Here is a 71,736-nt window from a genome sequence, read left to right as displayed (position 1 = left end):
TTGCAAGAAGGAGCGTCCAGCCTGGAGGAGCTTGGCCAGAGCCGACTCCTGGTGGATGTGGATATTGATCTCAGTTGGCTGAGAGTTCATTTCCACCGCCTGCATCCCATCCACCTTTATCACACTGGTGGACATTTCCTAAGTCTGGACCTGGAAGTAGATTAAACAAAAAGAGAGAGGAAACAAGGCAGCTCTACAGAGCCTAAGCAATGAAGGATAGGTATAGACCTAGGACGATTCACATGAAACCGGCACTGGAAATGCACTCAAAGGGCCTGGGTTCAAATCCCAGCTCTGCTACTGTATTCAACCTGTATTCACTTTAGGCAACCCTCAGTTTTGTCATCTGTGAAATGAGAGGTTCAAACCAGATCACCTCGAGGATTTCTTCCAGCTCAAAATCTATGAACCTTCCGAAGGTAAACTCTCCCAAAGATAAAGGTGTTCCTTGAATATTTCTTTTCTCCAGGGATTTTCCTTTCCTCAGAAGCTCCATTTGGAGACATGACCTATCCCTCCCTCTCTCTCTGTTCTCCCCTCACAATACTTCTCCTGCTTCAGCCTCATGGGACATGGCCTTACTACAGTATATCTACCCTTGAACCCTTTCCCCCTCTCCTCCCCCCACCCCATCTCTTAGGTCCAATCTTTATCTTCCTTTTCCTCATCCCACATCATTCTTCCTCTGGCTCCCCCTTTCCTTTTTAAATGGAGGGGGTAGAGCCCAGGACTCCCTAAGGTTCATTTCCCACATTGGAGAGGAAACGACCTCGTTGTCCCCTCATCTCCCCCAGTGCTCAATAGCAATGTCAACTCAAAGGCTTGACCCCCAGGGAAGTAAACATACACTCAGACTCTACCTTCAGACATGGAAAGCCAAGGGAACCAGGATAGATAACCTATGAAGTTCAAATAGAAGAAAGATTATTAGCTTACCCAGTCGGTCGTTTTGCCTTGGTGGTCAAAGGGTAGAAGTAATGATTGAAAGTTGAGCAGGGACCAAGGAAGAGGCAAGAATTAAGAAGGAGACAATAAGGAAGAGAGGCCTAGATCTGCAGGGCTTAATTATTAAACTGCTCTCACCACAGCCAGAGGGCCAAGGCCCAACCCTAGAGGAGGAGCCAAAGGAGGACACTGAGCAAGGGGGAAGGGTAAGTCTGGTGTTTCCAGACTCCAGATGCAGCCACTGCAGCAGACTGTTTCCCAGCTCTGATGCTTGGGAAATCCCTTGCCTCCCCTCCAGAGTCAGGGCTCCAAAAGAAGGGTTGAAGGCAAAGATCAGTAGTCATAAGAGGGCTTGACTTGGCCTCAGAAGACCTGGTTTGAATTCCTACTAGCTGTGTTACTTGGGCAATACTTTAACCTCAATGTCTTCATCTATAAAGCAGTGATTATAACAATTGTACTATTTTCCCCATTTCTGCTTAGTAGTTTAAGTTATATCCAGCTCTTCATGACTCCATTTAGGGTTTTGCTAGCAGAGATACAGGAGTGGTTTGCCATTTCCTTCTCCAGCTCATTTTACAGATGAGGAAACTGAGGGAAACAGGGTGAAGTGACTTGTCCAGGGTCACACAGCTAGTAAGGGTCTAAACCTAAGACTCATCTGTGAGAGTGGGAATTGGGAAATGCCTTGGGGCTTACAGGAGCTACACTGCTACTACTAATAACAGTAATAATAATAATGACTCCAGAAAGTATGAACAAATGGTAATTTAATGAAAGAGATACGCTTATACTTCTATTAATTTCAGTAAGACACTATACTTTGATCACAGATTTCAATCAACACAAGAAACATTGATTGAGCCCAGATTCCTCCTGCATAATTCAAGATAGGTAGAAATTCATATATAGTTTTACTATAATTTGCTCTTATTAATCATGAGAATCATAAATTTTTTTTAAGCTGGAAGGGAACTGAAAAATCATTCTATAGATTTTCTTGTTCCCCCTATATCTTTTCAGGGGCTAGGCTAAGAACTGAGCCTGTTGGGCAGGGGGACTTGGCAGAGTGTGGTGATTGGCAGGACTCTATTGTGCCCATAAGGGCACAGGCACAAAACTTGTCAATATGGAACCACAGTTGGTCACAACCAGAAGAGATCAACCAGTGTTCATAGCACACTCATCTGCTTGTCCATCAGAGAGAATCCATTAAGGGGGCAGCATCTGCAACCCAGAAGGACTTAAACAAAGTCCAGATTCAATTGTGAAGCTATGAAGTAACAGGAAGAGAAGAAGAACAGGAACAGAGGGCACCGTTTATTTCCTGAGTTTGGCAGGCTGAGGCATAATCTCCTGATAGTGGGAGCCATTCTCTTGGAAAACTAGACTCCAGGATGGTCAGCTTCCTTGACAAGGGTAAACAGGACCCTAATGAACATGTACAGTAATTATTTTCATTGATTTAGTTATTGGCATGAATGGTTCCATCTTGATTCTAGAAAAGGTCTGAAAGGCAGATTGCCAGCTAAGCCTCAGGGATGCTGAGATCCCAAATGGGGGCACCCCTCATTCTGTGAGCACCTTATCACTCTGAATAGCCAAGTCCCAACTTTGATGGTGAATGTTTAACCTGAGGTCCTAAAAAGTCACAACTACTTCACAGCTGGGCTACCCCAGAGCATGACACACCATAGGGTCAAGGATCCTCAGCCCTCTCCCATACAAAACATATTCTTTCAACTATAATTCCATTATGAAGTTCTGGAATTCAATATTTATCTATATATCTCTCCATCCATATCAGGAGTTCTTACCCTTTTTTGTGTGTCGTGAACCCCTTTGGCAGTATGGTAATGCCTATGAATCTCCTCTCAGAATAATATTTTTAAGTTTCTAAAATAAAATACATAGGATTACAAAGGAAACTCATTGTAGTGAAATACAATTATGAAAGGAAGGAAGGAAGGAAGGGAGGGAGGGAGAGAAGGAAGAAAAGGAGGGAGGCAAGGAAGGGAGGGAGGGAGGGAAGGAGGAAGGAAGGAAGGAAGGCAGGAAGAAGGGAGGAAGGGAGGGAGGGAGGAAGGAAGGAAGGAAGGAAGGAAGGAAGGAAGGAAGGAAGGAAGGAAGGGAAACAAAAAACAATTCACAGAGCCCATGTTAAGAATGTCTTCTCTATTTGGAGGGGGAGAGAGATTTTCATACATATTATGTTTGCTACGTAATTTGCATTTTGTTGATCTGGTTTGTAAAGTAAGAATCAGAACAATCAAATGATGTCAAAGATGTATATTGGTATAAGGGAGAGCTGGGGCTGTGCCTGACAAATCAGCCAGATGGCCCACACTGAAAGTCTCAAGTCAGTGACATTATCAAATCTGCAAAACAGTAATACCTGTGATTTCTAAATGTCCTGCCTTCCTTCCTTCCTTCCTTCCTTCCTTCCTTCCTTCCTTCCTTCCTTTCATAATGTGTAACATTATGTTACAGAATGTGTAACGGAGCCCCAGATTCCTAGTCCTTTTCTCCTTTCCTGCTAAATCCTCTCACCATAATCTCATTCCTTATTTTTTGCAATGATCCAGACTCCGCCCATCCCACCTGCCCTGCCCCACACCTACCTACCCCTCCCCTTAGTTTTTGCTGTTGTTCAGTTGCCATTTGGGGTTTTCTTGGCAGAGATAATGTACTAGTTTGCAAGCTTGGCAAAAGCCTGAGTGCTTTCAATTCCCACCATTTTTGCTCCCATTTCCCACATCATCTCCCTCAGGTTACCAAGGTCTCATTGCTTCCCCAACAGGAAACAGAACTAGCTTGGCCTGGCCATAGCCCTGACACACTAAACCTGGAAATCCTATCTGGTCCCTGCTTCCCAATACACAACCACAAGACTTTACCCAGCTCGGGCCCTGCCCCCCACCCCCGCTTCTGCTGTCCAGAATGACGACACCACAGTCCCTCCCCTCCTAGTCTGGATGTCTAGCTCCTCCCATTTATGGCTTTGATTTTACTTCCTCTCTTCTGTTCTTCCAAACAGGCTGTTTCTTTAACAGATTTCTATTTTCTCCACTCCTCTGATCTCCTCAACCCTGTTCCCCCTTTCTGGCCAAGGAGGCTGGACCAGATAAGGTAAGAGGAACCCTGCTCCCCAAAATGCAGCTCACACCTTCCCCAATCCCACCACAAGATTTCCCAGACATTGCCAACTCTCCAGTCTTTCATCCTGTTCACCCAGAAATCCAATCCTCTCTATATTGTTAACCTTCCGGAGTGTTTGCATGGGAGGAGAAGTGTTACTAGTGAGTATATTTAAGAGAAAGAAGACAGAAGAGTAGGTAGAATGGACGGGTTCCGCCCCGTGCCCTATACTGAAGTTACCCTTTCCTGTTCCCTCATTCAAATCAATGATTCTGGAAATCTGAAGGAATCCTGAACAGCAATTTCAGTGAATAAATAAACACAAGGCTGCAAAATCTCCCCTTCACCAGCTTCTTCCTTCTAGCAACAGAAAAGACAGCAGATTGTTTATTTGGCTTTATCCCTCAGCCTTGGGGAAATGAGCAGTGTAGAAGGGCAACTCCAGGGAGGGATGAGGAAGAGGGGGAAGGCAGTGGGCTCTGACCTAGACCAAGGGTGGGGGACCTAAAAGGACAGATGTGACATTAAGGCCGCAGGTTCCCCACTCCTGTCCTAGACCAAGATAGCTAAGGCTGTGAGTGGAGAATGTGGAGAGACGCTAGGAGAGATGTAGAAGAAAAGGGAGAGGCAAAGCTTTTCACTGCTCCACCAACAGAGGGCAGGGGCTTGAGAAGAGCTGGAGCTTCTTCACTGTAGCCATTTTGGACCTTAGTATTCCTATCTATAAAATGAGTTTAAAAACACCTTCCCTACCTGAGGATAGAATGAGATAATGTATCCAAAAATACTTTGAAAACCAAGCCCCCATACATATGTTCAAGGATTATTAGAATTATTGGCCTTATTGTGGGTCTAATGGGGTTTGGACTAAGGAAGTTAGGCCAGGTTTCTCAAGCTTCCAGAGAGCACCAATTTCTTCTTCCGCGGTCTGGACCCCACCATCCAAACTTCCTCCCCTCTACTCTGAGTCTGACCTTTTATGTTATATCCTTGTCTTCTACACAGATGGGGATCAATGTGTACAGGTGCTTAGGGGAAGTTAATAGAGCCCAAAGGGATACTTCTGTGCATTTAAGGTGACCTTCAGGGGAAAACCAAATCCAGAGGTGGGAAGTCAAATCAGTCCATTATAAAGGGAATCCGGTTAAATGAAGCTCCATCATGAGCCCTGATACCTTAATCTCACTTCCTCCTAGGTCTGCAAGATGATCCCCAGTGAGGTGAAGGTGAATGGAGTTGAGATGGATGGGTTGGATGCAGCTGGAACCTCCAAGCCAGTTCATGTCAATGTCCACATCCACCAGGAGTCAGCTTTGCCTGAGCTTCTCAATGCTGGGAAATCCCTGTTCAAATTCTTTGTTATGCTTCCTGGCACTCCTGGGCGGAGTTCGAGCGAGAGTCGGCTACAAGTGGCAACCTGGGTAAGTGAAACAGCCCTCAAATAGGAGCAAAATTCAATATGAACAAGAGGACTCAGTGTCCAGGCAAAGAAAAACATGGCTTTCTTTTCCTCCTTACCAAGAATAAGTGCTTTATTGAAATCCAAGTTGCTACTACTGTTGCTTTTCAGCATTCTCTCCTGTTGAAGTAAAACATGCACAATTCCTAAGGGGTATACTTTTAAGGAGATTTCATTGAGGTTAAATTTATTCTCTCATGAGCTACATTTCTTTCTGTTTTGCTGTCTTTTTCATACAAGGTGGTAAAACTTTTATTTATTTCAACTGGAGAACACTAAATCACAGAAAACAATCCACCCAAGAAGTAAAAAAAAAAAGGTTAAAGTTAACATAAAAGCAGGCTTATTACTGTGGTGTAGCTTGAAGTTTGAATACAGTCTGAATCAACAGACTATTAAAGACACATAAAAAAACAAACTTTCTTATACAAACTATCAGAAGCAGGTGTTTCTCCACTGACTGCCTTTCTGGGTCACTGCCCAGCCACCATCTACCTAACCAAATGATGGGCATGAGGCATTATCATGGTCTATTTTAGCAGGGTTTGGGTTGACCCTCCTATGTGCGACCTATGTTGGGTGACCACCTCTTTTCTTGACTTGGTACTAGGTCATTTTCCTTCTTCACTATTATCTCAGATTCCAAGATAATCAAGGGATATGTTCTGACATTTCCCCATTAATCACCAAAATTCCAACACCTCTTTCACGAATTAATCAATCAGCTTTGAGCCTCCATTCTAGTTTATTAAGTAAACTGAAGGAAGCTTTTTTCCCATAAGCTTCTACTCATCTCTCCTTTTTATCAAACTCGTAATTTCCTAGGCTTAAATATCAAGGCAGCTGGCTATACAATTCATTAACAGTATAGCAAACAATAAAACAAAGACAAATAGTTATTTGCAAAGTGTCAGCTGTAAAAAAAAAAATCACAGCCAAAGACCTCTAGGCATCTAGAGGCTAGACCTATAGCCTCACTATAATTACTGACATCTTCTTCGTTCTGGAAAAGGTCACACCATTCAATTCTCTCAGGATGCCAATTAAAATCTCTTCTCAAGAATCCTCTTCATGTTTCTTCACAAGATAAGAGTTAAAAACAGTTCTCTCAGGAAAGAAGTTCTCTTAGTCTTTTCTTTTGGTTCTCACAGTTTTTCTCAAGCCACAACAGCCAAAAATCTCTCCAGAATGATAGCTAAACTCTTGGCTTCCCCACAGACTCCTCAAAGAATGAGAGTCAACTGTAACTGTCCAAGATTCCATAGCTTCTTAAAGTAACACTATCTATAATCTCTGTGAGAGAAGTTATTGAAGCTGATGTTACATTATAAACAGTTCTGCCTCTCCCTTATAAATTCCTTACCTGCCATTACACCTTAGGCAACCACTACCTCAGCACCCATCCCACCTCAGCCCTTCTCTTAGCCTGGATATTGGAAGCAAGATATTTCTCTCTTAAAATGTGAGGTATCCGAAGGAGATTGATTGTGGGGGGTGGGATGTCTTTGTCTCACAGACCTCACAGATAGTATTGGGAGCCATGAGTGGAGCTCTAGGAGTCTTCTTCTCTACGAACCTCTTCTTTGAATTAAAGAATTCTGGAGTTGCTTTCTGGACTGGAGCTGTGGTGAGTACAGTGGGGAGGGAGGGAAAGGGGAGACCAATGAATCTCAGAGAAGAAGGGCATAATCGTCATTATTAACAAGACTTTTTAGCATCTAGAATATCCTCAGTTCTGTGCTAGATATTGTAAAAGATACAGATAAATAAAAGATGCTTACTATCTAGCTGGGGAAATAGGGTATATGCTAGATAATAAACTACAATAGAGCAGAGACCATGATTCATTCATCTTTGTCTTTTGCACATTGTAAATGTTCAATGAGTGTGCTAAATGAGAGAGTAAAAAGGTAAGTAGCAAGTCAAGGAATTACATAAATAGTATAGACCGTCAGTGCTATACCAAGGAGAGATCACTGTGGGTTGGGCTGGTCAGGAAAGGCTTCATGCATTTAACTTTAAAGAAAAATAGTATTGGACCCCAAATTTCTTAGATGCAGTAAGGCCAACACAAGACTTCTTCCATACTTATCATGGCATGCTCACCTTTTTCTTTACACAGAACAGAAGCCAAACCCACATTCAACAGACCTATTGTGGCAAGTTATATACACTGGGCAGGGAGAGGAGAGGGAGGAATTGGGGCAGGGGCAGAGGTGGGGGGGGGGGGGCCTCAAGAAGGGTTATGGTAGAAGACAATAGAAGGGAAATTTGGTTTTTATATCTCCTTATCCTCTCCAGGCCATCTCAGCTGGAGTTGTTGCTATCATTCAAGAGAAGCGTAAAGGTACATGGTGGGTAAGTGTAAAGACAGATATGATTAACAAACTGTTCATCCCATCCCAGGCCCATCTGTCCCACTCTTGACTTGGTATCCTTCCCCATACTCCAAGTCAAAGGTAACCCTTAAGCTCTCCCATGCTATCTTGATAGACCATCTTTACAAACCTTTGCCCAAGACTTTCAGAGACCTTGGTGAGCTACAAAAATAGGAATAAAAGAACTAAACCGGGATGGGGAACCTGCAGTCTTGAGGCCACATGTGGCCTTCTAGGTCCTTGGGTGGGACCTTTTGACCAACTCCAAGTTTTACAGAAAAATTCCTTTCATTAAGGGGATTTGTTCTGTGAAGTTTGGATTCAGTCAAAGGGCCACACTTGAGAACCCGGAGGGCCGCAGGTTCCCCACCCCTGAACTAAGCCCTTTCCTCACCAGACTGACCTGTGGAAGGGCTCTAGGCAAAGCGCTAAGCAGGGATGCTCCCTGTCTTCTCTCCTCCACAGAGCTTCCTGAAAACCCTATTCTTTCTGGCAACTGTTACTACTTCCATTGCTTCCATTGCTATCTGTGCTGGCGAGGTACGACGTTTAATCGATTACTTTAGGCCGCCATGTAACGGAGAAGAAGTTTGGCCCACTAGGGACTATGGAACTCCAAATCCACAGGAAGCCTGGAGGAAAAGCCAGTGCATGGACTACATGATCATGTTTCAGGTGATCATACATTTTTAGGATGCTGGGAGGAATGAGGAAGGATAATGATAATCGGAACCATGGGAACCAACACTTTGCCCTAGAAAGAGCAGTTGCACAGGGATGGGGAATTTGCCCCCAAAACAAATTTAAAGGGCATTGCCAAATAATTTTTATCCTTCTGAAAATAAATCTGTGACAAGGCCTAGGTCGTTGGGGAACCTGATGATGGAGTGCAAAGGGTGCTGTGGATGGAGTGCTGGTCCAGAATGATGAGAGTGGAGAGCAGGCTGCAGCCTCCTGCTGGAAAGAAGCTTGATCTTTTCATGAGAGTTCTTGAGTAGGAAGCTGAGCTCTGGCCCAGCCTAGGTGTGGGGAGACGTGCTTGGTGCCAATCCACAGAGCCTGTCCCCTCAGTGTAAATGGTCAAGGGCACATTCCTCACAACAACCCTGTGAGATAAATAGTGCAAATATTTTTATCCTCATTTTACTGATGAGGAAACCGAGGCTCAGAGCAGTGAGGGGACTTGCCAAGGATCACGTAGCTGGTAAATATAAAGTCAGGATAATACATAATCGTAGTCATTCTTCAATGTAGCTATGTGAAATAGGAAGGGCATCAGACATGGGAGTTTTAGAGCTAGAAGGAAGCTTAATACCTTCCATGTCACAAGTGACAAAGCTGCAGTCCAACATACCGGAACTTACAGGATACAGCGAAAGCGGTTCTTAGAGGAAGTTTTATATCTCTCAATGCTTACATGAATCAAATAGAGAAAGAGGAGATCAAGGAAATGGGCATGCAACTGAAAAAGCTAGAAAAAGAACAAATTGAAAATCCCCAATTAAATACCAAATTAGAAATATTGAAAATCAAAGGAGAGATTAATAAAATTGAAATTAAGAAAACTATTGAACTAATAAATTAAACTAAGAGTTGGTTTTTTTGAAAAAACCAATAAAATTGATAAACCTTTGGTCAATTTGATTTAAAAATAAAGAAAGAAGGAAGCTGCAGTCCTGAGGGGAAAGTGAAGTGATTTGCCCAAAGTTACATAACTACCTAACAAAATTGGTCTCTGAATCTCTGCATCCAGTGCTCCTTCCATCATACCACACTGTTGACCATGGTGCTAGGGCAAAGTGGACAGGCACCACACTTGTAGCAATGATGAGACCAGTGAGAGTGGAGACAGGTTAAGCAAGCCTGGTGGCAGTAACAGAATTAGAGCCACCTCTGCTCTCTTATCACCAGAGCCTAAGAAAAGGAATTCTGTTCGTGGGGCTACTAGTTTGGATCACACTGCTGGTGGTGACTCTGGTCCCTATAGGGTACACCCTCGTGTACTCATGCTTCTGTCATAAGAACAAGGTACCACCTGAAGAGGTAAGATCCCAGGCTGGAGGCCCAAGGAGTGGGAGGATATCAGCAGGAGGAAGGAAAGTTCTGAGGAGAGAGAGCCCATCTAATCTCACATTCAAACAAAGTATGTTAATCAGATGAGTGGGAGCAGGGTTTCCCCTTCATTACCTAGTTCTAGGGATGCTCTAGTGATTAATTTGGACCCCCAGTTGAGTACCAATCCAAAGGATCAGAGGAGGGAGTGAGGAATAGCATATCCCAATGCCATCCTGAGTATTTGGGTTCACTTTGGGTGCAGTGGCAGGGGGTTGTTTGGATCTGGAGAACCCTAGAACCAGGCTTACCTCTAGACAAAGAACCTTACCGTTAGACTTCCCCCTACATGGCTCTAACCTCTAACCTTCTTGCCTCCTCTGCATTCAGGATATAGAAGAGAAGAAACCACTTCATGGAGAGTTGAGTTGTGCATCCCCTGTCGAGGTGGCAGGGTCCTGTGAGGCCTGAACCTCAGCTGGGCTAGTTGGTTCTGAAATAACCTATTATTCCTCTTTACACACACATCTATCCTGATGTCACTGCTCAGCTCTTCAGCCCCACTCCGAACAGTAATAAAGCTCATCCTGCCTCTTCCCAAGATTTCTTGGAGTTCCTTGCTCATCCTCCTTACTTTGGCAAAAATCTGATAATAAAACCATGACTGCAATCCTGGGTCCTTTCTTCTTGTCCAGCCCCTTTCTATTCCCCTGAGCTCTTGTTTCCTCCAAAGGATTTTTCCAAAGTCTGAAGGAAGGTGGAATTTCACCCAAAGGAATGAAAGGGCCCCAGCCCCTTGAGACCTCCCAAGTGTTTATGGAGAAGGAAGGACCACAGAGCTGTAAAAAATGTGTTGGAAGAGTCTAGGGCTCTGGCTAGGGTTGGAGAATGTTGCAGTTAGCGATAACACAGTTGATTACAGCTACACCTGAGGCCAAGGAGATTGTTGAAGGAAAAGCCTAGCAAGTTTTTAGAGGGGTAGAGAGCAGTTAGTCAAGAAAAGTATACCAGGAAAGGAACTGGACTTGGAAAGAAGCCTTGCTCTTTTTTTCTGCCCCTTCATCCTTAATCTCCTTCCCCACCATACCACACCACCAAAACTTTTTGTCTCCCACCCAGACAGCCATCTAAGTTGTAAATGTTCTGGGATCCTAGCCAAAAAACAATCAGACTCAAGAGAGATTCCCCCACCCCGACTCCCTCAGCAATTCCTCTGGACAGAACAGTTCAGAATGGATTAACCCTTACCATAACACTCCACCCCACTACCCAAGGCAGTGACCTCTTCAGTATAGGCAAAGTGAGCCACAGGATGGGGTCAGCCAAAGAGACAAGACAAGAACCAAAGAGGAACCACTTGGTGCTGCCCTGAAGTCAACTTAACCTGTCTTCTTTGAGTCGCCATATTTTCCAGAGCTGGACAATTAATGTGTCCTTGAGAATCACACAAGACAGGCACAGGTCAGTCTGCACCAGACTGATAAACTGTTGGTGCAACTGAGACCCTTTCAGATAAGCAGAAGCCCCTCCCTCCATGGTCCCATGTTCCCAAGCCCTCCTGTTCCCTCTTGCTCCTCCTCCCCTACTGCTCCTTTCCTCCTACCTTGCCACTCCCATTTGGGAAAGGATTGCCCTCCACTCCTACCATGAGACTTTCCCTTTTTTGTAACTCATACATATTCAAGTTCCTGTCTAGATTGCAAACTCCTTCATACTTGTGTATGCATGGGCCTTTCTCTTGTAATAAACTACTTGTTAAGGTATCTTATGAAGTAGTGATTTTTGGTTAACATTGATGTAGTTACAAACAGTCCTGAATGTAGAGTAAGGAATCTGTGTTCCAATCTTGAATCTACCACTTACTACCTATATGGCTTATAATTCTTCTATAAAGTAAGAGGGTTGACCAGGTCAACTCTAAAATACCTTTCTACTGTAAATAACACAATCTCCTTCATTCTTCTTCCTCCCCAAGTACTGCTTTTCCCAAGAAGAGTGGTTCTTTTCTGCCATTATATTCAAACTCTGTGGTTAGTACCGCATAGGGATAGACCTGGACAGCTAGGGTGAACAGTGAATAGAGTGCTGGGCCTAGAGTCAGGAAAACCAATATTCCTGAGTTAGAATCTAGCTTCACACACTTACTATCTGTGTGACCCTGGACAAGTCATGTGACCCTGGACAAGTCATTTAACTTTGCTTGCCTCAGTTTCCTCAGCTGTAAAATGAGCTGAAGAAGGAAATAGCAATGCCCTCAAGTGTCTTTGCCAAGAAAATGCCAAATGTGGTCACAAGAGTTGGACACAACTAAAATGACTGAGCAACAACAAAAGGGGTTGATCTGAGAAGGACTTGGGTTCTACAGAGGAGACAAGGATATTTTCAATCCAGGCTTCCCTGAGGGATGAGGGCTGTCCCAGGCAAAGCCTAGTCAGCAATAGAATCATCCATCTAAAAGAAATGAACAAATTTGGAGATTTGCTTTAGAACTGCTCCTTTCAGGAATCCAGGGGCGCCACCAGCCACTTCAACGGAACACCCACATTCTAAACTTGCCTCTCAAACTCCCAGGGTCTTACTTTCTGCTGTAAGTAGGTGGTAATAAATTAACCTAGGCAACAAAAAAAATGCATTTCAAATAAAAATGTAATTTAAGTACCTACTATTTGCTCAGATATGGAATACAAAAATGACATAATTCCTAATGTTAAGAGAGGAGATGCTACTGGTAGAGATTGACCATGTACATTAAATGTGACATGATTTGCATGGGATTTACTGTTACATATGCATTCTAGTGCAACGGAAACACTAATTAGACTTATACTTCTCAATAAAGGTTTAGTCAGAATGTACAAACAATATAAACATCACTTCTAAGAACAAACTACCAACATGAGTCATACCAGTTCCGTTAAGATCCTTTTATACTGGACTCATGAGGTTCCCTCTCATGCCTCCCTCCTAGGTAGACCTCTGGCAAGTCTCCGTCACTCAGTGCTGCCCTCAACTGAACATGGGCTGCTCGAGTCTCAAGTAGGAAGAAGGAAGGAATGTAGGAGCTAGTCCTACTTGTGACCTAGGAGGAGGCTAATGGTGACGGTTTCCAGTGTGTTTCATGTCATTCTAACTATGGGTAATCCTAAATTGTTTACCAAGCAATTTCTTTGGTAGTTTATTATGTAAACAGAACAGCTGGGAAGTGCAGGGGATAGAACACTAGGCCTGGAGCATGAAGACAAGTTCAAATCCAGCATCAGACACTAGCTGTGTGATCCCGGGAAAGTCAGCTTCAGTTTCCTTGTCTATAAAATGAGGATAATAACAGCATCTATATCCCAGCATTCTTGTGAGGTTCTAATAAGATAACATATGTAAAGTACTTTGTAAACCATTCTGTCATCAGTATACAATGCCAATGGTGATGAGATGCCTGATTTTCTGTATAAAGTAATTTGGAAATGCATTCACCAGGATGGGAGTCACCTGATCAGTTTGTTTCAAGTTTCAAATACATAACACTGTCTATGCTTTGTTATGTTCCTAAATTTTTTTTATATTGTGACAAATTGAGAGAAAGAATTATAACATGATAGGTAAATTAGTAAAAGAGTCACTTGAGTTTAAATCAAGTATATAGCTGGAAAAGGAAGGTTTTAATAAGTCATTGGGTTTAACAACAATATGTGCTAAAATTATCAAAGGAAATGTTCAGTGGAGTGAACATAGTTTGAAATGGGGTTGAAATGCAGGATCTGAGTAAAGGAAAACTGTGTAGTCTGAGTAATTGGTTTGGAAGGTTTGAAAAGAGAAATAAAGGTTTGAGGGAAAAATGAATGATATAAGAAGGTTTGGGGTTTTTAAACCATAAAAGATGTATGTAAAAATGTACAGAAGGCTTAAGCATTTTGAGAGGGTATGAAAAGGTTTGCCTTTAAGTAAGAAGATTGAGCATGAAAATTTTGTAGCTTGATTTATAGGTCAATATAGAAAAAAAATTGTGAAAAGCTAGGCGTAAATTGATAAGTAATGGGTCCTTTCTGAGATTGTAGGACCCAGATTTGGCTTGTCATCCAGTATCTTGAATGTTCTTAGGGTATGAACTGAACAGGTAAAAGACAGTGGAAAAATTGTTTAAAACCAGTTATGTTATTTTTGGTAAAATAACATAGCCCAGCTAACCCTGTTTTACAGTGTTTCGTGACTGCCATTTAGGGAACTGGATATTTCCACCTTTGCCTGCAGTTAAGAGGAAGTTACACGTACAACTATTTGGCATCACTTACGAAACCTGAAAGATTGTTAACTCAGTTATTCAGGGTTACTATCATAATGTTAAAACTTAAAATTGATAATTGAAAGGGGGGAAATGAGGCAAAAGCCTTACCCAGATTGGTTCTATCCATTCAGAGCAGTCCACCTTGGAGTAAGAGGGGATGCAGCAGGGTCAGTCTCTTCCACCTTACATGAGGTGGGGTGTCAAAGAGCACAGCCCACAACAGCCCTAAGGTTAGATGAGTAGGCAGACAGGGGCATCAGGCTCAGCCCCTTCCCTGGTGTCCCTGTTGATTCCCTTTATTTTATAAACTTTCCAGATTCTTGGAAACCATCTGCATGGGCAAGGTCATCAGCCCTGGGAAAAGAGTTTGGGTTATAAAATTCCTAAACAATGAAGCTGGTTTACTGAAAATTTACCAGTGTGTGAATAATATGAAAATGATTTCTATTGATTGGTCTTTATACCAGGACAAATTTAAACTTGAGAAGAAAAGAAAAACAAGTGAAGAACATTAAACGAAATGTCTTGTATATGTTTGAGTCCCGGTAAACTTTTACTACTCATTGCAACTCCATGAAAGAAAAAATAACTATAGCCAGCCCTAAGCTGTGATTGGTAAAACTTGCTATTTGAGGTAAAAACTCTTGGGACTGTAACTGATTTTGTTTTGAGGTTTGAATTCAGGTAGAGTTGTCTGATGGATCATTAAGTCAGTAATACGCCATTCAAAAGAAATGCTATAAGCTACTCAGAGGGAATGTGACCCTGGATTGTTGCAAGTGGATGTTTGTATCTAGGAGAAAGCTGAGAGGATGACCTTTGGCTCAGCCTAAGGTAGGATCCTTCTGGCTCAGTTTCCCCATTGTATTCATTTTGAACAGGAATGTTTCCCACCTGGCTAGTCCTGAGTCTGGCTATGAGGTGGAATTGTTACTGCAAGGATGATTGTCAACTGTGACTCTTACATGAAGTCAAACAGATACAGATGCTTTATCCTGCCATATTATACTCATGTCCTTGCTTTTTCCTTTCATAGCAAATTTCTATAATCTAAGCGAGTGGTCCATAGAAGACATGGGCACAATGCAAGCATGTGAGATCTTGCTGTTTTCAATCTGAGCTATTCAGCCTAGAGTTATAGTCCTTTCTGTATCTTAAAAAAACTCAGTAAATGAGTATCTGGCCTAGTCATCTACCTGTTACTGTATATATGTATGTATATACATATACATATATATGCATGTATATACATGTACATATGTGTATATATATACATATATGTGTATGTATATGCATATGTATGTATGTATGTAACAAGATCCTTAAATGTTTCAAAACAATATAAGAATAATTGGGTATTGATACTACTGTTTATGGGACCTAGCTGTTATTTGTTGCAACAATTCAGCTAGCAGCTGCTGTGGGAGTGAAAAACCAACACAAGCCAACAAGAATCCTGCCAGCACAGGTTCTTTTGATCTGCTTTACTAAGGAAAGTAACGTTAAGGATTTAACAATCTCAGTTTAATCAAAAATGCAAATATCATTCACTTAGTTCAGGGGGAAAAGCCAGCACCCTGAACTTCAGAGCAAATACAAACAAATTATAAACATCGACAGACAGACCTTGTCTGATTCAAATCTCAATGCATAGTTACCAGGGTTTAACAAAGTCCCAACATACAGGTTTACAAGCTGGAGGGCTCTTAACTACAGCTGCCCAGAGTCTCCACATCAGCACGCCTCCAAGAGTGAGAGCTCCAATCAACAAGCAAATCGCTCTGTTCTCTCTTTTTATATACTCTTTAGCCATCATCAAAACCCAGGCTCCTACTATTGGCTCTAGTCTTAGCAACTCCCCTTAGGACCCTGAGGGCTTCACACCCACATAGGCTTAGCACCTAATAGATAGGGGTTTGGGCCTGGGGCTTTGCACCTAGTAAGGCTCAATCAAAGACACTTATTTAAACATTTTAAAACAGTAATAAAGTCCCAACTTAACTGATATTACATTATTCCATAAATTATTGAAACTAAATTCGAAACATCATCAGTTTGGTTTGGGGAAGAGAATTTTAATGAAATCACTTTCTTAGAGGAATGTAACTTATGGAATATTTTGTGTTACATTAATGGAAAAGTCAATTTCATTCATGTTTATTACTAATGTGGAAATAACACATTGTATTATGTGTCCTTCGGTACAAACATGTCTTATTATAAACAACTTATTTGGTATGCACTGTTTTGAATTTTATTACTTAGGTATTCCTGCAAGTCTTTTATTATAATTGGAGTAAAGTCAGCTTCTTACAGGTAAATTCATTTGTGTAACCATTAAATCTGGGGGTGGAAAACCTTTACCTGCAAGAGTGTTGTTACTTATGTTTTCATGTGTAGGATTGAATTCTCAATAGCATCTGATCCTCCTAAATAAATTGGAATCAGAGTGGAAAATTTTGAGAAAGCAACAAGATCAGACAATCTTGTATGTCAAATGTAAATTATTCATTTTTTTACTTTTTTTCTTTTTTTATTGATTCTTCATATTTTATTATTTAATATTTTTAGTTTTCAACATTGATTTCCACAAGATTTTGAGTTACAAATTTTCTCCCCATTTCTATCCTCCCCCACTCCAAGATGGCATATATCCTGATTGCCCTGTTCCCCAGTCAGCCCTCCCTTCTGTCACCCCTCTCCGCACTCCCCAATCCCATTTCCCCTTACTTTCTTGTAGGGCAAGATAGATTTCTATATCCCATTTCCTGTATATCTTATTTCCCAGTTGTATGCAAAAATAACTTTTTTTTTGAGCATGCACTTTTAGAACTTTGAGCTCCAAATTCTCTCCCCTCTTCCCTCCTTAAAAAAGCAAGTAATTCAACATAGGTCACACATATATCAATATGCAAAACACTATGATAATCATGTTATGAAAGACTAACTATATTTCCCTCCATCCTATCCTGTCTGCCTTCATTCAATTTTCTCCCTTGACCCTGTCCCTTTTCAAAAGTGTTTCCTTTTGATTACCTCCTCTGCCTATCTGCCCTCCCTTCTATCATCCCCCCTCTCTTATCCCCTTCCCCCCAACTTTCCTGTGGGATAAGATACCCAATTGAGTGTGTATAGTATTCCCTCCTCGAGTCAAATTCAATGAGAGCAAGATTCACTCATTCCTCCTCAACTGCTCCCTCTTCCCTTCCAATGGAACTGTTTTTTCTTGCCACTTTTATGTGAGATAATTTACTCCATTCTATCTCTCCCTTCCTCCGTCTCTTAATATATCCCTCTCTCACCCTTTAATTTTATTTTATTTTTTAGATATCATCTCTTCATCGTCAACTCACCCTGTGCCCTCTGTCTATATGTACATATATTCCCTTCAACTAACCTAATACTGAGAAAGGTCTCATGAATTGCAAACATCATCTTACCTTGCAGGAATGTAAACCAAACAGTTCAACTTTAATAAGTCCCTTACGATTCCTCTTTCTTGTTTACCTTTTCATGCTTCTCTTGGTTCTTGTATCTGAAAATCAAATTTTCTATTCAGCTCTGGTCTTTTCACTGAGAAAGCTTGAAAGTCCTCTGTTTTATTTAAAATCCATATTTTGCCTTGGAGCATTATACTCAGTTTTGCTGGATAGGTGATTCTTGGTTTTAATCCTAGTTCCTTTGACCTATGGAATATCATATTCCAAGCCCTTTGATCCCTTAATGTAGAAGCTGCTAGATCTTGTATTATCCTGATTGTGTTTCCACAATACTCAAGTTGTTTCTTTCTGGCTGCTTTCAATATTTTCTCCTTGACCTGGGAACCCTGGAATTTGGTGACAATATTCCTAGGCTTTTTCTTTTGGGGATCTTTTTTAAGAGGTGATAGATGGATTCTTTCATTTTCTATTTTAGCCTTTGGTTCTAGAATATCAGAGCAGTTTTCCTTGAGAATTTCTTGAAAGATGATGTCTAGGCTCTTTTTTTGATCATGGCTTTCAGGTAGTCCAATAATTTTTAAATTATCTCTCCTGGATCTATTCTCCAGGTCAGTGGCTTTTCCAATGAGATATTTCACATTGTCTTCCATTTTTTCATTCTTTTGGTTCTATTTTATAATTTCTTGATTTCTCATAAAGTCACTAGCCTCCACTTGCTCCAATCTAATTTTTAAGGTAGTATTTTCTTCAGTGGTCTTTTGGACCTCCTTTTCCATTTGGCTAATTCTGCCCTTCAAGGCATTCTTCTCCTCATTGGCTTTTTGGAGTTCTTCTGCCATTTAGGTCAGTCTATTTTTAAGGTGTTACTTTCTTCAGTATTTTTTGGGTGTCCTTTAGCAAGTCATTGACTTGTTTTTCATGATTTTCTTGCATCACTCTCATTTCTCTTCCCAATTTTTCCTCTACTTCTCTTACTTGCTTTTCCAAATCCTTTTTGAGCTCTATCATGGCCTGAGACCAATCATATTTTTCTTGGAGGCTTTTTATGTAGGCTCTATGACTTTGTTGACTTCTTCTGTCTGTATGTTTTGATCTTCTTTGTCACAAAAAAAAAGATTCCATAGTCTGAGTCTGAGTCTATGTCTGAGTCTGAGTCTGAGTCCTTTTGTGCTGCCTGGTCATGTTCCCAGCCAACTACTTGACCCTTGAGCTTTTTGTCAGGCTATGACTGCTTGTAGAATGGAGAGTACTTTGTCCCAAGTTTTAGGGGCCTTGCCCTGCTGTTTTCAGAGCTACTTCTACTCCACCATCACTGCAAGCTCTGCCACAGCAGCACTCCTCCTCCCCCAAGAACTGCCAACCAGGACCACAACCCAGATCCAAGCAGGACAAAGCAAGAGAAACCTGTCTCTGTACCAGCAAAGAGCTCCCTGCCCTCCCACTCTGATCTGCCACCTGATTCCTCCCACTGTGTGGGGTAGGGACTCCAGAAGCAGCCACAGGTGGGGCTCTGGAAACAGCCCCAGGAGCTTCCTGCTGCTGCCACTGGCACCACCTCACCACCACTGCCCCCAGGGTTGGGGCCCGACTGCTTTTACCCCAATCCAGCAGCTTTCTCACTAACCTGCTCAGTGGTCTTTGGTGTTTGAGGGTTGAGAAGTCTGGTAACTGCTACAGCTCAGTGATTCATGGCCCTAAGGCCTGCCCTGGCCAACTCCTGGTCTGTTTGGTCCTGGCACGGCCCATGCTGGGCTGTGCTCTGCTCCTAGCATGGTGGGATAGATCCTTCCCAGCAACCATCCAGGCTGTTCTGGGTTAGAGACCTGCTTCTCTCTGCTATTTCATGGGTTCCGCAGCTCTAGAATTTGTTCAGAGCCAATTTTACAGGTATTTGGAGGGATTTGGGGGAGAGCTTAAGAGAGTCCCTGCTTTCCAACCACCATCTTGGCTCCACCCCCAAATGTAAATTATTCTAATGGGACATGTAAAGACTTAAATTTTCTGAAGTTTCAAGTGAACTATGGGTTCCTAGTTCAATGTTCTCCTTATACCACTATTGTTAATAAGATCAGAACTCTAAGGTTTTAGCTGGGTTTTTACAACATGAACTAGTTATTAGAGAAGGAAAAATAATTCTATTAAAGAGTTGCCCCTGAGAACAAGACATTTTCCAAATTGCCCCAAGAAAATATGTTCCAGAGATCAAACAACTACATCAGATGTCTTAGTTCCAAGATGAAATTTGCTGATTAAATGGATATTGGAAGTGGGTTGATGGTCATTATTGTGCTACTCTTTTTTTTTTACTTGAGTGTCATCCCAAGTCTTTACTATAATGTAAATTAACTTGGTGTCTTTTATGTGACTTCTTTTGTATACCATGGTCATCTGTACCCTATGTTTTTGTGTGAGGGTTGAAATCCTCCTCTGTCTTGCTTCTCTTCCCCTTTACTGTTGCTATTTTTATTGCTTTTGCAGTTTATGCTTATAAATGGGATCATCCCTTTTGGCTATACCAAAAAGGCCCAGTGTAGAATCACCCCAGGGAACTTGCAGAAGATATTCAGAAAGTATATATGGGTGGCTTTCAGGGATGGAATGTGGCGTCCCAATTAGTGAAAGCCATAATAAGGCCACAGTGACCAGTATAAGACTTTGTGTGTTTGGACATCTACCCAACAACACTGGCCTTGATGCCTGGATTTCTGGGAATCAAGCCCAGTACTAAGGAGTAAATCAAAACATTAGCTAAACCATGGTGACATATGTAACAACTCTCTATAGCTCCTCCTTTTGTTTGATTTCTATAATTACCATAGGGCTTTTTTGAGTCTTTCTGGGGATCCAATCTTTCATCTGGCTGCCACCCCCAGACTGCCTCTGTGTGTGTGTGTGTCTGTGTGTGTGTGTGCGCGCGCGTATGTGTGTATAAGTATCCACATGATTATTAAACTTCTTATATAATCATTCTGAAGTTCCTAATTTCTTTCCTCAGTATCAAACTCACCCTACTGTTTTGGGAAAGTACAGAGTTCCCTAGACGGGGGAATTCTGGACCCCACGCATACCTTTTCTCCTCAAGTCTCCCAAACTACTCTCTTCCATTCTTCCCTCTCAACAAAGGATGTGCCTCATACTTTGATGAGACAATAGAAACTGTTTTCCATAAGCTCCCGCTTCTTACCCGTTTATGACAACCTTTTTATTCTTGGCAAAGATACTCTAGTGGCTTGCCATTTCAAAACCTCTTCACCTCATCCCCTTCCCCTCTCTGGCTTTGCTCTAGTCTCTAATGAAGGAGACATTTCTCCTCAACAAGGTCAATCGTTCTTCTTTCCTTAATCCCATCCTTTCTGGGTCAAGAGTGGCACCTGTTGTATGTAGACTGGAGGAGGCAGGGAGACAGACCATCCTTGGGATTTGGTTGGCCTGAGATAAACAAGGCTTGAGTTATTGGCTTGGTTTCTTTGTTCCCAGACTATTGAAAATTACTGCTGTAGAGGTTTTAGCAGAATTGCCATTGCCCTACAGTAATGCCCTCCTAACCAATTGCTATGGTAAACATGGAGGTAGAAGGGAATCACATTTTATTGTAATTTAACCAGGAATCTTGTTCTTTGTAGTCTTATCTGTAAAGTTGTTTTATTGTACTTTCATAGCCTACAGACGCTTTATTGCATTCTAACTATAAGCCTGAATCTTATGGCTGACCTAAGTTAGACCTGACCCAGAATGTTTTGCATGGTTATCAAGGGTTCTTTACAATGAAATCATGGTTAAATTCATTGTTGAAATCAGTTTAGGATGATCTGAGAGAAGCAAAGCCTCAGGTGATTGGATGGCCAGATTCAGGACCTGTGGGTATCTTGGACCTATAGTGTTAGATGAATGCAAGCAACCCTCTCTCAATGGGGTAAGGAGAAAGTTCTCAAAAGCTTGACAAGGAAAGTAAAAATATAGTATATTTAAGCACACCTTGGCTCTTAATAACCATTTTAGAAAAACTGGATCACTAACATAAAGAAAATAAATATATATTGTCCTTTAGGATCTAGCAGTTAGAGGCAGGATGCAGGGAGGAAAGTAACTAGAAAAGAAATATATATATATATATATATATATATATATATATATATATATATATCACCTACTATGTGCCTGACAGCATGCTAAGTGCTTTACAAATATTATCTCCTTCCTTCCAGAGGCAGAGCCAAGATGGCACAGTAGAGAAAGCACTCAGATAAGCTCCCCTAACATTCCCTTTCAAACAGCTTTAAAATAAAGCGTAAAATTGAATTCTAGAGTAGCAGAATCAACAACAAGGTCAGAGTGAGTGTAGTAGCAATTAGATTTGAAGATCTTTCCCACCCATGAATAGGCCATGTGACCTGCTTATGTCACAGGAAGCCTAAGTCACATGTGGTGGGAGGAGCTTCCTGAGAGGAAGAGGAAGTTGTGTCACAGGAAATGCTGAAAGAGAGAGATGCTATGGCTGCTAATGGCTGCTCTCATGAACAGGCTGACTTAGCTGTCCTGTGAGTTTGTCTTTGGGGAGACCCCAGCAGGGGGACAGAGAGGTTTGGGAATGGCGAGTCTCCAGGCTGTGATACGGTGTTTCAAGCTCCTTGCTGTTATGATAAGGTGGGCTGACTGGCTATGGGAGCTGAACATTTGTTTATGAGATATAGTTTTCTGGTGTCTGAATAAATGTTATGCTTCTTTTACCTTCTTTATGGAGAGTCTCTCATACTTTGTGATACATAGGCATATTCACGATTATCACTGATGTTGTGTTTATTGCCTCACTATTACAGGGAGACATTTTTCCAGCCCAAGACAACATTTGATGTCAGGAAGAGAGTTCTGTGACGTGGGAGAGGAAGCTGATTGAGAGCTTATGTGGACAAAACATCAGTGGTGGCGCTAGGTGGTGGTGCCAGAAGCAGCAGTGACCTCAGGAACTCTCAAGCCCTAGATGGTAAGGGGACCTGGGAACTGATCAGAAAGCGTTTACAGAGGACTGCTGTGCTAGCACTGGACGCAGGACCAGATAGATGCTGTTTGGCAACTCCATTGCCTATACCCATTCCTGGGTCATAGCTCAAGGAGGAAAGGCATACTTTTGGTCAAGAGGGAGGGGAAGCACTGAAGGACAGGATCACTTCTAGTCTCAAGGGAGGAGTGGCCCAAAAGAGTACTATCAGTTGCAATCCACAGGGATCAGAAGCGCTTCCAGAATAAGAACCAGAGTACGGTCCAAGAAAGCAGTGACCACACCTCTCCCCAGATCATACCGCCTTAGAAGCACCCAAAACTTCCAACCCCGCAGAACCAGCTGAAACAATTAACAACTTCAGCAAAATTGCGGGATATAAAATAAACCCACATAAATACACCCACATACATACTATCAACAAAACCCAATAGCAAGAGATAGAAAAAGAAATTCCATTTAAAATAACTGCAGACAATATAAAATGCTCGGAAATCTACCTGCCAAGATAAACCTAAGGATTACATGAAAACAATTACGAAGCACTTTTTTTTACACAAATAAAGACAAATCTATTTTTTTCTCTTTTTTTACATTTTTTGAGGGGGTAAGGCAGGGCAGTTGGGGTTAAGTAACTTGCCCAAAGTCACACAGCTAATGTGTCAAGTGTCTGAGGCCAGATCTGAATTCATGTCCTCCTGACTCCAGGGCAGATGTTCTACTCACTGCACCACCTAGCTGCCCCAATAAAGACAAATCTAAAAAAAATTTAATTGCTCTTGGGGAGACCAACCCAATATAATTAAAATGACAATGCTACCTAAGTTAATTTACCTATTGAGTGCCATACCAATAAAACTACCAAAGAATTACTGTATAGAGCTAGAAAAATAATTTTTAAAAATTGATCTGGAAGAATAAAAGGTCAAGAATGTCCAGGGAATCAGTGGAAAAAAAAGTTAAGGAATTGATTCTATTCTGTAATTGATCCTGTTCCGTATTACTGCCCCATTTTCTATGATTACTCAAGCTACATTTCTTTGTCTTTTTGCCTATGAACTAAGCTCAGTTCAGTTCTCCTGCTAATTAAAAACTGCTCTATTCTTGCCTCAAGGAAAACTATTCCTTGAGGGATGCAGGTGGACAACAGGGAGTCTGGACTAGTATCTTCACACCACCAAGCTATCATTCAAGGATGTCTGGTTTGTTATCCAAAGAAGTCTGGTCCATTATATCTAACTTTGCAGATGGACTCAAACAATGAACATTTCTTAGTCACAGTAGGAAAGGAGGAAGTTGCTATCCCTTCACTCCCAATTTCCAACTAATTGTGTTGTGTTTACCTACTCCATTCTGTTCTTTTTTCTACATATATAAAAAGTTGCTATGCCTCCTCTCTGGGAACTTGGCCTGAGGTAGCCATTTGACTCACTTTATTAACAGATTTGCACCTTGCTGGTAAACTGATAAAGCTTGGAATTCTGCAACTCAGTTTACCTTATAAAATTCTATCAAGACGGTACACAGTAATGGCAAAATTTTAAGGATGATCAACTGTGAAAGACTTAGCTACTCTCATCAAGACAATGATACAAGATAATTCCACAGGAGCTATGATGAAAAATACTATCCACCTCCATATAGAGAAGTGATGAACTCTGAAGGAAGAGTAAAGTGTACTTTTTTAAACTTTGTTTTTGTTGTTTTCTTTATGTTTCCTTTTGCAACATGGCTACTATGGAAATATGTTTTGCATGATTTCACATGTATAATCAATATTGCTTGCCTTCTCAAGGAGAGAAGAGAGGAAGAGACTTTGGGGCTCAAGATTTTTTAAATGGTTGCTTTTTTAAAATTGCATATATTGGCATATAATTTGCACATAATATAATATTTGCATTAGGTTTGCATATAATTGGGAAATATTTAATGAAATAAAAATAATTTTTGAAAAAACAAGTATTGAGGCAGTAGATAAGGCACCTATCCTGAAGTCAGGATGTCCTGAGTTCAAATCCAACCTCAGACATTTGACACCACCTGTGTGACTGACCCTGGGCAAGTCCAGACAGGGAAGGCAGAGGATTGGCTAATGAATCCAGTAACAGCAAAGGTGAAAAGGGCAAAGTTAATGGGAGTGGGGACTTTCAGGCAATAGATGGAAAACACAATCTCAGACCCAGAAATTCTTCTGGAGAATTGAACATTACTGAAATTAGGGCCCTAAGAGGAAAGAATAGAAACAAGAATAACGATGAGGATGAGGAGCCAGCCTAATGATGAGAAAATTTTGAGTTTATCCCCTTTCTACCCACCCCACCCCATACTACGTACAGGGGGTAATTTTCTCCACAGAGAGTGATCAGACTTTTACCCCCAAGGCACCTAGGTAGTTTCAGGAAAGATTTAAATAGCAATCTAAGATATCATTGGAATAATGTTTAATGAAATTATGGTCTCACAGATACCACTTAGTTTTTGTTAGTTGCAAAGTCACATGGCTTTAAAGATAATAGAGGACTGACTCTTGCAAAGTCAACTAAAAGATCTCCCTAACCCCTTGAGATAATCCCTGATGCCCTAAGGCAGGAGACATAGTTAGCTGCTTTCTGGGGGCTCAACTTGCCACTTAAAGTGAGAATTTGGATATGAACTGTGCAGAGCAAGGTGAAGTATAAAATATCTATACATCAGTCCTATTGGCTACTTCATGTCTTGATATAAACATTAGCCTCAGTCTCCTGGGAAAATAAAATAGTAGCTAGCAGTTATGACTGCTCATTAAAGTTTTCTGTCACTATTGTGTGGGATGAAAGACCCTCACCAATTAACAGTTAATAAGGAGCTATCTTAGGGTGGGAACAGAAATAAATTTTATTCAATTCTCGAGAATTGGGCATCCTCTGCTAGAACAGATCTAGCAAGGAAGGTGCTTTACAAGAGGCAAAGCACCCATAATTATACCTAACACAAGAGAATTCCCACCCACCTCTGACCCTTCTCACCATTGGCTGGGAGGCAGGCTTACAATCAGCACAAAAGCTAGACAAAGAACTGGGAAATTGAGGCACAGAAACTCCAATTCCCATTCCCTTAGTTAATGATTACAACTGAGGTGATAAATCTATAAATCTAAAGAAGGAGAATAGGATAAGGGGAGGGAGAAACCCTCTCCATTCTTCTACAGTACTTTTACAGTAAAGGAAAGCAGGTCACAGTGACCCTATTCTTACTGAACAAATCTTTAAACCAGAACCAGAAGAAAGAACAAAAAGTTTCAGGGTAAACTTTCTCAGAGGCTGAGCCATCAGACTCTCACAGCCTCAGAATTTTTTTTCACTTCCCTATTTCTTGTTTTTTAAACATTTCTTAGTATAAATATAGATATATATTTATACATATCTTCCCTGTGAAGTCTTCATATTTTATTTACTTCACACACTGTTCACTTGGAAGTTTCTGTGTTAAGCATTTCTTGTTAAGGAAATCAAGCTGCCCCATACCTGACTTAAATTATACATTGAGCACCTTTCTACTCCCTACTTTGTGGAGACTGGACATGAGCCAAAACCTAAGCTAAAAAGTTTTCCCCAGGGCTCTGCAATGGGGGTATAAAGAGCCAAGGAATGCAAGAAATCTCTCTCTTTAAAGGCTCTGTTTCCTCAGGACTGAACGTGGTTGTACATATACCAGAGTCAAAAGCATAGAGTCACTTTAGTTTCAGTCAGTCAACAAGCATTTAAGTGCTTACGATTTGCCAGGCACTGAGCTATGCATAGGGAATACAAATACAAGCAAAAAGGACAGCCCCTGCCCTCAGGGAGATTATATTCTAATATGAAAGATAACACATAAAAGGAAGTTAAGGGGCTGGTGTGGAAGTAGGTACCCAATGCTGGGTCAAGATGGAGACGTCCCGAGGAGTGCAGCCTGGTAGGAAATTGAGAGAAGGCTGCTAGGCACTTTCTTAAATGGAGGTTCTTAAGTGAATGCAGAGGTTCCCAAAGTGGGCAATATTGTCCCCTGGGCGAGTGCTGTAATGGTGTGGGGAGGGGAGGGTAGTAGCCTCGGGTACAATTGAATAAAATGAAATTATGGTCTTACAGATACCACTTAGTTTTTGTTAGTTGCAAAGTCACATGGCTTTAAAGATAATAGAGGAGTGACTCTTGCAAAGAGTCTAACTAAAAGATCTCCCTAACCCCTTGAGATAATCCCTGATGCCCTAAGGCAGGAGACATAGTTAGCTGCTTTCTGGGGGCTCAACTTGCCACTTAAAGTGGGAGTTTGGATATGAATTGTGCAGAGCAAGGTTATATTCGGGGTCATTGAATAAAAACAAGGAGGCAAGGAAGCATAAGGAAAGAAGAGAAGAAAATTTTGAAAAACCATTTGTACACGTTTCATCTGCTGTGTAACAGAGTTAAAGTGATAGCGATTACCTTATTTTCCAAATAAATATACAAAGTGCAAGTTACAATCAATCAGTGGTTAAGTTCGAATACGGGTCTTAACAAACAAGTGCTGGCAGGTAAGCATGTTAAGCATTGTTGGGAAGTCCAGCATGCAATGACAGGAATATGTGCGAGTGATGACTTGTTTGCAATACAATACTACAAACAGCTACGTGACTCAATACTGCATCATCAAAATTTCAGTGCAGGAAAAAACTCATAAATTTATAATAAATTATTCAATTTAGGATGTGTCATTTTTTAAAATATTTTATATTTTTTAAATGATGCAAATTTCAAAAAAAAAACCATTAAAGTGTTAAAGAAAGTAGATTTCCAAGGGGGCACTGAGTAATTTTTTTTTAAACAGGGCAATAAGCCAAATAAGTTTGGGAACCTCTGAATTAGAGGGAGAGGCCCCAGGGGTTGATGGTTCTTCCCAGGTGTGAGTTCCAGGACTGAAGTGTCGGGACCCCTATTCCAAGACCACCTTTCTCTTTTCACTCCTCTCTTTTTACTATTTATTAGGAGACACCCTGTTTTCCAGAGCTAAGGTCTAGCAAGTAAGCTGTGCCCTGAGGTTAGCATAACAATAATTCCTTGTGCTCACCCTCTGGATGCTGCAGAAAAACTCCAGAACTGTCCCTGAGCTTAGACGAGCACCTGCAGGAACTATGCACTGGTCACGAAGCCCTGCTATGAATCAAACTTGCCTCATTGCTGCTCTCACCCTGCTCATTGCCATGGCTACAACTCACTGTGCAGCCACTAGTATATGTATCAAAGTTCAACCTCACTGCAGGGCGTCTCCTCCACATCAGAACTTACCATGGCACAAGTGTCTAGTTTCCCTTCTCCAACAGAATAAAGACAGCTTTTTGCTTATTATCACTGTTCAATTTTACTTTATTTTTGAGAGTTAACAGTTGCTATGATTACTCCTGTGAGCTCTTTGGTATTTTTTTAGAGTTAACAGTGGCTAGTGAATAACCTCTTTGTCTTTTTGGTCATCTATTTTCTGGGTTTGATAGAAGTTTAATAGAAGATGAAGAAATTTCTGGGGTGAAGTACAAAGTGAAGTACAAAGGAGTACAACCTGGCAGACCAGGAAACACATTGCCCCAGCCCCTCAAGTGCCTGTTGCTGTTTTTATTGTTAGATAATTTTAGAGAATAAGGAGAATCTTACTAATAGCTATGAATGCCCAAAGTGTAAGTTGGTCTCTGTTGCAGGAAAGAAGATGGAAAAAGTTGAAGAAATGCATTTTTACTTTTAAGGTTACAGGGGAAATATCTTCCTTGAAAGAAAGTAAAAAGTGCTTTACAGAACAAAAAAGGGAATCTAATGAGGCAAAGGAAAATCCTAGTATGTCAAATTTATTTAAAGAATAAAGTTCTATAAGAGAAGGAAGGGAAGAGGGATCACTGAATATTGGGAGCTTAACAATGGACATTAGGCTCTTTAAAGAGAGGGAAGAGCCAGTCCATTTCAGGAAGAAGTAAATTTTTGTGTCCTAAATGTCAAGGATATTGACTCACTGGTGCCCTCAATAGAGAGATCATCCAGAAATGGTAAGAGATTCAAGTAGTGGTGGATCATAATTCCATTCTGAGTGGTACAGAGTTGGCTATTTGTCAACTAGACATTAATAATAAAAATTCTCTTCCTGTAGCAAGCATCCAAGCCTTGATGGAGATACCCAAGACTTGTCAAACATGATAACCACTACCCACTTCTGGTGCTTCAGGTGGAGAAAAATTAAACTGCCAGAAGAAACCTCAAAAGCTTTGTTAGGGCTTATGAAAGAAATCCTATGCAGGAAAATGAAGATCTTAGTGACATATGTAATGTCCTCATCATTCCTGCCAAATGAAGACAAGGGCTTTAAATAAGAATGGTGGATTTTGGAAGTGAACATCTGGCTAAAAAAGTGTCAGAAAAGTGTGTGGGTCAACAGATCATTGACTCAAATAAAAAAAATAGAGGTGTCTCGTCTTTCTCGAGGTAGGAACAAAACAGAAGCTTTATTTGATCAAGTCTCGCAAGAATTGGGCATCTCCCACTGGAGATGGCAGAGATGGTAGTGAAGAGAGGCAAGGGGGAGAGGGCAAGCAAGGGGATATATATACTTGTACAAACAATTCTAAGAAATCCCACCCCAGAGGCTGGACCCCTGTCCCTATTTGCGGGGACAGGTAGCCTCACAATCTAACCAAGAATAAGTTTTACCCAATACCAGCACAGAAACTACAGAATTACCTTATAGGTAAACTTTAATGTTAAGATGGCGGTTTGTGAGTAGGCTAGGGGAGGGGAAGAGGGGAATACCACCTGATTTCCCCGAAATCATATGTTGTACAGGAAAACGAAACTTAGGCCTAGTGAGGTCTACATCCTAACTAAATTTGTACTATTTGAGTATCGCCTTGCCTGAGTCATTCATAGGGAAGCTTTCACAATCTTGTATTCCACTCAAAAGGAAATATTGGAATGATGGATTCTTGGCCAGGGATGGTGTACACCTAATGAGGACCCTTAAAACCAGAAGTTCTCAAACTTTTTGGCCTACCACTCCCTTTTCAAAAAAAAATTGCTCAGCGCCCCCTGTAAATCTACTTTCTTTAACCCTTTAATGTTTTTTTTAATTGCATCACTTCAAAAACTATAAAATATTTTTAAAACATATCTAAAATTTAATAATTTATTTTAAATTTGTGGGGTTTTTCCTGCATTGAAATTTTGATGACACAATACTGCATCATATAACCTTATAGTTTTGTATTGTAAACAAGTCATTACAACCACATATTCCTGCCGATGCATGCTGGACTTCCCAACAATGCACTACACACTCACCTGCCAACACTTGCTTCTTAAGACTTGCTGGCAGATTTGATCACTGACCAATCATAACTTGCATTTTATGTGTTCATTTGGAAAGTAATGTCATCATTATGACTTTAATTCTGTTACACAACAGATGAAACATGTGGAAACAGTTTTTCAAAATTTTCTTCTCTTCTTTCCTTATGCTTCCACCACCCCCTTATTTTTATTCATTGAATAAAATTGTAGCCTAATTGTACCAAGGCTACTACCACCCCACCTGGAGCATTCCAGCGCCTCCCCCCAGGGGGCAGTATTGCCCACTTTGGGAACCTCTGCTTAAAACTATATTTGGACCACTAGGTGTCCCTGTTAAGCAAGACAAGGTAAACTGTCAATCATCACCTGAATCAGAAGGACTGTCTGAGCACAACCAAGGAATTAGATCTTCCTCCAACCCCTTAACATGGGTGTAGCTTGCCTAACAATACATTCCCCACCTCCCTTAAGACAAAGCAGGCTTTCTTTTCAAAACCAGTATACTGCTTGCCTGTGGGGGGGTAACTTAAAAAGAAAAATAAATTCAGAAAAACCTCAAAGAGGTTATGAGATTCCTTAAAAAGAAAATAAGAATTAGGGTTGACTACTCAGGGTTTTTAGATCAAGAAGTTCATGGACCTGCAGCCTATAATGATCTCAGACAAGCTCTCCCAACTTCCTCAAACAGACACCAAAAAACTGGTATCCATGTTCCAGGGGTTCTCAAAGACTCTGAGCTCACATAGACCAGATCCAATCCTGATACCCTGAGTCCAAGAGAGTTAATTTCTCTCTTTGGTTTGTTATACCTTCACCCCAGGATTTTAATCTGAGTAAATCTCCAAAATAAGACTTGGGTATAGTTCATATCTAAGTTTTCCCAAATAGGAATAATGTGGTCCCCACCTCTCATACTCATGGCGATAGTGGGACTGGTAAGGGCCAGATCTTTTCCTCAACTAGTTTTTCAGCTACTCCTCCTTCCTACATTTGGGTCTGAAAGTTTAAAGGAGAGAAAGTGGGCCAAAAGGGTTTGAGCGATGTCTTTGCTCACTTTTATATATCACGAGGGGAAAGTCAGGACTTCTGACAAAAGTCCTTCCATTCTCAGCCTCAGAACCAATAGGAAGAGTTCCCTGCATTGTCATCAACATGCTAGAGTATATGTCTGCCTCCTTGGGAGTGCACTTCAGACAAAAGTCTACTTTATAATCTCACTAAGCTGACTGGGAGAACCTCAACAAATTGATAAAGGATTCCCCCTTATCAATCTCTCCCCACAAAAATAAAAAAATATTAAGCACTTCAACTGAGGACTATGGAGCCCTACCACTCTGCTGTGTCCCAGAACTTTGCCCTGACACCTCCAGGCTAGATGTAATTCTCCTCAACACCCTAGAAGTGGCCATTCATTATCCTCCCACTTTCTTGCCTGTTTAAATGAAGGGGTCACAAGTCACTAAAGCCTTTTCCAACTCCACCATGTACCTCACATATAGATTTAAGCCTATCAATCCTGGAACCACCAGCAAAGCACAGGCCCAAGCCAGCCAAGAGAAAATGTTCCCACGGCAGAGCTCAAGGACAATGCTACCCCCACCAGGAAAGCCCAGAAAAGCTTTAGGTCAATGTATCCAATCCTGAGCTTTTCCAAAAGCACTGGAGATTCCCTACAGCTTGGCTCCACCACTGGCCCTTTACCTTCCAACTGAAAGTGGCTCCCTGCCAGGGGCCCAAACGATACTTCAACTCCACCCTAGAACCCAAGCCTGTCCTAAAGCTTCCCATTGCTCAGCCCCTCCTCAGAGTATATATATATATATACTCTGAGGTTAGCATTTTGCTTTGGGGGCTTCCTCATTGGAAGAGCATTCCTGTGATTTCACCAGACAAGACTCTAGGTAGCCCTTAAGGAGCCCCTTGGCTTTGAAAACCCAGATGTTAGTGCTTCCCTCTCTGGTAACTATGTATGTATTTCTATAGACAGACAGAAGCCCTGTCTGCTGATTTGTGTTATTTGTTCTTTTATGTAATTTTTGCTTGTAATTTCTGCTTGCGTTTTCTCTGAAGTTCAGGGTGCTGACTTTTTCCCCTGAACTAAGTGAATAATATATGTATGTCTAATTAAAGTGAGATTGTAAACCCCTTAAAGCTGCTTTCCTTAGAAAAGTAGATCAAAGAACCTGTGCTAGCAGCCCTCCTGTGTGCTGGTGTTATTGGCCTTACACCTCCACAGTAGCTGCAAGCAGCATTGTTGCTACAGGTGCCAAGGAGGAGAACCATGTGGAAAGGAGACTCCATGGTCACTGGAGTGACCTGAGGACTGTGAACTCCTATGAATGCTGCAACCTATTGGTAACAAGATTTTACTGAGTCAGTCTCTAACCTGGAAATGCACAGAGCTGCACAAAGTAGGCCTAGAGAAAGGAGTGCCAGTAAACAAGCAGTGGTTTTCCATTTCAGAGTGAGAATTGCTCTTTAAGCTGAAGTAAAGGCACAGTTTATATACATAAATCACAGGTGGGAAAGGAGCGGGGAAGGTGGATTACAATAATTTCTCAGGGTCTGAGTGGTTTCCCACAACAAATTCACAAATCCCACAATACAACAATTCTTTGATTATTTCAAATTTGGGGGGCCATGACCACCCCCCAAGGCACAGAACCAGGGTTCTGTGATGGTAACAGGTTCTACAATCTTTGATTCACTTCACTTAAGGTACACAGGCACAAGAATGCCAGTAGTTGTGGGAGCACTGTCAAAGGTCTGGTTGATCATTTCAAACTGCAATGTAAATTCTGACTCATGAGCTTGAAGAGGCAATTCTAAGAATCTAATCTATTAGGACATTCATTACACAAATCATGTCAATTAATATGAAAATCATAATTCCCTTCACACTATCAATTGGTGAGCCAGGAGAAGCCTTCTTTTTATCTCAACACACTCCCTCCCCATTCCATTATTCCTGAGAAGAGAGAGCAAACTTCCCTTCCTTCCCTATTCCATTCTATGAGCCCCAGGAGTTCATGCTCTATCAGTCCAGAAGATCAAGAAATGGAAAGGGGCAAAAAAGGGGGAAATAGTCAATGGCAATGTCCCAGTGGAAGAGAGGTTGTGTATTTTCCTTTTTGCTTTAACCCCACACTTGATAAAACTCCTCCACACTACCATCTAAATCTATGGATACTGAAAGAAAAGAGCTAAGAGGATGGAGCAGAGCGAAATATGGTTATAATAACTTGCAAAAAGTAATATTTCATTTGTTCCCTTAGATTAGGTTTCAAGATGAAGGAGAAAATGTAACATTCAACTATGTTAGGGTGGGGAAAGAAGCCTTGACTTGCTCAGCTGTCTTATTGAAGATTCGAGCTCTTTCTTGTGGCCAGAAGAGATATTGCAGTTGACTCAAAAGATGCTTCCCCTACACAGACTTGGTAGACAATCAATCGATAAGCATTTATTAAGTGCCTCCTATGTTCCAGGCACTGTGCTAGAACACAGAGATACAGGACAAATGAAGAAAGTGAGGAGTTAGCAGTCTCCATCATGTCCCTATCCCCAGCTTACAACACTAGAGACTTGGGGAAACTTGGATGACATCTAGGACTCTCCCTCTTGGTTGAGCTAGATGACCTCACTCCTGATGGGAGAGTTCCTTTACTCTATATTGTCTGATGTATATTCCTCTAAGTAAACGTTCTCTGATTTCTGTTTGCTATCTGTTTGGATAAATGAATTTCTTTGTTATGTGTGTTCATTCTAGAACTGGCATTTAGTAGGAAGAGAGTCAAGCTTTGGACACGTAACCTGGGGCCCTCCTTCCCTGTTAAAGAATAATGATCAGAAGTATAGCTTAAACCTAAAAATTATTTCCCCTAGACTGAAAATATTTAAGGGAGCAGATAGATATAATTCTGGCCCAGTATCCTCTTTCTCTAAGAAGAGAGGAGTGGTTGGCATCTGGCCCTATCTCCTACTTCCCTTGCTAGAAGGAATCAATGTCTCCCTTGAATAACAGTGGGGGAAGGAGACTCTAGAGCAGGCTTGCACAACTTGTGGTCCATGAGCCTTTTATGGCTCATGGGCTGCTTGCAGCACGCCAAAGGATTTCAGACAGCCCACAAAAAAAATGTAGAGGAAAACATCCTTTACATTTTTCACAGGCCGCCTGAAACCTTTTGGCATGCCCATGGGCCACTCCAGAGATATCAATTCTTCCCTCCCTGCAAGCCACATCTGGATAGGTGCATGAGGATACACATAGCCTACATGGACAAAACAACCCATGCATACCTTTTACATTTAGATATTGTAAACTGAGTTCACTGGAACTCCTTAACTATATTTTTACCTATGTGTTAGACAGATAAACACTAGCACACAGGAGGGCTGCTAGCACGGGTTCACTCTTGATCTGGTCAGACAGGAAAAACAGCTTCAAAGGGGTTAATAGTAAGATTTATTCTAATCTAGCTTTCTCTAACACAGTATTGCTGATAACAGAAGCACCACAAACTCCTACAACATTCCCTGATCACCCTTCTCACAGGGGCCAGCAAGAAGGGGGGGCAAATACCCCTACATCTTGGCACAACTTGTGCATCCCCTAAATCCCCTCAAGCCTCAATGAGGGCCAGTTAACGCACACACAGGTTCCCCGCTTCCAAGCCTTGATGGGGGCCAATCAAGGCATACACAGCATCCCAGCTTGTGCATTCAACCCTAAAGTCTCCCCAACTCACTGACCAATGTTTACCTGTTTTTATAGGGCAACAGACAAGGAAGGCATATTGCCAGCAATAGCCTCACAAGTTTACATCACCTCATCCCTGTATCTCACTGTGAAGTCACAGTGGATGTTTACAGATGTCTACATTATTCATCATTATATAACGTTGCACAAGCATGGTGGAGATGTTTTGAATCATGAGTCTGGAAAACAGGTTGTTATGGCCATGGATCCTAGGAAAATGAACTCTAAGAAATAACAAAAATCCACCTTACACACATTAAAATCCACCTTACACTAAAATTCACTTTACTGACATTATGCAACAATACAAATGAGACATATCGAAGCATCAATAATGCTTTGGGTCATACATGTAATGGGATATTATGATACAACTAAGATCTACAAATATGAGGGATATAAAGAAATATAGCAAGACTGTTTTAAAAATAATGGAAAGTAGAAAAAAGCAAAACTAGAATAGAGCACATATTTCCTAGGATCCCATAAGAGTGAATTTGAAGGAGAGTGTCAGGGCAAATAATCCTGATGGAGACAGAGTGAGTAAGACAAAATATTCCCAGTACAACCAAGTGAAAGGTTATGGCCAAGCCTAGCTCCTTCTACTTCCACTTCAAAGTAGGAAATTTACCAGATTAATTTAAAAAAAAACCTACAGTAGAAAGAGAAGACTGAAAGTAAATTCCAGCAAGGTAATCCCCACAGAAAAATTAAATTTAAAAATAGCAAAGATTGCAAAATCAGTCTCATATCCTGCCTAGTCCCACCTGTATGCCCAACCTGCTTCAGACTCCCTGTTTGGACTACTGGTTATATTGCCTACTAAGGAGAGGGAAAAAAGCACCCTCTTAAAACTACCTATATGTGTTGGGGGAGGGACAGTTAAAAATCAACCAAAGACTTCATCAACCACCCCAGTCCATCAGAGTCAGTGACTCTCCACTAACTACCACCATCATCTTCAAACCCCATGTTCTGAATGTTCCTTGCTTGGTGGTGGTCGCAGGGGCTACTGAGTGAAAAAAAGATAAAAACTAATTGCAGAAAGGAGGGAGGAGAAAAATCACCTCCCACCTGCAATTAGTTTTAATCTTTCTTTGCCTGGGTAGCCCCTGTAACCACCACTCCCAAATGAATCACAATCAGTGGCTCCTTGCTAACCACCAAAACTAGAGATGCCACACAGAACACTCCTCACAGTGGCCTCCTGATTTAGAGAGGCAGTCTCAAGAACTAAGTGAACAAAAAAAAAATCAGGCAACAGGGGACGGGGACAACCAAAAAAGGCCTTCAGCAATTGTCCCAAGAGTCCTTTACATCTAGAGGCACCTATCTGAGCACCTATGCTCCAGGCCTCATAGAGAGGTTTCTTCACCTTGGACTTCTGACTCAGAGAGGTGACTTCAGTAGCTACTGAGCCCCCCACAAGCCCCCCAAAAAAAAACCTAGACAGTAACTGCAGGTGGTACAGACATTCACCAAAGACTTTCACTAGTCAATTCTAGCAAAGTCTTCCTCAATAATAATTCAGACTCTTTTACCACTTGAAGGGTGGAAAAGGTTCAGGAGTTAAGCCTCCACAGGGAAGGAATGAGGGTCAACAGAGTAACTGAAGAAGTGACCAAAGGGAAACTTCTAATACAATATAGAATTATTCCAAGTTAAGAGAGTGTGAAGGTGAACTTCCAGAAGATGATAATTCTGCAATACTCAAGTAAAGAGATTATGGAATTACCATAAGGATGTGAGCATTTGGAATGCTTAATAAGAGAATCGGAAGAAGAGATTAAAAGTGGAACGGAAAGCCATAGTATAATAATGGAAATTCTAACAAAAGACAGAAACAGAACTCAAAAATTCTATGATACAAGAAGACATCTCAGAGCAAAGTCAAAATAAGAAAAACTGAAAGAATTTTATACATGTCCTATCAAAAGCAACTGATCTAGAAAACAAAAGAGAGAATGTAAGAATCTCCAAGTTCCCAGGATATATGCAAAATCAACAACACAAAAAGAAAACTTGAATGCCATATTCCAAGAAGCCATTTAAAAATTTTCCACAAGTATCTAAACCAGAGGGCGAAATGCAGATCAGTGGAAAAATAGGGGCCGTCACTAAAGAGAAATCCCAGATGTAATACACCCAGAAATGTGACGACCAAGACCTGGAGGTCCCAGATCAAAGAAAAAATATTGCAGGTAACTAGAACATTAATTTGATGTTACTCTTTTTTTAATGAAAAGATGGTTCTTCTCATAAAAGGCAACTCCTCTACTTGTCATCTTGATCCCATCTACTCCCAACTTCTCTGATAAGTTGCCCTTACAATCATCCCTCCTTTCTCTAATCTTTAATCTCTCCCTATTTTACCTTCTACTTACCTGATGTCTACAAACACACCCAAGTCTCCCCAACCTGAAGAAACCATTACTTTCTCCTACCATCCCTATGCTATATTTTTCCTTCATTTCACAACCAAACTTCTAGAAAAAGTCATCTACATTTATTACCACTTCCTTCTCTCCTTTCACTTCTCAACTCCTTGCAATCTATATTTTTTACCTCATCACTCAACTGAAGCAATGTTTTCCAAAGACACCAATAATCCCTTACTTGAAGAATCAGTGCCCTTTTCTCAGCCTCTAATCTTCTTGATCTCTCTGCAGCATTTGGTTGTATTGAGCATCCCCTTTTCAAGCACATTTTCTTCTCTGGGTTTCTGGGTCACTGCTCTCTCTTGATTTTACTCCTAAGCTGTACATTTTCTCCTTCTTAGTCTGCTTTGCTGGAGTATATGAGTCCCCTCTACTCTCTCTTTTGATGATCTGACCACCTCCCATGTGTTCAGTTGTCATATGTACACAAATGCCTTTCAGATATGTATGTGCAGTCCTACTCTCACTCCTGAGTTCCAGCCTCATATTTCCAACTGTCTGCTGAACAGTTCCATCTCTGTGTCTCAAAAATCTTAAACTCAACTTAACCAAAAGAGAGCTCATTATCTTTCCTACTCCAAAAAAAGCAAGAAAGAAAGAAAAGAGAAGGGAAGGGAAGGGAAGGGAAGGGAAGGGAAGGGAAGGGAAGGGAAGGGAAGGGAAGGGAAGGGAAGGGAAGGGAAGGGAAGGGAAGGGAAGGGAAGGGAAGGGAAGGGAAGGGAAGGGAAGGGAAGGGAAGGGAAAGCACTACCATACTTCCAGGCATCTAGGTTCTCAACTTTAGAGTCATTCTTGTCTCCTCACTCTCCTTCATGCCCCATGTCTAATCAGTTGCAAAGTCTTATTATTCTAATTTCTATAATATCTCTTGTATCTGTCTCTTTTTTCTTTACTCAAATGGACACCATCACATTTCAAGCCCTCATTACCACTTAAATGCACTCTTGAAGTAACATTCTAGGTAAGCAAAATGGGTCAAAAAGAAAGGAAATGACGGTTATGGGGCAGATCCAGAGGAGAAGACCCAGATTCTTGGAGGAAGGAGGGGACTGTTCTACAGGTTTTGCTAGTTCTTTAATTTCTGAAACAACAGGCCCACACTCTCTGATCAGAACTAGGCAACTAGAACTTTCCAACTGGATTGACTCTCAGTTGAGGATGAGAGAGGGAGTTGAGGATTTCATTTGGAATTCTCAATCAGCTCCGTAGAGTCAGGAGGAATATTCTATCCATGAATCTGAGCCAATTCTGAAACTTAAACTATACCACATTGGGTCACAAAATGATTTATGGATGGTGCACAAACACAGACACAGCAGTGGACTTCTCACTAAGAATATAGACCTTAATCTCCCTACCAAGACACAACTCTACTAGATAAAAACTCTGAACTCTTAGCAGAATAGAGGAAATGGAAAACCACAAGAAAGGCTGTGAGCCCAGAACAAAACACAGAAAGTCCCCAGGCATCCAGCACATGTGAGCTCACTAACCTCAGACTTTCTGCTTAGAATTCACTTAATGCCACTTTCTGGGGTCATCTGAGCACTTGCTCTTCATTTAATTCTCATTTCCAAACCCAGGAGAAAAAAAAAACAAGTGGTAACCTTGTGTTCCTAGTTCTATGGCTGAAGGAATGAGGGCGGTAGGTAGAGATGGTGACCCTACCAAATACTACAATATAGAAATGGTAAAACATAGAGCCAAGAGCCCAGGTCCCAACCCTCCTTACCCTTAGCTCTCCTGAATCCAAGGGGACAATCTAAGCTGTGCCCTCAATCCTTCTTGGAAGAGAAAAGTTCGACCCTACTTGACTTGCTCTGTAATTGAGACCCCAACCTTACATAGAAGCTACACAGATTGTAGGATTACCAGGTTTCTCCCACAGAGTGAGAAAAATGCAGCTCCTGCATTTAATGCTTGAGATCAAAGTTTTAGGAAGAGAGATTTCAACTTGATGGACATGTACTATTTTCTAAAGAAAATTTAAAGTTCCAGAAAATGAGCCTACCCTAGCCTGTGGAGGAGCTCTGGGAATCCATGGGATCTAAGTCCCATGTGCAGTAACTTGCCCTCTGAGTTCTCCAGGAATGGTTCATTTATGAGTTTATTGGATTTTATTGCTATGTTTCCTTTTGGCCCTTCTTATTCTCCCAAGGCCATCTTTATTCTGTCTCCGGTATGTGCTAGGATATTTCAGGAAGCAGAAGCAACCCCTCCCCCTGAAACTGTTATTTCATTCATTTTGGGAATTCCCGGTGAGAAAACTGTCTTTACCGATACATATTGGCAGCTTTTATCAACTCACAGTCTTTGAGAGTTGCCTGGGACACTGTATTTAAATGGCTTTTTCAGGTCATATTTGAGCATATACATACATGCATGCATGTATACATACACACACATACGTATGTGTGTGTGTGTGTGCATCAGAGTGGGGTATTTGAATTCAGATCTTCCAAACTTGGAGGTTGGCTGGCTATGCACTGCCAGGTCAAGATTCTTGGGTTGAAAATCTCAAAGGAGAAGGAGTCCTGGGTTGCTCAGCCACCCTAACAACAGAAAGCCCTCAGTATCATCAGAGAATTGCCCCAGTGACAGTGCCAGCAGGGCCACGGAGCTCATAGACATTTTTACTGCCTTGAGGGCTCACCTGGCTTCCCCCAGCCTACCTTCCATGTAAGTGGCCCTCTCAATATTACCACGCAGCCAGGGTAAACCGTTAACTTCCCAGAAGGTTCCTAGGGAGCCTCTACTTTTGTTTTTACTTGTTTTTACTTCGCTCAGTGTAATACCAGATGATCCACCAGGGGGAGCCTGTGAAGCACCGGTGTATCCGTATGAGGGAGCTCTCCAGTCGGGGTGGGGGGTCTGGCAAGAGCTTCTCCCTACAAACGTAGGTAGATCACCCCATCCACACTGGGGGGGCCCTTTCTTGGCACCCTCTGCACTGCTACCCCAGTAGCTTCATTCAGAATAGACACCTGGCGGGGCACTAGTCTCTCCACCACTCTTCTGGGCTCCTGTGCTCGGACCCTCAGCATTATCCTCAGCCTCTCACCTTTCTGCATCCCCCATATCCAATCCTGCTGTTTCTACCTTCCACCTTGCATCTGACCTCTTCTTTCTACTTACAAAGCACAAAGCCACCGTCTTGATTAAGGCCCTCACTACCTCTCATCTAGATTATTGTAGCATTAGTCTCCTTGCCTCAAGTCTGTCCCCACTCCAGTACATCCTACACACTTCTGCTTTCCTCATTCATAGATATGACCATGTCAGACATACTTCTGATACTAAATAACCTTCAGTGCCTCCCTACTGCCTCTAGAATACAATACCAACTCCTTTGTTTAGCTTTTAACTTCAGCTCACAATTTTTCCCAAATATTCCTTTGTAACTCATCACACGCGCACGCACATGCACACACACACACATACACACACACACACACATGCTCATGATGCAGCCAAATTGACTTCTCTCTTCCTCATACATTATATCTCCTACCTTCATGCCCTTGCAATGGCCATTCTCCATGCCAAGAAAACCCTCTCTCTTCATCAGTGTCTTCTACCTAAAGCCTTTCTTGATCCCCCTCAAAAGCCAGTGCCCTTCCCCCAACTACCTTATAATTATTTTTGTATTGATCTGCATTGATTCTCTTTATTGATTGATTCTGTATGTACTTATGTATGCACTTGTCTTCCCCATTAGAACATAAGATCCTTAGAAGTAAGGATTCTTTGGTTCGCTATAGTTGTATCCTTATTACCTAGCACAGCTCCTGACACATAGAACGTAGTTAATAAATACTTGTTGATTGATTGATAATATCATAGAATCATAGATCTAGAGTGCAAGGGACTACAGAGGACATCTATTCCAACAGCCTCATTTTACAAATGAGGAAATTAGGCTCAGAGAGCCCTAGTGACTTACCCAAGGTCACACAAGTAGTATCAGAGGCTGACATTGAACCCAAGTCCTCTAACTTCAGAGTTAGACCCTGCTAATCACCCCCATTCAATCCATGGCAGCCTTCTGGCCCAGTTTTCCTCAGACAGTCTTAGCCTCACCTCTTAGGAGGACCAGGCATCTTTGTGCTTCCTTATGCTTCCTGATCTCTGTACCACTTTCCCCAAGAGAAGCCCTTCACTTAGACTTGATGAACCTCTCTATCTTCAACTCCAGAATTATGTGGTAGAGCACAAAAGACTTCCCAATAGGAAGCAGTCCTCCCAGAAACCCTTTCCAAAACTCCTTTTCTTTCTACCTAGAACCACCCAGAGAAAGGCCAGGAGAACAGAAACTGTGTTTGAAAAACAAAGTATATACCATCAACTAAAATGAGTAGATGAATAGGGGTCTGACCTGGGTTAAAGCTTATTCCCAGAACTAGAATTCAACATTTATTAAATGTCAATTCCTTGCAAGGCCCTGTGCTAGGCACTAGGGATACAAAGGTGAATTAGGACATATTTGCTGACTTCACAGAACATAATGTTCAGCCAAGTGTCTTATTAGATATGATTTGGGGCAACAAAAGGTCAAGGGTAACAATGAAAAAAGAGGGAAGGAAAGGGATCACTTAGTGTCAGAGCTCAAAATCTACCTCAAAACTGCAATCATTAAAACAACTGGTTTTCATGCTTACCCTTTGACCAATTAATACCACTACAAGGTCTGTCTCCCAAAGAGATAAAAAACAAAAAGAAAAGGACCTAGGTGTACAAAAAAATGCTTATGGCTGCTCTTTTCATAGTGGTAAAGAACTGGAAATTGAGGGGATGTCCATCATTTGGTGAATGGCTGAACCAGCTGTATATGATTGTGATGGAATACTATTGTGCTATAAGAAATGAAAAGCAGGATGCTCTCAGAAAAACCTGGAAAGACTTACATGAATTGATGGAAAGTGAAATGAGCAGAATCAGGAAAACATTGTATACACTAACAGCAATATTGTATGATGATCAACTGTGAATGACTTAGCTATTCTCAGCAATACAATGATCCAAGACAATTCTGAAGGACTTATTGTGAAAAATGCTGTCAATCTCCAGAGAAAGAACTGATGGAATCTCAATGCAGATCAAAGCGTACCTTTTCTTTACTTTATTTTTCTTCGGTTTTTATTATGTGTTTTCTTTCATAATATGACTAACGTGGAAATATGCTTTGTACGACTGCACGTGTATAACATATATCAAATCGCCTCCTTAAGGGGAAAGCAGGGAGGAAAGCAGAGAATTTGGAACTCAAAAAATGCTTTAAACAAATATTAAAAATTGTTTTTACATAAAATAGTTGAAAAATAAAATATTAAATTTTTAAATATCGGTTGTAATCATGCAGCAAAATAACCTACCAATGGATATTAAAAGATCACAGCATAAACAAATTAGGGCTACAGGGAAGAAATTACCTTTCTGATCTATGGATGGAGAAGAGTTTGTGACTAACAAGTGATACAAAGGATCATAAAAGAGAAAATGAACAATTTTGATTATATAAAATTTTAAAGGTTTTGCACAACAAATCTAATGAAGTAAAAATTAGAAGGGAAATAGGCAACGAGGGGAAAATATTTGCAATATATACTCTGACAAAGGTCTCATTTCCAAGGGATTAATTCAAATTTATAAAACCAACAGCCACACTCCAATAGATAGTCAAAGTATATGAACAGACAGTATTGAAAGGAAAAAAAGATCAAGCTATCAACACATGAAAAAGATATTGTAAATCACTAATAATTTGAAAAATGCAAATTAAAGCAATTTTGAGTTTCTACCCAATATTCATCAGCCTGGCAAAGATGACAAAAGAAGAAATGGCAAATGCTAGAGGAGCAGAGGGAAAACAGGCACATTAGTGCCCTGTTATAGAGTTGTAAATTGGTTCATTTTGCAACTATGTAGAAATTTACCAAATTGTGCATAACTATTGACCCAGATGCATCCCACAAAAATCAAAGAAAGAATAATATTTGTAATAGTTCTGTTCATGGAAGCCCAATATTGGAAACTAAAGGGGTGTCCTCCTACTGTAGAATGACTAAACAAATTATTGTATATCAGTGTAATAAAATAATATTGTGATGTGATAAAAAGGATAGCTTTAGTAGAAAATGAATTGCTGTAGATTAAGGGAGCAGAACCAGAACAATTTATAAAAATTATATAGAAAAACAACTATGAAAATCTTTGGAACTCTAATCAGTGAAATGATAAATCATGAGTTCAAAAGAATGAAAATGAAACACATCATTCAGCTCTTCACAGAGAAGGGATAAATCTAAAATGAAGATATGTAGATATAGATATATTAGCTATGGCTCATGTGGGGCATTGTTTTAACAAGCTACATAGCTATGTCTTAAGAGATTTGTTTTTCATTTTTTTTATTTGATCAGTGATGGTGGGTGGGTGATGAGGTAGTAGAAGGGACTCCAATTACTTGTAAAGGCACTGTGCCAAGTGAAATAAAACCTAGTTCCTGCCCTCATAGAGCATGGTTATTTAAGTGCATTAAGAAATACAAATCTAAATATTTGCAGAATATTTACCAATCTACAACATAGTTTGAGATCTGGTAGTGCTAAGCTGCCTTCCTTCACTTTTCTTTTTCGCTCATTTCCTTGATATTCTTGACTTTTTGTCCCTCCACATGCATTTTGTTATAATTTTTCCTAGCTCTATAATTTGTTGGTAGTTTGATTGATGTGGCACCAAATAAGTAAAATTAATTTAAGTAATATTGTGGTTGTTATTATATTGGCTTAGCTTACCCATAAGCAATGAAAAAGGGGGGAAATAAAGAAGCAAGGAAGAAATTACCTTTCTGATCTATGAATGAGGAAGAGTTTGTGACTAAACAAAGTGATGCAAACAATCACACAAGATAAAATGGACAATTTTCATTATTATGTTAAGTCAATAAATGACTTTCCTTTGAACTCATTATGTCAACTGTCAGATTATTAAAGACAAAATCACTAATGGGGGATCATGAGCCATAGTTTTAGGAGTACAGACCAATAGAGTACCTTGAACCTGGAGTAACCACTCCACTGGGAACCCAAATTGTAAGTGTGATTTGTATGGGGTTGAGGATGGGAGAGGGAGATAGTCCTGAGGGTATGCCACACACATGAAAAGAAAGCTTGCTTAAAGCTTGAAAAAAGACAGGCAGAAGTTAACCATACTGGTTAACACTAATCCTACCTTCCAGAAGATAAAGACAAGATAAACGCTAGAGAATAGAAGCTAATGCAAAAGGAAGTAACTTTAGATTGAGGCCTACATCCTGGGATGATATCCATAAGACTTATGAGGACAAGAAAGTATGTACAGAAGGGGATTGTATTAAACTTATCAAGCCAGTGGGAACCTTATAGGTATTCTCCCTAGTGGAACTGCCAGAGTGGTGAGGGTTAGAATTGGCCTTGTAGAGTGACAGAGCTCAACAAATAGGATTATTTATGGATCCTCACTTGGCTAGATGATTGGCTCCCCTAAAAACTCAATGAGAGGCTGGCATTGGGTCCAACTTGGCCTTTTTACCCTCTGCATGCATACTAACTACCTGTTGATTTAATGCATGATGTCAGAGCTAGCCGTTGTCGCATTGAAGATTTCAATAAAGAAGCTGGTTTCTCAGAAAGGTCTTCAGTGAGACTGGCATAGAATTCATCCCAGATAAGGGAGGAACATTGCAATACATGCTGTAGATCCTTAATAAACTGTAATCACTTGGTGTTTTCTTTGGAACAGAAGAGCTTATCACTCTCTTATTTGGTCTGTGTAGCTGTAGATACTAGTTGCAATGGCACCAAGTCCTCCTCTTGCCAAGATAAACTTGTCTAGGGGTTCATCAAATTCACCATCTATGGAGAGGAATGCAGGCTGAAGAATCTAGGACAGTAGGAAGATACTAGGCAATATATTGGCCCCAGGCCCTGAGAGGAGGAGAAAAAACCCAATCCCCAGAGCCCCTAAGCTAGTGCCTCATTTTCAAACATCTTTATTTTCCTTGAGGAAATTTTATCTAACTTGATGAAGCAAGAATTGTACTTACTAGGCTGAAAGATTTCTTTGGACATTCCTCATTAGTACAAGCAAAGATTAATCCTCACTGTGGGTGCAGATTCTTAGCACCTTCTGAGAATCTGCACTCACATAGATACTGAGTTTGTTTTTACTAATGAGGACTGTTGGAAGAAATATGTCAACTCAGAAAGCAAGTATTATTCTAGATAGAGTGCTGCAGGAGAAAGCAAGGAAGACCTCTGGCATGTTGGATAGACTCCCTTTAGTGAACTAATGGGAGGACATGGAAGGGTTGCAGATGATAGAGAGGCATGGTTGAGCTACAATCTCCAACATTGGAGGGAACATCCAAATCAAGGCACTTACAGATCCATTGGAGCATTTGAGTGGGTGAAGATTTGTCCAATCATTAGGGCACAAATTATGGAGAAGTGGCCCCTTTCCTTTTATTTATCTGCTGAGATTAAACTACATTATACTATGATGTATATAATACCAAATACTAATACCATAATGCTAAATAATGCTATAATATACTATAATACCATAATACTAAAGACAATTTATATATTTATGTTAAGGGTAAACATAGAGTTTTTTAGTAGAGCAATGTCATTTTCCCAAAAACATATGCATATGCATATATAGACATTCACATATGCCCATTAATAAATATGTGCTTATACATATATATATATATATATATATATATTGCATGTGTGTATGTGTGTGCATAAAATGGTTATATGCATATACACCCAGAGGCAACAAAAGACTAAACCAATTTCCAAAAGTAGGTACATAAAAACAGAGCAAAAACTTCAGGAACTGGGGAAGAAGTACAATGTTAGTTCAGAGAGAAGAGACATTCCCTAGTGTCCAAAAAGAGGAAGGTGATTGCCCAATAGGGGAGGCTTTATGAGTGCAAGGGGCCAGGGGAGCGGAGGGGCATGTAACAGAGGCTGTGGAAGTAGAGACAAGTAACTGACTAGACACGTAAAGGCATCTGAGTTATTAGAAAGATTCAAAGCTGTTATAAGAGGTTTCACGCCCAGGGCGTTGAGATATTGCTATATTTGGCATGTTTCTGGTATCCCTCTTTATGATAAGTGGTCCCTTGACAAGTGCCTAAGCACTTCAAATGTCACAACACACCATCTCATGAGTCAACTCATCCTTTTTCCACACAACTATAATTTTAAGAAGTTTTCATTTCATGTTGAACCAAAACTTTAATAATCCAGTGGATCTATACATGACCTTACCAATGTGACTATTTCTTCCATGAATCAGATGAAAATTCATCTACTCCTTTCCATCCTGTGCAACCTTCATCCATATCCTCCCATAAATTCACCTTGCCCCCCTATAATTTCACCCATTTGTGGCCATTCCACCTTCTGTAGAAACACAGAATAGTCTAATCCTTCTTCCACATTAGAGCTCTTGAAATATTTAAAGACAATCATCATGTCCACCTTAAGTCTAATGCAAGATAAACATCCCCAGTTCCTTCAACCATTGCCCAGGTAACATGATTTTAGGTCTCCCAACAATCCCAATTGCCTTCCTCTGGATCTTCCCTGGTTTGTCAGTACCTCTTAAAACATAACACCTAGAATTATACCTGAGATGTGACCAGAATCTAGCTAGTAAGGAATATGTTGTTTGAAATCTAGTACTCTACTGAGTTCAAAACCACCAGCACCATCTCACACACACACACACACACACACACACACACACACACGCACACACACCCCTAACATCCTCTGCCCTAGTAATTTGGGGAGTAGTGATTTTCCTAATTTGCTCTGGTTAACAACAAGGTCTTTGGAAAAAAAAAAAGAGAGAGAGAGCAGAATACAAAGCTTACGGAGGTGTGCCCACAGGGCTCTCTGGATATTATTTAAAGTTTTGCAAAGAGTATGTCAGCATGTCCTTGGATTCCTCCTAGAGTAGAGATGAGGAGATATTCGATTTGGGTTTTTTTTAAAGCCCAAGGGATTCCTCTCTAAATCCCTTTCTATGCCCCTATGAATAAAATGGGGATGTGATGGAGTAGCAAAGACTCCCGCTGAATTTTTGAAACTTTCTCCCCCAAATCCTCCAACTGCCTCCATGCCAGAGTACTACAGTTTGACAGCTGATGTAGAGATGATAACTATTACTTCTGGGGTGACAGTCACTATCTCAGCAAATTTGGAAACCAGAAGGAAAAATAAAGCTAAAGGAAGAGGCCATGAGTATGAGGAAGTGAAGTAGGAAGGAGGGTGAGCCTAAGAAAATGTCTGCGCTACTTATCTAGGACTTTGGTCTCAGTTAACTGTTGTTTATGCCCCTGACATTCCAGTTTTCTCCAGGACTTCTGCCCCTTCTGTTATCTGGCCTTGACTCTCCCCCAACCTCCACCTCTCTACCACCCAATCCAACTTCTCCTTGGCCACAGTTTTATCTTCTCTTTCAACTTCTGACCTTCCTCCCATATTACCCCTTCAGCTATTTCACTTGACCTTTTGGGGTCAAATACCTCTGACAGCCCTGTTGTAAATCTCTTGTGCTAAGATCTCACACAGGAATTCCTGGGCTATGAGGATGCATGAGAATGGAAGCTGTCCAGACTAAAACATGTCATACTTACCAAACACCCTTAGAGGTTCCCTGTAAACAGTAGGGTAACCACTTTGCAGGAACCTAATTTCAATCAGGTTGCTCTAGATTTTGTTTCTCAGGATGTCTACTTAACCAAAAATAAGAAGTTCTTGTGACAAGTAAGAGTAGAACTGAATCACTGCAGATTCATTGACTAGAAAAACAGCTCAAAGAATGTTCCCCAATGTTGGTGGGTCAGTAACCTCACTTTTGTCCATATAGACTTTTGTTCAGTCATGTCCAACTCTCCGTGATCCCTTTTGGGGTTTTCTTGGCAAAAATGCTAGAGCAGTGTGCCATTTCCTTCTCTAGCTCATCTAACACATGAGGAAACTGAGGCAAACAGAGTTAAGTAACTTGCCCAGGGTCACACAGCTAGTACATGTCTGACACATGAAATATGACCAAGCTTTGATCAGTCTCTAATGCAATAATATTTGGTCTTCAGAAAGTCACATTCGTTACTAGCCAAACCCTGGACTATTCTAGGTGTTTGTAAATTGGTCTTGTATTCCTCTGTCTCTCCAAAGTCAACCTAAGTCTTCAGACTTTGAGTCATATGTTTTGCCTTTTTAAAAGGGGCATGTTAGAGAGAGCCAAGCTGCAGGTAAAGGCAATCAATCAATAAGCAAGTATTTATTAAATGCTTACTATGTGCCATGTGCTGTGCTAAAACCTAGGCATACAAAAAAAAAAAGCAAACAATCTCTGCCCTCAGGCAGCTTACATTCTAATAAGAGAGAAATTAGAATATACAAAATAAATACAAAGTAAAGGGAAAATAACCTTAAGGCATGGCCCTGTTAACTGGGGGCTTAAGAGAAGGAGATGGAACAAAAACTGGTATCCAACCTCAAAACTCTTCTAAAAAGTGAAAGAGTCAGGAATGGCCTTTTATTTTGTATCTATCCTTTTATTTTTTATTTAATTAATAAATGAATGAATGAATAAAATTATAAATAAATAATATGTTTTTTTATTTATTTATAATTTTATTCATTCAGTTATTTATTAAATAAAAAATAAAAGGATAGATACAAAATAAAAGGCCATTCACATTCAACCAGAGACTAGCCCCTTGGGAGTTTATGTGTTCAATGTTACATCCCATATCCAAACTAGTAAACATTTTCTCAACCTAAGCCGGACCATTCCTGGTTGCTAAAGTAACAGGACACTGTCAGTTTATTCACAGTCCATTCAAAACAAACATACATCTCTCATTCTGAAGAATTAGAAGTAGGATTTGTTCATTGTGGTTTTCAGATCTCATCTTTTTTTTTCCTTTGCAATGGAAAATAGGCAATGCGATTTCAGACTTCATGAGCACCTGCAGCAAGCTTAGCCCCTTGTGATCCCTTACATGGACTTCAGAGCACAGGCAGGTAGTACTCTTTAAATTGTTACCTCAGTGAAGAACAGGACTGGCTTTTTTTTTCTTTTGTCTGACTATTGTTTATTTGAAAATTGGTGAGGAGACTTGTTGGAAGGAAACTTCAATCTTTGGAACTTATTGTAAGAGTTATAAAATAATATATTCTAAATTATTATAAAATTATGATACAAGAAGTTTTTTTTAAAGGACTCATCAAAAGTTGCAAGTGTTTACAAAGGGAGTCAAGAGTAAAAGTGGAGGAGCTGCCCTCAGGGCCTATTATTTGTTGATTCAATGGAGTTGGCCTGGAGGTATCTACACTTCACTCTGGCCAGACCTCAGCCCCTGGAGGCCCTGTCTTTTCTGAGATCCTCTCAAGTTATCTTAGGAGGACAACTGCTTCACCCCTTCATTTTGGGGGGTTTTTTTATTGGTTAATTTATTTATTTTTAGTTTTCAACATTTACTTCCATAAGTTTTAAATTTTCTCCCCCTCCCTCTGCGCTCCCTCCCCAAGACAGCCTGCAATTTGATATAGGCTCTACATATACATTCATAATAAACATATTTTCACATTAATCATGTTGTACAGGAGAATTATAATGAATGAGAGAAGCCATGAGAAAGAAAGAAAAAACAGAAAAAAGAGAATAGTCTACTTTGCTCTACATTCAGACTCCAGAGTTCTTTCTCTGAATGTGGATGGCATTTTCCATCATGAGTCCTTTGGAATTGTTTTAGGTCCTTGCATTGCTGAGAAGAGCTAAGTCTATCAAAATCAGTCATCACGCGCTGTGGCTGCTACTATGTATAATATCTCTTGGTTCTGCTCATTTCACTCAGCATCAGTTTATATAAGTCTTTCCAGGTGTTTCTGAAGTCCGCCTGTTCATCATTTCTTATAGCACAATGGTATTCCATTACATTCATATACCACAACTTGTTCAGCCACTCCCCAGTTGATGGGCATCTCCGCAGTTTCCAGTTCTTGGCCACCACAAAGAGAGCTGCTATAAATATTTTTTTACATGTGGGTCTTTTTCCCATTTCTATGTTCTCTTTGGGATACAGCCCTAGAAGCAGTATTGCTGGGTCAAAGAGTATGCACATTGTTATAGCCCTTTGGACATAGTTCCAAATTGCTCTCCAGAATGGTTGGATCAGTTCACAGCTCCACCAACAATGAATTAGTGTTTCAACTTTCTCACATCTTCTCCAACATCTATCATTTTCCTGTTTTGTCATGTTAGCCAATCTGATAAGAACAGGACTTTTGATTGGCTGCTGAGTTTGGTGTGCATTCAAGACACCTTAGTGCCAGCATCCATCTTGCCTGCCTGGCTACATTCAAATGATAAGAGAAGTCCTTAGGTGGTTTTGAGTGTCAATACCTTACCTTAGCCAGATCCAGTCTCCAGCTCATTATCCAGCCATCTCCAAGTCATTTAGTTGGCTCCCTGGCCATCATGCCCACCTTCTCCCTGACAGAAATTTGGACTCTACCTTGGGTTCTGATAAATGAGCTTTCACCTTTTCTTGCCCAGATCGAGTTGCCACCTCACTACCTAACCATCTAAAGATCTCCTTAAGCTCCCCAAAAACAGACTTTCTTGCTTGCTTGTATTTTCATCCCTAGTGCTTAAATGTAATTTCAAAAATATTCAAATTCAGTTATTAAGCCCTCAAAAATGTATAAGTCCTGTATAGCCTGTATTGGACTGCTTGCTATCTTGGGGAGAGGGGAAGGAGAAGGGGAAGAAGGAAGGTACAAAAATTTGGAACTCAAAATTTTATAAAAATGAATGCTGAAAACTATCTTTACATGTAATTGGTAAAAAATAAAGCACTATTAAGTAAAAAAGTATAAGTTCCTCTGCAGTGTATTGAAGATGAAAAAGCAAGAAACCCACAGTTCTCAAAGAATTGACATTCTAATGTTGTTCATCTTTTGTTTTCAAAGAGGACTGATGACATGATGTTAGGTTTAACCTTGGTTGATCAGTCCAATAAGAGTTTGGAAAGTTCTACCACAAGTCAGGTACAAGTAGTCCATTAGAACATTTGGGATGTAGATGTTTGTGGATTTGCATAGGTCACTTGTCCTGTGTGCCACTGCAGTTCTGCTTTGCTCATGGAGTACAGCACCTTCTTTGATGCAAGAATGCCATGCTGGGCAGTCCTGCACTGGCATCTCCCATGTCTTACAATTGATATTAAAGTTCTTTAGAGAGACCTTGAAAGTGTCCTTGTACCACTTCTGATTACCATGTGAGTGATTGCCTTGGGTGAGTTCTCTATAAAATAATCTTGTAGGTAAGCATGGGTTTGGCATTCAGGCTTCATGGCCAGCCTATCAGAGGTATACTCTCTGCAGCAGAGTTTGAATGTTTGGCAGTTCAGCTTGAGAGAAGACCTCAGTGTCAGGTACCTAATCTTGCTGGGTAATCTTCAGAATCTTCCTAAGATAATTCAAGTAGAAGGGATTTGGTTTTCTGGTGTGGCACTGATAGGTTTCAAGTCCAGGTTTCACAGGCATAGAACAGTGAAGTCAGCACAACAGCTCTGTAGATCTTCAGTTTCATAGGCAGCGCAAGATCTCTTCTCTCCCATACTTTCAGAACCCCTGAAATGCTGAGCTAGTTCTGGCAATTTATACATCACTCTAATCAGCAGTGTGGACATCCCTGGAAAGTCTACTGCCAAGGTAAGTGAACTTTTCCACAGCATTCAAAATTTCTTCATTTATTGTGACCAATGGTTCCACATATGGATGGTGCAATGCTTTTTTTTCCTGATGCTGCCTCCAAAGAAGATGAAAATGGCAAGGTCAGCTACCACTACTAATGGTAAACTATTCAACATGAAAAGGCTAGAAGCCAAGACCAGAGAGGAGGAAGAGTTGATGCTTGACTTTTTGTTTGCAGATGATTGTGCACTCAATGCGATCTCAAAGGCTGAGCTGCAACAGAGTGTGGATTGATTCTCTGCCACTTGAGCTAATTTTGGCCTGACAAATGATATCAAAAGCACAGAGGTTCTCTACCAGCCAGCACCACATCATCCATATGTGACATTGTAATAAGGAAAAGAGGGAGTAGAAATTAGATGCATACATAACTCATTAATACAAATTAGAATAAGATAAATAAGATAAAATAAGATAAAATAGTGCATATAAGAAGGACAATATGCTACGAAAGATTCAAGGAAGGAGAAAAGTCTCTTCCACCTGTCTCTGGTGTCTCCAGATCTTAGTGACACCAGGAACTGATAACTCTAGACTCTTCCTACCTCTTTCCAGTTCACCTCCTGCCCTTCGCCATAATTCCTCAGTCCCCACAGCCAACAACACTACCTTCTCAAGAATGAAAAAGGGAAAAAATCTTTTCCTGACATTATCAATGGCTATCTCTGATCATTAACGCCAGAGAACTGTGCTTCAAATATCAAAGTTATCTAGTCTTGTAATAAGAACATCAGCTAGCAAGGCGGGAAGAGTCAAGGGAGAAGGAAAAAGAGTGGCACAACCAGCCCTAACCTTCAGAACCCATTGCCACACTTTCAGTGCGAGCATTTACACCTCAAAAATAAGCAAATGGTGCAAATCAGGGCTCGATTTATCATATTGATTGCTAGACTTAAGAAAGTACTAATAATGTAGATAAAGCTTAAAAGTTTATGCTCATACATTTTTCCAGAGAGTCCAGTTTTTAAACATTTGTCAGCATCCTCTATTATTTCTCTATTAATATTATTTTAGCCCAGCAGAAATGCAGTATCAACTCTGTGCTGAAGATCCAGTCACTGCAAGCTAATAACAACAATACTGATGAAAACGATGACAATGATGATCATGATGGCGTCAGTGGTGGTGGTGGTGGTGGTGGTGGCGATGGTGGTAACTGGCATTTTATTACACAAGCAGTATGACTCAGATTCCTAGGTTTTGTTGGAAGCTATTTTAACTCAAAAGCCTTTTGTTATTAACCTGGGCTATTTGTGTTCCACTGTTCCCTTAAATGTTTGTTACATCACCTGTAAGAGATGTTTTCTGGAATGATTGGGAAATGATCTATATATACATCTTCCCTTGAAATGGAGTTCAGAATATTAAAAATTCAGGATCCTTCTCTTAGCAAATGTGTGTTGGCCTGGATTGGATAGGACTATACTGAGTTCAAAATGAACACCTTCAAAAGTACAAGACATGTAAGGTGTGGCTGGCTAAACAAAAATTCATCTAAAAATATTTAGGTGTTTTAATGGCCTGCAAACTCAATATGAGTCAGCAGTGTGCTATGGACATCTTAAGGAAGCTAATGCAATCTTAGATCAATTTATGAGAAACATCGTGTCCAGGAAAGGAATGTATTAGTAACTCTATATTTTAACCTAGTCAGACCACACCTCGGATATTGTGGAACTACGTTGTAGGAAGGATATATGAGTTGGGGGTTATCCAAAGGACAATCAAGATTGTAAAGGATATCAAATTAATGTTAAGATTTTTTTTCTCACCTTTCCTGGGCCGTATAGCCGAGGCCTTTGTTCATTTCCTGTCCATCTAATGTTCCCACAGTAACCACCTCTTTTGTTGTTGTTCAGTCACGTCCAACTCTTTGTAACCCCATGAACCAGAGCATACTAGGCCTTTGTATCCTCCACTATCACTCAAAGTATGGCCAAGTTCATGTTCATTTTTTCGAAGACACCACCCATCCCCTTTTCCTTCTGCCTTTAACCTTGCTCCTACAGAAAAATGTCCTGGATCTCTCTAGTCCTCTTTCATCCCCTTTTCCTTTTGCCTTTAATCTTGCTCGTACAGAAGGATTTCCCAGATCTCTCTAGTTTCTACCTCTTTACGAGTCCTATCCTGGCCTTTTCCTTGCCTCAGAACATCTTCCTCCCAAGACCTCACCACCATCTCTAACTTAACAGATGAACTGCAAGCCATACACACTACCAAATCTCTTGCTCCTCCCCTATATAATTTCTTTTACTCCAATCAATCTGGTCTATTCATTGTGCTCCACCCAAAGCATGTCATTCTGATATCATATATTTGTTCTTGTGATTCCCCACCCCTGCCATAGCCTATCTGCTTAACCAACTTTTAGGTCCCATCTCATCTCCCTACCTCTCTGAAGCTTTCCATCACCACTACAGTCCAGAATCCCTTCTCTCCTTGTCTAAACACCAGAATAAGGTCTCAAACTGATAGCATTACAGAAACTCCAAACCCTCAGGGGTACCCAAGAATCCTAAATGGGAGCAGTATCTAGCCTCAGTCTCAGAATCAATTCCTCAGTATGAGTTGGGATTAGGATCACCAGAATTTTTAAATTGGGATTAGGATCCCCAGACTTTTTAAGGGCTACAAATGAAGGAAAAAGTATTTATTAGTTGATTACTATGTTCCAGGCACTGTGATAGGTGCTGGGGATACAAATACAAACTAGCAAGACAGTTTCTGAGCTCAAGGAACTTACATTCTAATAAGGATAATAATGCATATGTGGAAGTAGTGGCCAGAGACAGAGCTAGAATTAACAGGGGGGACAGAAGGGAATGTATGTATATGGAAGGAGGGCATGAAGATGGCTAGGGAGGAGTATGGAAGATTTACTTATAGAGAATGCTGAACCGTCAAAACAGTCCCAAGGAAGTTGTCCACGTGTCTGATCAGAAATGGAGGTTGGAGCACAGGAGCTCCCCTCTTTTCACTTCATTCTTTGTGCTAGGTTTTGTGCCCCCATTCCTACCATCCTGCCCAACTCCCTCACCACCAGATTCTACATTTCTGAGCCCCTGTCAGGATGCCACAGATGTAAGATCAGGCTTCTCTGGGATCCTCATCTTGTTTCAAGGGTAAATCTATACCTTCTTTCAACTTAGAGATTCTACAATTATCTAAGTTCTCTACATACATGCTTCTATACAGAATCTGATGCATAGTAAACACTTCATAAATATCTTTTCATTCATTTATTCATCCTTTTGTCTTGATGTCTTGGATTCTGACTTCCTTGGAGTCTCCCTCTGTTTCTGTTTGCATCTGTTTGTATAAGAGCAATATAATGTAGTGGAAAAAGCCCTGTGTATCGTGGAGTCAAAAGACCTTGGTTTGGGTTGTGGTTGTAAAATTTACTAACCATACCATTGTAAACCTCTACTGAAATCTTACTCCAATACTTTACTGAGGCATGAAAGTGACCTGAGTTCTCAAAGGTTAAGCCAACAGAGTACAAATTCTGGCAGATCCATGCTAAGAAGGATTTCAGTATAGGTCTGATGATGGATTCATCTCAGGAGCTCATCACCAAGTTGGTTCAACAGTGGTAAATATTTTGGTCATAGAATTATCTACTACTTTTCTGTCTATATCTATAGTGAGGGTGACTCCACATTATAAAGACCACAGGTACCCCTAGGCTGCTAAGTGGCACAGTGGATAGAGTGAGTTGACTGAGAGTCAGAAAGATCTGAGTTCAAAATCCCTTACTGGCTGTATGTCACTGGACTAGTCACTTAAACTCTCTGTGCCTCAGTTTATGCACCTGAAATTGGGGTTACTAATAGCACTACCTCACAGGGTTGCTGTGAGGATGAAATGAGTTAACATTTGTAAAGCATTTTGCTACCCTAAAGCACTATATATAAATCCTAGTGAGTGGTGGTAGTGGTGGTGGTGGTGGTGGTGGTGGTGGTAGTGGTGGTGGTGGTGGTGGTGGTGGTGGTGGTGGTATTAGTAGGAGCAGTTTTATTGTATTGAGAGATCTTGAGAGAATCGTTGAACTTCTCTCTGTCTCAATTTCCTCATCTGCAAATGGGGATAAGACTTTCATTCCCCACTCCAAGGCTTATTATGAAGAAAGAACTTTGTAAATTGAACTATAAAGCTGCCTTCCAGGCCCTGAAGGACTATGTGTCCAGAAGGGAAAACCATGCACAACAGGAAGCAAACAAGCATTTATTAAGTGCCTACCATGCTCCAGGCTCTGTGCCAAGTGCTTTACAAATATCACATTTGATTCTCATGACAACTGGGAGGTAGGTGCTATTATTATCTTCATTTTACAGTTGAAAAAACTGAGGCAGACAGAAATTAATTGACTTTCCCAAAGACACTCTGCTAGGAAATGTCCAAGTCTGCATTTGAACTCAGGTATTTCTGAATTCAGGCCTGTTACTCTATCTAGCTGCCTTTGATATCAGGGGAAAAGCTCCTCACAATTGGAGGGATCCAAAAGGGGTTTGTGTGTCAGAGTGTCACTGACCTTCTGTGTCACTGTGTCAAAGAATCATGGGATCCCCCTTACTAAAAGTCTTCAAGCAAAGGCAAGATGACCACTTGGAAGCTAGCCAAAATTCTCCATGATTAGAAGTTGTTTGAGGGTTTCTGTGACCAAATATTTACCAGTACTGTTGAGCCAACCTGATGATCAGCTCCTTTGAATTTAGACAGGTTGGTCCTTGAAAAAGAGATGAGTCCATCATTAGACTTATACCGAAAGCCTTCTTAGCATGGATCTGCTAGATTTACTCTGCTGATCATAGAGGTTGCAGAAGGCATTCTTATTTAGGTATAGTTTAGATCAAAGAGCCTCTGATAACCCTCCCACCCCTGAGATCTTGTAATTCTGATATACCTTTGAACGATGAGGAGGAGGAGGAGGAGGAGGAGGAGACAACGACTACAATGATGATGTGTCCACCTTAGTCAAGATTGCTCAGTAAATGTCTACAGTTACTCTAGTCTCTGAAAGCCTCCAAATGCTTCAGTACAACTATATGACATGACTCAGAACAGGGAAAGGCAAGAAGGCCTCTTGGAGTCGAGGCTACAGCTATAGAAGGGTGAGTGACAAGGATCCATCAGGCAGGGCAGCAACCACAGTGCAGGGAGATGAGCAAGGATATGTCTGTTGGAGAGAAAGGGCTGGCTATTGGAAGTGGTGAAGGAAGAGAAGTTCTCAAAGGCAGGGTAGGTAGATATTTTCTAAGGTCAGAGGTGGAGGGAATAAGTGCAAGGGGACAGTCTGGGACAAGCAGCACTCCCTCTTATTTCCTCATCTTGCAACGTTTGTAGACCTTGCTACTTCTTGAGCCACACGTACCCAACTTGGCCCCTTGCCTCACCCTGTCCTTCCCTCCCTGGGCGGGGTCCTGTAAAGTTATATTTCTCAGAGTAAGGGTGAGGGTACAGGCAAGGATCAAGCACTTGGGGACAAAGATTGTTGGTAACAGCAGCAAATTCAAAAGCAGAGTGCCTGAGCAGAGTACCCAGGTATGTTTTAACGGAGCACCAGGGTCACTATTGAGAAGAAGCTTATGAGGTTGAAGGTGAGAGAAAAGACCAAAGGGCAAGGGGGTGGTAAATGACGGTATCCCTTAGCTGGGGGCCCAGAGGAGGAAGGGAGGACCAGAAGAAAAATCAGAGAGAAATGGGGAACTAAGAGGCTCAGCAAAACACAGAAGTTCCCTCATCTGTGTTCAGGGGGATAGGAATGGGAAAACAGGAGGAAACAAGATAGCTGCCTGCTTAGGATGCAGGGAATATGAAGGAAGGCATGAGAACCACCCCCGAATCAGGACTGATGTCCTTAGCAGCAAGAAGAATGAAACCATCCTAGACATTAGAGGAATATGGAGTTGGGAGTGAAGAGAGTCCCACGTCATGTTATCCTATTATTTTCTCAACCACTAAATGCTCTGTTTTCCGTATTGTATACTCATTCTCGCCCTACTTGCATAATTCATCTGAGCTGCAGAGCAGGGGGTGTTCTGGAGGAATGGGAGAGAGTGGACAGAGTTGGGTGGCAGAACTCAGGTTCAAGAAGCATTCAGTTGCTCAGGTCAGAGAACTAGGTCAGGTGCAGAGAAGAGAGGGCAGAGTATTTCTCCCCTTCCTCCTTCTTCCTCTCACCCACCTGCCACATTTCAAATCTGTTCATGACTATGTTTCTCTTAAATCTTCCTAAAATTCCTCTCATTGTGGCCCTTTAAGAAAGTATAAAGATGTTTAGGGGAAAGACTTGAGGGACAGCAGAAATGGAACTCATCTGATCTTCAGTGATGGAATGAGGTATCACCTTCCTCCTTCTAGCCTGGGATTCATATACCTATCAGCCATTTTGTTCCACTTTTATCAGATCCCACCAGAGTGGATCACAAAGCCCACAAAATCCTTTGAGTCCTTATTCCCAGCTAATGTCAGAAGAGCCACCAGGACAAGCAATAGGAAACCTCCGCTCCCCATAACCCCAAATTGGAAAGAAAAAGGAGAGGCATTGGACCCCAGAAGCCTAGATTAAAGTGGCACCAAAGAAACTTTGTTCACTAGAATGCCGATGCTTGCTTGGAAGGAAGCATGACTGAAATAAGTTGTCTTCCCTCCACCTTCCAAAAGTTTATTTGTGAATAGGATGTTAGCAACTCTGAAGGAATTCCCATGTGGGAGCAATGTTATAAATGGTGATTAGATTCCCAGACCAATCCACAAAATGCTGTTTAATCCATAATGTACCTAAAGTATACAGGACTAGTAATACTATTTCAACAATACCCACCTACCATGTATAATGCTTCTATCACTCTGAGGGTCTTCCTTCAGAAGCTGTGACTTTCCCAGAAGTAATAGACAAGGCCTGGGTCTCCATTGGCATGGAAGTTAGGAAGACCTAGGTTAATATTCCCAGGCACTGGTTCCTTGTGATTCCTTCACACCTCTCCATCTACAGAATGGGAGACACTCCTTTGGGTCAGTCACTACGAAAACATTCTGAATGGAGGAATCAAGAGCAAGGGTATTCAAGTGGAGTGAGGATTATATTCTCTCAAAGTCCATTAACGTGTATGTGTATGTGTATATACACACACACACACATATATGTACATGTATATATATGTAGCATTTTAATGATAAATGTTTATAAGTATAAGACCTCTCCATATGAAGATCAGTAACAATACTTTGGGGGAGAGGAGAACTAGAGGACCAGACCTGTGACTTCACTGGTATTGGGAATGGCCAGTGAAGAAACTCCCTCAACCAGTGTGGTAGATTGCTGATTCTATGGAGTTGGCTGGGTCACTGAATGTGACCTGCCCAAGGTAACCCAGGCAGTAGGTGTCATCCATAGGACTTGAACTCAGATCTTCCTAACTGTGAATCTAGATCTCTACCTACTCTGCCCCTGCTGCCTTAACCTCTCAATTCTATAAGCAACTACTTAAGATCATATGTTGCAGAATAGGTGCCAACTTCCATGAGTAGAGGGAGTTTCTTCAGCCAGGAGTCCCCTATAGCAGTGAGAAATCACATACCCAGTTCTTATTCCCTAGTAGAGGCACCTAGTTGAGCAATGGATAGAGCACCAAGCCTGGATTCAGGAAGACCTGAGTTCAAATGCATCCTCTGGCTTTAGTAGCTGTATGATCTTGGGCAACTCACTTAACCTCTGTCTACCTCAGTTTTCTCAACTGTAAAATGAAGATAGTAATAGCACCCACCTCTCAGGGTTGTTGTGAGGATCAAATAAGATAATATCTATAAAATCCTTAGCACAGTGCCTGGCCCATAGTAGATGCTATATAGATGCTCGAACCCTCCAAGCCCTCCCTACTCCTATCACTAATAGCAGGCATTTATATTGGCTTGGAAAGTCCTTTATATACATTCTCTCATTCACTCTTCATAACAATTCCTTGAGGCCCATCACAGAATCTCAGCATTGTGAGGGATCTCAGAGACCAACTTATCCAACCTGTTCCTAAACAAGAACCCTCTCTACAATATCCCTGACAATTGGCATCCAGCTTTTAGTCAAAGACCAGCCCAATAAGGTCTTACCCACCACCTCCTGACTCTCTTTTGGATGAGTCCAAACATTAGGAAGTTTGAGAGTCGGGGGGGAGCTCCCCTTATATAGAATTGAAATCTGTTCTCCGCAACTACCACCTACTGTCACTAAAGGTGTTTTTGTCCCCATTTTAGATATGGGGAAACTCAGGTGGAGAGAAGTTAAATATCACTAGAATTTGAGACCAGCTTTCTACTGACTCCTCTTTTTTTTGAGAGTTGAGAAGGAGGTGAATAATTGATGGAGGATGTCAAAAATTATTTTGAGGAATTCTGACGAAGCCCAATGGGCAATGAGGAATCAGCATTGGTAGAGCTTTCCACACGTGAATAGCATGATTGAATGGTACTTAGGGTACATTTTTCTTGTAATGGTATGGTTTGTGGAAAGGCTAGAAGCAGTAATATCGGGAGGCTTGTTCAGTAACCCAGGTGAGGACAGATGAGGTCTTAAACTGATAGAGAGGCTATAGAAATGGGAAATAGAGGCTAGACCAGGAAAACCTTGCAGAGGAACAAACATCAGAACCTGTAGATGGAGACATTGAATGATAGGGAAAGGGAGGAGAGGGGAATTGAAGCTAATTAAAGGTGTGGTCAGTGAATGAGGCCACAGCAGTGCAAAAAAGATCAGGGCATTATGCTAGGAGAGAGGAGACAAAGTAATATTCACGTGGCGTTAGGCAAGTCACTTCCCCTATCTAAGCCTCAGTTTCTTCATTTGTAAGATAAGGGAGTTGGACAGCTCCCTAAGTTCCCTTCCAGCCCTAACACTCAGGATTCAACAGAAGGCTAGCATTGGGAACCATATTCAGGATGACAAATGACATCATCAGCTTTGCAGGGCATGATGGGCAGAAAATGTGATACTCTGATGGTGGAACTTGATAGGAATTCATTCTTTCCCATAATATACTCATTTTGACTGCCCTGTTGTGTTTTAGAATGATGGTGCAAAGGCCCCTGGGCTTAGCCCAGTTGCTTGGAGGGCTGCTGCTGTTTCTGACAGTGGCAATGGCAGAGCACTCCTCCTGGAATTTGAGAAGCAAAGCAACTGTATTTGCAGACCTGAGTCCAGAGGAGCTGAGGGTGGTGTGGAGTTTCCTCTGGGCCAAAAAAGATCTGAAGCTAGCACCCTCCAAGGCTGGAATTATGGCCAAGAATTCCATATTCCTCATTGAGATGTTGATGCCCAAGAAGCACCAAGTGTTGAAATTTTTGGATGAAGGGGGAAGTCGTCCTGCACGAGAGGCTCGAGCTGTCATCTTCTTTGGGGCCCAGGAACATCCCAACATCACCGAGTTCGCTGTGGGACCCCTGCCTTGGCCCACTTACATGCGAGTGCTGCCCCCTAGGCCTGGGCATAATCTTTCCTGGGGATCAAGACCCATCTCATCTGTTGAATACGAACTTCTGTACCATACCTTGATGAATGCCATCATACCCTTACATCGTTTCCTCTGGGATACCAAAAGCTTCTGGTTCCCTAATTGCACTGACCGCTGTCTAACCTTCACTGATGTGTCCCCCAGAGGCTTGGCCTCTGGCCAGCGCCGCTCTTGGCTTATTATGCAGCGCTTTGTAGAAGGCTTCTTCTTACATCCCACAGGGCTGGAGCTCCTTTTGGACCATGAGAGTTCTGATCCTCAAGAATGGCGGGTTGAACAGGTCTGGTACAATGGGAAATTCTATGAGAGCCCAAGAGACTTGGCAGAGCAGTATGAGGAAGGGAAGGTCGATGTGGTGATCCTTGAAGATCTCCCTCCTAAGGGAGAGATGGGAGGGGGTACAGAAGAACAGCCCCTCTTTTCCTCCTACCAGCCCCGAGGTCACTTCCCTACACCCACTGCTATGTCTGGTCCCCACCTGGTTGAACCTCAGGGCCCACGCTACCAGTTGGAGGGCAATGCTGTGCTATATGGGGGGTGGAGCTTTGCCTTTCGAATGCGTACCTCCACTGGGCTACAAATTCTGAACCTGCGTTTTGGAGGTGAGCATATTGCCTATGAGGTGAGCGTGCAGGATGCAGTGGCCCTATATGGGGGCCACACACCTGCAGGTATGCAGACTAAATATATAGATGTAGGCTGGGGCCTGGGCAGTGTCACTCATGAGCTGGCACCTGGCATAGACTGCCCCAAGACAGCCACCTTCCTGGATGCCCACCACTTCTATGATTCTGATGCCCCCACCCACTATCCCAATGCCCTCTGTATATTTGAGATGCCCACAGAGGTGCCCCTACGACGCCATTTCGACTCCAACTTCAGTGGTGGCTTCAACTTCTATGCGGGACTCGAGGGCTATGTGCTGGTTCTTCGGACAACCTCAACTGTCTACAATTATGACTACATGTGGGACTTCATCTTCCACCACAACGGGGTGATGGAGGTCAAGATGCATGCTACAGGCTATGTCCATGCCACTTTCTTCACACCTGAAGGGCTGCGCTACGGAACTCGCCTCCATACTCACCTGCTGGGCAACATACACACTCACTTAGTGCACTACCGTGTTGACCTGGATGTAGCAGGTAGGACTTTGGGGTCCAAATAAGACAAATGCTAAAGGGCAATTAGACATCCCTCCTACAGCTGATCTAGTCCCTTGAACTTTCAATAATTTTCCAGTAAATGAGAAAGTGCAATGGTAAATGCTCCTGAAAGCTCCCATAATAGCCTTGAATGTGGCATTCAACCTATTTGGCCAAGATTGGCCAACTGGATGGCAAAGTCAGAAGTAAACAAAATTACAAATATGGCTTATCTGCCTGAATGGCAGGTCGAGTGAGAAAGAACAAGAAGCTATAGAAGCCTCCAGGATGCTCTTTGGTGGTATAAACTGTAGCCTGAGAGAATGGGATGGAACTTAGTATACTGTGTGACACAGAGTGCATTGTTACAACCATCATCATTATTGGTATTATGTCTCACTCTTTACATCCTACTTTTCAGGTTACAAAATGTTCTCCTTGCCACAGTTCTATACAAGGGGGTAGTTCAGGGGTTTTTTCAAGGGGACCGTTTTATCTGAATAGGTGATCTTTTTTGGTTGTAGGGAGTTCACTGGCATGGCAACTTCCTCCAATGAAGATGATCACAAATTCTCTTTAATTTATGGTGTACAGAGTTGCCTGGGGCAAAGAAAGGTTAAGTGACTTTCCTATGGTCACACAGCTAGTATGTCAAGTGAAGCCAAATCAGTAAGAATTTATTAAGTACTTACTATGTGCTAGGCATTGGATAGGTAGGCAGTGCAGTGGTTACAGTACCAGGCCTGGAGTCAGAAGAACCTGAGTTCAAATTTGACCTCAGATACTTACTAGCTCTCTGACCCTGGGCAAGTCACTTAACCCTATTTGCCTCAGTTTCCTCATCAGAAAAAATGAGCTGGATGAAGAAATGCCAACCACTCTAGTATCTTTGCCACGAAAACCCCAAATGCGGTCACAAAGAATGACTGAAATTTCATGATTTCATAACCGAAAAATTAATGAAAATACATGCTAGGCACTGGGAATACAAAGAAAAGCAAAAACAATCTCTGTGTCAGAGACAGACTTGAACTCAGGACTTCTTATCTCTAAGGTTAGATCACTATCCACTATACATTTCCTGTGTCAGAGACAGACTTGAACCCAGGACTTCCTGTCTTCAAGACCAGCTTACTATCCCTTACAACACATTGCCCTTTTTCCCATGTAATTATCATATTGCATTTTGTACTATAACATATGTGCATGTCATTTCTTCCCTAGTAAATTACATGGTCCTTTAGGGTAAGGACTGTATATTATTTATTTTTGTAACTTCCTCAGAGCTTAGCAAAATGCTTCACACACAGTAGGTGCTTTGCCTATGTGTGTTGAACTGAATTAAGTCTGAGCAGGAGTTCTTAACATTGCGTGTGTGTGTGTGTGAGTGATGGACCACTTTGATAGTCTGGTGAATCCCAGAGATTCCTCAGAATAATGTATCCTGATTTTAGAGATGATGAGACTGAGGTTCAATGACTCCCAAGGGTAACCACCTCATAAGCGTCAGAGCTGGGATTTGAACTCAGGTCTCCTGACTTAAAGTTCAGTGTCCTTGTTGAATTACATAATATAGAAATAGAGCCATTTCCAGATGGAAACTTCACATTAGGTAGCTTCATTGTACTCTTTGGTCTCCAAGGATGGCAACTAACCTTGTGCCATCTTAAGCACAATGAAAAGATAGAGTCATAACTTGACTACTTTGCCCCAGAGCAACTCAGACAACTGGAGGAATAAAACGCAGTTTTTGCAACAATCTCAATGCCTTGAAGTTGGCCAGAATAGTGGCAGAATCAATCTAGCTGAGAATCTTTGAAGACCTACCCTGCCCAGCCCAGATTCCCACATTTTAGTTTAGTCTCCCCTGGAATACAGCCAGGTAAACTGAGGTCATGTGGATGATGTGGTGCACATAGAGTTGTAGAGTTCTATACTAAAAGCATGAGGACAGCATTGAGATTAAGGCTAAGGGCACCTGAAATAGAGTAGAAAAGTAGCTTTTCCCTTAGGGGGAAAAGCTGGGCACAAGTTCATGGATGCCAAATTTTAAGAACCACCCAGTCCCTACTCTGTGAAAATCAAACTAATTACCTAATCTTGCTGAGTACAGAATATAATGATGATGAGGTGGAGGAAGAGGAAGAGGAGGAAGATAACTAACATTTGTATAGCATATACTATGTGCCAGGCGCTGTGCTAACTACTTTACAAATATTATCTCATTTGATCCTCACAACAACCCTGGGAAGTAGGTGGTATTATTATTCCCATTTTCCAGAAGAGGAAGCTGGACGAAACAAAGATTAAGTGGCTTGTCCAAGGTCACATAGCTAGTAAGTGTCTGAAGTAGCACGTAACTCAGATGGGGGCAATTGTCACACATAAATTGTTAGTGTAAAGAGCATGGTTTCTATTCCTTCTATTATTCTAACCTCATAGGCCCCAAGGGCAGCCTCTGGACAAAGTAAATGCTCAGGCTGTGCTGTTAGCAATCAGGTTATATGAATTATGAATGAGGTCATAGGGTAAGATGAAAAAGATCTAAAAGGCAGAGGTGTGCTGGTAAATGTTTAACCTGGGGGGGCAGAATTGCAGAGGACACACGTCTAACTGTAATCAACACTATTAACATTTTCTCCATCACTGTCTTAAAGGTAAACAATCAGCAAGATAATAAAGCAAGCCCTGATTCATAGTTTTTGCTGATATTTGAGGTATAAATGCTCACACTGAAAATTTAACAATGGGCTCCTCAAGCCAGCTCCAGCAGGCCATTGCTTTAAAAATGTCAAGTCTGGCTTCCATTCTTTCTACAGATGAGAAAATTGTGGCATAAAGTAGTTGATTGACTTTCTTCAGGGTCACATAATGAGTGTTCGAAGAAGGATTTGAACCCTGATCTTTCTGTCTCTAGGTAGGATTTGTAGTATGTTGCACCTCATTGAGACCAGCTCGTTCCTCATGTTCCTCTTCATTCTCCTTTCACACCACCCAGGCACCAAAAATGGCTTTGAGACAATGGGGATGAAGCTGGAGAATATCACCAACCCCTGGAGCCCAGGACACCAAGTGGTGCAGCCAATTCTGCAAAAGACACCGTGCCACCGGGAGCGTCAAGCAGCCTTCCGCTTTGGCCGGAAGCTACCCAAGTACCTGCTGTTCACCAGCCCTAAGAAGAATCCCTGGGGTCATAGCCGTAGCTACCGGATACAACTCCATTCCATGGCTGACCAAGTGCTCCTTCCTGGCTGGCAAGAAGAACAAGCAGTCACTTGGGCCAGGTGAGGGAAGGATCCCAAAGCATGCTGGTAATGGGAGAGAGCCTTCTCTTACTTGGGAATTCTTCTCCTGGGGTCTGTGGGTAGATTTCAGGGAATTCATGAACTTGAATGGGAAAAAATTACATCCTTCTTTCTATATAATTAGTTTCCTTTGTAATTCTATGTATTTAAAAATATTATTCCAAGAGGGAGTTCATAGGCTTCACTGGACTACCAAAGGGGTTCCATGACACACAAAAATGTTAAGAAGACCTGCTTTAATTTAATTCAGTTCACTACACATTGGTAAAACACCTACTGTGTGCAGATCATTGTGCTATGCTCTGAGGGAGTTACAAAGATAAATATGATACATTCCCTGCCTTCAAGAAGCATGTAGTCTACTAAGGGAGAAGAGATACGGACAAATGCTTTTAATACAAAATGTAATATGATAAGAGTGTAAGGGGGAAATAAAAAGTCCTATGACAAGCCTGAGGGAGGAGAGATCATTCCTAACAGGGGAGGATCCAAGAAAGCCTCACAAATAAGATTGAACCTTGAAGAATAAGCAACATTTCAATAGTCCAAGATGGTAGGAAGCACATTTAAAGAGTAAGTAACTTTATAAGCAAATTCATGGGGACAGCAGTGTGAAAAGAGTTCAGGAAACAGTGAATGGTCCAGCTTGGCAAAAATCAAAAGGCACAGTTATCCCTTCCCCATAGGGGGTTAGGGGTGCACAATGTGGAAATTCTGCATAAAAATTTTTGGCTCTCCCTTTGTAGCAGAGAAGAAGTCTGAATTTTTTTTCTTTTTCTTTTATGGGGTGTTTACAGTGCCTTATTGTAAAATCTGGGTTGATATTATATAATACTGTATGTATACTTTATATATTTCTGAGTTTCTAAACTTTTTCTGTCACCTGCTAGCCTTCACATGTCATCTATTGCTCCCACAAAAGTCCCAAAAAATTCCCATTTAATTTTTTATGCTGACCCATACTATATCAAAACCTTGATGGGGAAAGTCACAATGTAGAAGGGATAACTATACGTCAATCATTCAGCAAGCATTTGCTAAGCTCCTTCTCTGTGTCAGGCATTGCTGAGGGATAGAAAGACAAAAACCTCTTGCCCTCAAGGATAGGATATTTGGAGGAAGGAGAAGGGCAATATATACATATATAAGGATAGGGACTGGACCTGTGATTTCATTGGTATAAAGAATTCCCTGGTGAGGAAACTTCCTCTACCAATGCTAGTCAGCATATTCTCTTCAGTTTATCTTGTTGGGGTACCTTAAGAGTACATTGAGAAGTTAAGTGACCTGCCCAGGGTCACCCAGCATGTATGTGTCAGAAATAGGCCTTATACTTAGGTCTTCTTGACTTCAAGACCAGCTTTCTCACTCCACTAACCATTGGCACGAGTGGGATAGAAGGCAACTAGGTGGTACAGTGAAATGAGTGCTGGACCTAGATTCAGGAAAACCTGAGTTTGAATCTAGCCTCAGATAATTACTAATTGTATGACCCTGAAAAGTCACTTAACTATTGTTTGCCTCAGTTTCCTCAATTGTAAAATGGAGGTAAAAATAGCACCTACCTCCAGGGTTGTTTTGAGAATCAAATGAGATAATATTTATAAAGCACCTAGCACAGTGTCCGGCACATAGAAGGTACTATATAAATGTTAGCTATTATTTTTTTATTTCTATTATTAGATAGTCATTGGAAGGATTAGGAAAGTCTTTATGGAAAAGGCAGCATTTGAACTAAACTTTGAAGCCAAGAGGCAGAAGTCAGCCAAGAGCTCATTCCTAGCATGGGGGTTAACCTGTGCAAAGGCCCAGAGGTGGGAGATGGGATACTGTTCATGAGCAACAGTGGGAAGGCCAGTTTGACTGTACCATAGAATTTTCAAAGGGAGCACTTTGTAATAAGGCCTGAAAGGTAAGCTGGCACCAGGTTTTAATGGGTTTTCAGATGCTGGAGCAGTTTCTATCTGTTCCTGGAGATAATAAGAAACTATACTTTAGTGAGTATGGGGAGTGACATAGTCAGACATGGACCTTGATTGTGGAAGACCTTGAATACTACTAGAAAAGGTTCTTGGATGCTGTAAGCAAATGAAGGTCTTGGAATAGAGAAGTTACATGATTAGAGTTTCATGTTAGAAAGTTTTCACATTGGAAAGAAGATTCTTCCTCACAGAACCACCATTTTTTTAAAAATAGTATTTTAATTTTTTAAATTCATATATATAGAGAGAGAAACAATTTTTAGCATTCATTTTTATTCAAGTTCCAAATTTTTCTCCCTCCTTTCCTCCCCTCCCCTCTTCCTAAAATGGTAAGCAATTTGATATAGGTTATATGTGTGCAATCATGTAAAACATTTCCATATTAGTCACAGTTGTGAAAGAAGAAACAGACCAAAAGAGAAAAAACACACAAAAAAATATAAAGAAAGTGAAAATAGCATGCTTCAATCTGCATTCAGAGTCCATCAGTTCTTTCTCTGGATGTGGATAGCATTTTCCATCATGAGTCCTTAGTAATTGACAGAACCACCAACTTAAGGAAGTGCCCAGGCTAATCATGTTCACTATTTCACTCCTCTCCCCCAGCTTTGCTCCTGACTCTCCAAACTTCTTTCAAGTGCCCCCAACTAGGCACTTTCTCCCCTCTCCAGCCTCAACTTTTTCAGCTTCCTTTTATGGTTGTCATCCCCATTAAAATATAAGCTGATTGAAGGCAAGGACAGTCTTTTTGCTTGTATTTATATCCCCAGCATTTAGCATAGCAACTAACACATGGTAAGCATTTAATAAGTGTTTGCTGATTTGACTCTGACAGCAGTAGAAGACATAAAATTGAAGTAAAGAGAGAGAGAAGTCAGAGAAAACAACCACAAGGCAATTGAAATATTTGGGGGTTTGTTGTTTTGGTTTATTTGGGAAGGTTTTTGCTTTTAAATTTAGAAATGTATTCTGTTTAATCTAGACATTTGGTATATCTTTATTTTAAAAAAAAAGCCAAGACAAAAAAAGTGAAAAACATAACAAAATCTGTACCCTTCCATTTTTCAAACAGTACTGAAAATTCCGTATACTAAATGGAAGAAATATGACCAGACAGGAATTATACTATTAAGATAAAGTATAGGCCTGATCTAAGAATGGGAAGGAAAGGACAGAAATTAGGCATACTATAAGTATAGATTAGCTAGGACTTGACAACTGATTAGCAATAGGAAGTAAAAAAGAGAGGTCAAAAATAACCTCCTGGGTTCGAGTCTAGGTAACTTGGAGAATGGTTGTGCCATCAATAGAGGAGGAAGGACAGGTTAAGATTGTGAAGGGACTGTAACTAGTCCATTTTTTGGACATGTTGAGCAGACAGAAAGACATCCAGGCAAGGATTTATATTAGGGAGTTGGTGGGAAAAAGAATAAGGCTGGAGATTAAGGAGGCATCTATAAGGAAATGAAGAAAAGGGTGTGTGGGATTGGGGAGAGGTCCATAGCCTCAGAGTGGACTTGGAGGTCCCTCACTAATAGCAGCCTGCTTGACTGGGAAGGGCTAGAGGCCACCCCAGCATTCTAAACTTCCTGGTTTCCCTCCTGGCTTGCAGGTACCCTTTGGCAGTGACCAAATACCGAGAGTCTGAACTGGTTAGCAGCAGCATCTACAACCAGAATGATCCCTGGGACCCACCTGTGGTTTTTGAAGAATTTCTACGCAACAATGAGAACATTGAGAATGAGGTACAAATTCCATTCCATCCTTGGCTGACCCTCTCCCTATTCTTTAGAAGCCCTGTCTTCAGGCCTAACTCCTTGACTTTGATATGTTACCCTAATATCCTGGGCTTGAACCAGTTCCCTCTCCTCAGGGAAGCTTTCTGTGTAGTTCGACCAACCAATACGTCTGGCCTCCATACAAAAAGAAAGAGCACTCTTTCTTTGGATTGAGAAGAACTTAATTCAAATCCTTCCTACTTACTACTTTCGTGAATTTGGAAAAGTCACTTAGGTTCCATGGGCTTCCATTTCCTCAACTGTTCAAAAATCCAGATGGACTCCAAGATCCCTTTCAGCTCCAGAGCTATGATCCTACATCTCTCTGAAGGACTTTGGAAATTCCAATTTTATTATCAGGCCAAAGGACTGAAACAGAGTTGGGAAGAAGAAATGTGTTGGGGAAGTCTCTTGGCCCTTATACATGGATAAGGTCCAGAGGTCATTACAGGGTTGACCCTTAGTGTAACATTGAGCCTAAGTATCAATATAGGAAGTCCTTTGGAGTTAGTGGGATATTTCTGGAAACAATCCATGCCCAGCAATGTCCTATTTCCCAAATCCCAATATCCTGCTCTGTCCTCATTGCCAGCCTTATATAACTAACTGACTCCCATTCCTTTCTTCCCACAGGACCTGGTAGCCTGGGTAACAGTGGGTTTCCTCCACATCCCACACTCTGAGGACATCCCTAACACAGCCACACCCGGCAACTCTGTGGGCTTCCTGCTCCGCCCTTTCAACTTCTTCTCTGAGGACCCATCTCTGGCTTCCCGAGGGGTTGTCATTGTGCGGCCTCAAGCCAAAAGACCCAACCATATCCAGCGCTGGACCCCAGATAATGTGGAACACTGTTGGAAACCCTCTCCATTCAAATACAATGGCACCTACAGGCCTATGTAATAGAGTCTCTCAACTCCCACATAGAATCCTAAGCCTCTCACACATCTGTCTATAAACACGATCAGGGCCCAGCTTCACAGTTTCTTCTTTCCCATGATTCATTCCATTGGTCATAATTCTTCTTTACAACTTGACTATCACATAAATAAGCTTAATGCAAAGTTACACGTAGAAGATATATCGGATGCCACACCATCTTGGGGAGGGAGTGGGGGAGGGGAGGAAGAAAATCTGAAACTCAAAATCATGTGGAAATGAGTGTTGTAAAATAAAAAATCTTAATAAAAATAGAAAAAAAAGAAAAATTGAATGTGTAATCTAACAAAGTAACCAAATCACCTGGTTTTGTCCCCTTCTGAATTTCTGTTTTCTGTTGTTTTTAATGTGTAATTGCCATTTTAAATATATGTGTGTATGTATGTGTATATATATATATATATATGTGTGTGTGTGTGTGTGTCAGCCCAATCTCCTTTGCAAATAAAACACTGTTTCAAAAGTAAAAAGAAAAAGAAAAAAAGAAAAGGGAAGAAAAGGAAAAGGAGAGACATGTGCATACACTCTCATAGAAGAGAAAGATAAAGAGAGAGAGAGAGGGAGAGAGAGATGATTTTAATCTCACCTGGGTTGTTAAAGGAAAACTCTCCAATCCCATTCTGAATGTAGTCTTATGGCCTATCAAATAAACTCCTTCTTATGGGTTTTTTATTCCTCACTCTCTTCTCTACTCATTCGCACTGATCTGTTCCTCTGCCAACATCATCACTCAAATCTTAGCATTTTTTGCTTATTCTCCCTTCACTCTCTGATCCTTCAACCATTTTGTTTTCTTAGACAGGCTGACCTATCCCCATCTGCCAAGCTGCATTATTCTGTTCTATACAACTGGGCTCATTCAGCCCTTCAGGGACTCTGACTAAACAGAAGCCCCAACCTGAAACATACAGTTAAACTTATCTGCCCCAGCAAAGTTAGCCCCTTCCCACCAACCAGTAAGTGTACATATGAGAATTGTTTCTTTCCTGTGTTAATTGCATAGTGAACAACATCTGGGGCAGGGGGGTGGGGAGGGAAATAAGGAGAAACACTGAC

General features: G+C 41.2%; 3 protein-coding genes across 4 annotated transcripts in view; 2 read left to right on the top strand and 1 right to left on the bottom strand.

Moving 5' to 3' along the window:
* Window positions 1-1,085, bottom strand: part of LOC118850386 (transmembrane protein 176B-like) — a 3,934-nt gene extending 2,849 nt beyond the window's left edge. The window contains exons 1-2 of the mRNA XM_036759743.1: window positions 937-1,085; window positions 1-150 (exon numbers count right to left, since the gene is read on the bottom strand). The exon at window positions 1-150 is cut by the window's left edge and continues 69 nt beyond it. Of these exons, the coding sequence (XP_036615638.1) occupies window positions 1-135 (135 nt within the window). The 5' untranslated portion in view covers window positions 136-150; window positions 937-1,085. The remainder of the gene's footprint in view (window positions 151-936) is intronic.
* A 2,827-nt stretch (window positions 1,086-3,912) lies between these two features.
* On the top strand, window positions 3,913-10,642 carry LOC118850385 (transmembrane protein 176A-like). The gene is made up of 7 exons (XM_036759742.1): window positions 3,913-4,074; window positions 5,280-5,504; window positions 7,059-7,169; window positions 7,844-7,900; window positions 8,386-8,595; window positions 9,832-9,963; window positions 10,363-10,642. Exons 2-7 carry the CDS (start codon window positions 5,289-5,291, stop codon window positions 10,441-10,443), a joined length of 807 nt encoding a protein of 268 aa, XP_036615637.1. The 5' UTR covers window positions 3,913-4,074; window positions 5,280-5,288; the 3' UTR covers window positions 10,444-10,642.
* Window positions 10,643-51,933: 41,291 nt separating this feature from the next.
* Window positions 51,934-70,843, top strand: AOC1 (amine oxidase copper containing 1). Of its 2 annotated transcripts, none has more exons than XM_036761690.1 (5): window positions 51,934-51,986; window positions 61,088-62,676; window positions 65,675-65,960; window positions 69,576-69,708; window positions 70,375-70,843. In XM_036761690.1, the coding sequence occupies exons 2-5, from the start codon at window positions 61,089-61,091 to the stop codon at window positions 70,642-70,644; spliced, it is 2,277 nt and encodes a 758-aa protein (XP_036617585.1). In that variant the 5' UTR covers window positions 51,934-51,986; window position 61,088; the 3' UTR covers window positions 70,645-70,843. The 2 variants fall into 2 exon arrangements, with proteins under 2 accessions (XP_036617585.1, XP_036617584.1); XM_036761689.1 differs by lacking the exon at window positions 51,934-51,986 and adding an exon at window positions 57,497-57,569.
* Window positions 70,844-71,736: the final 893 nt, after the last annotated feature.

This window comes from Trichosurus vulpecula, chromosome 5, assembly GCF_011100635.1.
Source record: "Trichosurus vulpecula isolate mTriVul1 chromosome 5, mTriVul1.pri, whole genome shotgun sequence".
Taxonomy (NCBI): Eukaryota; Metazoa; Chordata; class Mammalia; order Diprotodontia; family Phalangeridae; genus Trichosurus; species Trichosurus vulpecula.
Note: the sequence above shows the minus strand (reverse complement) of the source record. Positions and strands in the feature narration are given on the sequence as shown.

What these genes read in the sequence shown, in the direction of transcription:
- LOC118850385 (XM_036759742.1), top strand. Translation starts at nt 5,289, where the DNA reads ATGATCCCCAGTGAGGTGAAGGTGAATGGAGTTGAGATGGATGGGTTG. An exon ending in GGCTACAAGTGGCAACCTGG is followed by an intron (nt 5,505 to 7,058) that starts GTAAGTGAAACA and finishes TTTGTCTCACAG; the next exon opens with ACCTCACAGATAGTATTGGG. An exon ending in CTTTCTGGACTGGAGCTGTG is followed by an intron (nt 7,170 to 7,843) that starts GTGAGTACAGTG and finishes TATCCTCTCCAG; the next exon opens with GCCATCTCAGCTGGAGTTGT.
- AOC1 (XM_036761690.1), top strand. Translation starts at nt 61,089, where the DNA reads ATGATGGTGCAAAGGCCCCTGGGCTTAGCCCAGTTGCTTGGAGGGCTG. An exon ending in CAAGCAGTCACTTGGGCCAG is followed by an intron (nt 65,961 to 69,575) that starts GTGAGGGAAGGA and finishes CCTGGCTTGCAG; the next exon opens with GTACCCTTTGGCAGTGACCA. An exon ending in ATGAGAACATTGAGAATGAG is followed by an intron (nt 69,709 to 70,374) that starts GTACAAATTCCA and finishes TTCTTCCCACAG; the next exon opens with GACCTGGTAGCCTGGGTAAC.